Here is a 72,089-nt window from a genome sequence, read left to right on the forward strand (position 1 = left end):
GTCATGTTTGATGCAATTATTGATCTAATCTGTGATGTCCTGTTTGATGTAATTAGTGATGTGACCAGTGGTGACATCTGTGATGCCCTCAATGTGGTTACATGCCTCACAACAGGGGGCGCATAGTTAAGGTGGACTTGCTAGAAATGTGATTGCTGAATTTCCGAGGTAGCAGGTGTGTAGTTGTGGTTAAGTTGCTAAACTCATAGAAAGAGCACTTTTTCGGCAGCTTACAACTTTGCTCCCCCTGGACGAATCCTCCCCAAACTTTGCAAAAAAAGTATATGGGTGGCCCTGATTTTTTTTTCCAAGTTGGGCGAGCTTTCATACGGGGGGGGAAGTTATAGAGGGGGTCCCTTTTTTCCCCCATAGACTGAATGGGGAAAAACTTTGTGTACGGCTACAGGTCGAACGGCTGGATGGATTTTCACCCAATTTGCGCCAGGAGCAGGGGCTTGGGCCAGAAAGCGTGCTTTTGTGTGTTCAGTGGAAATCAGACTGGTACATTTGTACAAAACATTGAAATGTACTTTGCAAAAAATTTCTGAAATCTGGGTCCACTCAGTGGACCCATTTCCCTGTTCGCTCCGTGGACAGTAGTGTCATTGGATCATGTTACGGCATGGTGTCAGAGAAGTTTGGACACGGTCGGTGGTTGTCTGGAGGGAAGCGTGCTGTGCATCAACATTTTTTGGGAAAGCCGCCATGGTGTATCGGAGGACAATACACAAGTCAAGTTGAAACCAGTCATCTACTCCCAAAAAAACCCCACAAGGAACAAAAATTGGCTCCTGTTTTCCTTTGTCTGGGATTCCTTGGCAAACACATATGTGGATTTCCAGAACCAAAATAGGGTGAAAACGAAGCATTGTCAAACCAAAATAGGGTGAAAACTAAGTAATGTTATAATATCCCTCTGTTATAGGAATAGAATTTATTTTCTGTGTTATTTATAGTTCTTGTCCAAATGAAAACATTTTTATTGGTTTTTTTTGCAAAAAATGTTTGTATGTTCTTTTTGTTTCACTTGTACTTAACTTTTATTGCTCTCCATGGTGCATGATTATTTCAAATGCTGTCATTTTGATCGAAAAATTATATTTTTGTGTAAAATGTCACTGAGGCTCTTGCACCAAAAGTTGTTTTATGTTTTCTATTAAAATAATGAGAATTATAGCCAAGTCTTTGGTCAATATTTAAGCATTAAATTCCTAGCAATGACCCTCTGAAAACAGCTATGACATGACTACATGCTAAGCAGAGGTAAAATACAAAGAGCCAGAGTCAATTAGGACACTCTTTGGAACTAGAAAGTAATATGCCCAATTGAGAGTGATCCTGCAAGGGAACCTTATGCTAGACCTGTTTACTAGTCTGTGGTATTTTTCTTGTATGCTACAGTGTTGTACGCTAGTTGTTTGCCTTTTGAGGTTAGAAAAAGTGAGGTGAGTATCAGTAATAGGTATACTACATCACCTGTATTTTTTACACCCTGTGGGGTCACTATTTGTTGATACTTGTTGAATCTTTACCCCAGACCTCCACAGAGTAGGGGATTTATCCTTCAGTTTATATATGTGGCGGCAGAGTCAGCAGGTTCTGCAAAATGTACCGTATGCATTGTGTTGGCTGCCATAAAGGAAGGAATGGCTGGGGGAGTGAGAAGTGGTTCATGTGACATATGTAGGTGACTATTTTCTGTGATAATTGGAGGCAGCTGTCGTAACAGTCCTTTAGTTTCAGCCTTGACCTGTTTGCGGGAACTGCTTTCGTGGTGAGTGGTGGCAGCTCATTTGCAGATGAGGAGTGTATTGCACATGAGATAGGTTGGGTGGGAGCGCGGGTGGCGGTGCGCTGTAGATGGAAAACGGTAGTTGGGCACATGGAGGCATGCATGGGTGAATGAAGGTGTGGTGGGTCTCTGGAGGATTACACTATTGGGTGCATGGTCAAAGGCAGTGGCCTGTAGGCTGTAGGGCATGCACTGAGGAGCATAGGGTGGCATCATACACGTTGCAGGAAGGCATGTTTCAATCTGCATCCGGTGCAGTGTGGTGCTTGCAAAGTGTGGTGTGTGCCGATTGGTTGCAGTAGCATTAGTGCTGTAAAGTGATTGTGGGTAGGTTGGCAGTGATACAGTACTTTGTGCACGGCTCTGGGTGAAGTGGTGGAGGATGTGGTATGTTTGTGCATTCTGGTAAGTGCGACCTATGTTCATGATTTCATGTTTTATGGTGTGGGGGAGTTGGGGTGAAGTTCTGCTACCTACATGTTGTACGTTTGTGCAAAAAGGTAGCTGCCCACGTAGCAATCATGTTAACTGTTGGCATTTGCTGCTGCGTAGCGCCATGGCGGTATATAGGTTGGGTAGGAGTGTTGGTGGTAGTGGTGTCTATGTGCATTGTCGCAGAAGCTGACATGGACACATGCATGGTGGCATTACGTTGCTGTGAGTGTGTTCAAGGCCTAGAACATTGGTTGCATGGCCAAATGCCGTATGCCGTAGCCCATGCATTCAAGAGCCTAGGCCTTGAGGACACGCATGCCAGTAATGAATTTTTCAATGTGCATGAGTAAGAGGGTGGTGGCATGTGAGGAATGGGTGTGGAGCCCAATTCAGCTGTTATGGGCCCCTGTTGCAAGTAGATTGTGGGTAGGTTGGCAGTGGCACAATAGTTTGTGGATGGTAGTGGGTACGCCCATAGTATGTGATTGAAAGTGTATAGGGATGCAGGAGAGAGTGTCTTGTTTGTACATTATGGTAACTGTTGCAATATGTTACTGGGTACCTCCATGGCGGTGCTCTGTGGTTGGAGTTGCTGCAGAGAAAAGTCACGCTGTTCGGCACTGGATGCAATGCTTGTGCCAGTGGTGCATATGTGCATAGTGGTAGATGGCGATATGCTGACATGTATTGTTCAATTACGGTGGGGGGAATGGGTGCAAGGAGCAGACCCACTGGAGCAATGCAGGTTTGGCAGTGCATGCGGCACATGGTGGTGATGTTTGGGAAATTCATTTGAAGCACATTGTCGACATGCTACAGCAGACCAAGTGAGTTACAAAGCGTGAATTGTGCATTCTATTGTTGTGGTGATAGTTGGAACAAGCCACAGTATATGGTGTGCGGCGGAGATGGAGCATTGAGAAGTTGGGTAGTGTGGGGCCAGGGTGCAGTGCATACATAATGTCACTATGGAAGTGGGTATGGTTGAAGGGCAGCTTATATGTGGTTGGTTACTCTGCTGTGTGCATATTTATTGAAGTAGCCCCAATGTTGTGAAGGTGGTGTGCATAGGTTGGCAGTGACCCAATAGCGTGTGATCGGTAGTGCTTGGGGGGTGCAGGCTGCACTATGGTTGTGGCTTCTGCTAAGTGTGACACGTTTTCGTGCATGGGTGTTTTATGCCTTGAGCCAGAACGGTAGAACTGGTGCTATGTATGTAACTTTTGTGCATAATTTTGGGTGTCCACATGGTCGCTTGCTTGGATGTGTAGTGTTGTGGTTGGTGTGGAAAGGGTTGCAATGTTGTCTGCATACCTAAAGGTGGTTGTGGATGCTGCAATACTGCCTTCTTTAGCAGACATTTCTGGTGGAGGGACTTTGCAAACAAACGGAATGTGTACTGAGAGTGTTGAATGGTAAAAAAGGAGAGGTGCACAGAAATGACAGTATGTAATGCAGAGGTTTTGTATGCGATTGGTGCATGCGTGTTTTGAAATGGGACAGCACCCAATTTGGGGAGTGCTGCAAAAAGTGGCAGTGCAAAGGGAAGAAGTATTGGCACAGCTTTATTGGGCCGTGGCCCTCACTGTAGATGGGAAAGCGCACGTGCATATCCTCCCATTATGAGCAGGGTTGAAATGCAAATGGAATTGTGGGAAATAGACAATTAGGAGTTTTGGGTGTGGTTCATAGGAAGGGACGTTACCATTTTGTCACAATGCTGTGTCATGACATGGAGAGACGGACCGTGCTTATCGTCGGTGATATCTTTGTGTGCCATCTGCACAGGTGTTACGTGCAAAGAGGCATTGCTGATAATTTCGGGTTGGAAGGAGTGGACGCTTTCTGGGTCTGTCAGGGTGACTGCAGTTTCGGTGGGATGGTTCACCTTTGCAGTTATGTGGCATTCGTCACCAACATGGACTGTGTCGTGGTGCACTATGGAAGTGCACATTTGGGTTACATGTCGTATGAACGATTAATCCGTCTACTGATGAGGTTGCTGACCAAAGTGATGCATATTTTCCCTACTGCCAAGGTGGTTTTCTCATACATCACACCAAGAGAAGTGTGGGTCCATGACGGCGCAATTTGTCCCCAGCCAGCGGTCGGAAGGTGTGTTATAAACAGATTTATGTTTGTTTTATGCAGACTGCTGGTGTGTTCTCCACCCACTATGAGATCATGAGGTTACAAAATATGCAGTGGTTCTGTAGAAATGGCATTTATTTGAGCGCCATTGGCAATGCCGTTTTCTTCTGCACTGTGCAAGAAACATTGACCAGAATGTTGTAAAAATGTGAGGACAGGCAAACAGAAATGCATACAAAGAGAAAATACAGAAGTAATGTGCTTGCACACATATAAAAAATAAATAAATAATACTTTCACACATATACGCTGGAAGACTGACTCCCCTGCCTAGTTTCATTGTGTTCAATATCACAAAAAGGTAGTGGATTACGCTGTACTTTCAGGATGGCATGTGCCACATCCTAGGTGGCCATGTGGATGTATGCGGATGGAGAAATGGTGCAATCTTTCATTGAACTTTGCAGGGAACCTGTTTTGGAATGGCATGACATTTGTACTGTGAATGTGTAATGGTACATTTCAGGTTTTGCACAGCAGTGACAGTGTTTGATGATGGTGCCTTTAATGTGATTGGTGGATGCATGTGAGCCTGTTTACCAGTAACCTAATGAGGTAGAGCTGCAGAGAAGATAGTGCAAAGTGAAGGAGGACTGTAACAGTTTTACAGGGGTGCGGCCCACGCGGTACTTTGGGAGGTGCACATGGCAAAAACTGCCCTTTACACCACATACCCCAATTGTCATGGCAGTGTGCGGATTAGCCAATCAAGTAGAGTGGGTGTGGTTAACAGGAAGGGGAGATGAAACGGTTGCACATTATACTCTGTGTACTGAGGGTGGCTGAAATAGCGAAACGTATTGTGTTGCATGTAGGTGCTCCCTTTGTAATAGATGTGCACAACAGTGGTCTGCAAAGAAACTTTGACAGCAATTTTGGTTTGGAAGCAGTGGACAAATTGTGGAACGGTGTGTATGAGTGCCATTTTGTCAATATGCATGCACTTTGCAAAGACCTCCCCACATTTCCAGTAGTAGATGTTACTGCAATTTCTTATGACGGCATGCATATGGTTTACCTGCCTTGCTTACATTTGTCCCGTAGACTGAGGAGGTTGCTGGGTGTCGTGAGTATGCTTTTTTCCACCACCAAGGTGCTTCTTTCATCTACAATACTGCAAAGAGGATGGCCTACTGCTCATGGATGTTGTGCCGAGCCAGACGAAGGAAGGTGTCACATCAACAGAAGCATGTACACTTTTTTGTCCGCTCGTGCAATGTTATTCTGCAACAGTGACCTTATTACTTGTGGACATGCAGAGTGTTTCCAAGAAAATTGGATTTTAGTTGTCCTCCATTGGCAAAGCAGTTTTGTTTGCTCGCCTACAGGATGCGGTGAGGAGTTTACTGAACTAATGTGCATAGAAGAAAACTCAAAAGCTACTGAAAACACACATAAAGGTGTTTTTGTACAAGGATCTCAGCACGAAAGTCACATGCAGGGATTTTGCGGGTGGCGGCCAGGAAAATTGAACTGTGGGGATTGTCCAATGAGTTTCTTAGGATGTGCGGCAATATGAAGAGGGACTCCTGCTGCGCTGGTGACCGGACCTCGACGTACTTGGGGACTCGCATGTGCCATATTCAACACATCTCACCATGTTGGACTATGGAAATGGGACTGTAGCGATTGCCCTATCATGTGCCACTCAGGGTGTGCGTCAGAGTAACACGTGCCAATAGGAAGAAGGTCTCCTCCGGCCTGACTGGGGCACAATCCGGCAGTACCTGGAGAATGGCACATGCCACATTCCGCGTTTGTGTGCATGCTGGCCAATAGAAATGGGACTATGCCCTTTGGCCAATGAGGTGCTCAGGGTGGACGTTACAGAAAAGAGCACCAATAGGGGGCGAAGAAGTCCACCACACCCAATGACGTGCGCTCCCCTGGTACAAAGTTATTCCCCACTCCCGCTCACATGCAGCACGAAAAGTCAGCAAATATCGCAATAGTTGCAGGGTGGCACATGGTAAATAAGCCCCTTTTGCAGATGACGCCCATAGAAATGGGCCTGCAGAGGTTACAGGATTAGGCAATGAAGTTTGTGGGTGTGGTGTGTACGGCCCGACGGAGCTAAACTGTGTATTTGTTCAAAGAAATGTAGAGGGTGCCGTTATGGGTGTGTGTTTTACGAGGCACAGCATGCCGATTTCAGGGTATGTCGACATACATTCAGTGAAAGTGAATGCAAAACACTGTGCACTCGGTATTCATTTACCAATCTATGATGCACATGTGTACTGCTATGGACTAGGTACAATTAAAGCCTCATTTTGGTTTGTGTGTGCGATACACAAACATGCCGACATTATGGTTGCTCATTGTGCAGGGAACATTGCACAGCATGTTATAGGAGTTCCTGCACCGTTTGCGATGAAGGAGGCACTTGCCCAGTTCATGCGTTTCTTTCCAATCTCTTGCATAACCTTCTATCGCAGTATGCAGCTACCGATGTGGCAGCACAATTTTCTATTTGGTCCATCAATGGAAACAGTGCAGTACATTGCAAACAAGTGTATTTGTGCATTTCTTTGTCATGTGCCAATGGCATACTTCGCCCATGCCATTATGACGTTTCACAGCACGAGTACTTTTCCCTACCTACAACATTCAACTTGCTGTGCCAGCTATCTCGATTTCCTCACACCCCATCTAAATTGGCTTGGTGCCTTTCTTGCAAGTAGTGATATTTTCTTGCAGTAAGTGTTGCGCTTCGACTGTCTTCAAAACGCTCTGCAACATGTAAAGAAACCTCTTTGTACATTGCCCTCCTTTCTAACCGACTGCACTACAGTGTTCTCCACAATGCCACGCCTCCCGCCCTGCATGCGTGCATTGGCAATTCCGTTGTTCATCTGTGAAAGGTACTTTCTTTGCTTACCTTTTTTTCATTCCCCGGTGCATCTTTATTTATTATCACGTTCTCATACACGCCACAGAAGGAAAGCCAGGAAAAGTCTGGTACAGAAGGGGCAGCACCTGCCTAGATATTATAGGGAGAGTGCCAGGAGACAGAAATATTGGGTGGCCATCACCTACGTAGGCGTTATTCATTGTAATGCTCCTGTAACGACCGCTGCAATGCACTTCCAAGTACCTTCCCTGTGCACAGTAGCGCTTTGCACTACATGTACAATACAATGCCATTTGCCAGGTAAGGGTCTGTAGCACAGCATTTGCTTTGGAAATTTTGTTTTACAGCTCCTCTACCATACAGGAGTGCCCCTCTTGTTGCCCGCAGCAGATGTGGCAAATGCTGTACATGAAGTACCCAACGTCATACTTTGAAAGGCGGTAACCGGCCCACTGCTTCTTTGTCTTTCAATTTGAGTTGTTGTCACATGCAGTACAAACACTTTATGCTACCCCATTACTGTTAGCTGTACCATTCACGGATATACATACATTGTGGAATACAAGAATGTTAACAACGCCAACCACAGCTTCTTTACATATGCCACAAAGCCATTTATTCTGTGCAACCCATGCACATACACCGCTTTTCCAACCATCAGTAAGCTTGTTTGAGCTCTGCATATTTTGCTGTTTCCTTACTTGCCTTTACATGCACTAGTATGTGTGTGAGGAAGGTGCACCAGCTTTGCAATTGTGCAGCCTTATTACAAACTGTCCCACTTGCAGTTACATCTTTTCTTCAACTGTCTAACCGGCAGGTGACCTGTTCGCACTTTCCATCTCACTGCGCAGTGCACACACAATGTATCCATTTCACGGGTCATGGAAAGGGAAGCAGCAGATAAATCTAGGTAATGCCACATTTAACTTGCCCACATCACAGTGCAGATTGCTGTTCTTTGTTCAGCAGTGGCCGTTATACAGTTAGGAGTACTTTAGTCGAACATTTGCAGAGCCTCCCACAAAGTGGACAGCAATACTTTAAATGCGGTAGCCTACTGCATGAATACGTAGGGCTGCCGACAAGGGCGGTGTTATTAGCATACACTGCATGACCTATGCATGGGTCTAGATTTGGAACGTAAACACGTGTGCTTCCACAACTACTTAAAAGTGCATTTCAAGATCCGGACATGTGGACACTAATGGAGTGCTACTGATACTTGCCGTGTAATTGCACATATGCCAATCAGTTGAAGTCTATATCTGTTACTAAAAACGTTTCTCTTTACTGAACACACTACCGTAAAGCAACGTTATGCTTAAAGTGCTCTACTAAAAACCTATGAAATTCACTAACACAAAACCTTGTTAATGGGACATTATGGTAAAGTTGTCCTAGCAACAACCTATGAAACTGAATGGAAACATTTTGTTACAGGGACGTTATGGTTAAAGGTAAAAACGAAAAAAAAACGAAATTCAACAGTTATGGTAAGCTAGGCAACCATAACTCATGCCACCAGTGTGCACTGCAAGGACTAACACCGATGACATCAAAGATGCCATCACAAATCTCATTTATGACATCACTGATGACATCACATGTGTGGCTCCCTCTGTTTTGTTCACTGCCGTAAGTAGGGCAGGTGCTTTTCTTCACTAACAGTCAGGAACAAATAATTTAAAAGGTTCTATATTTGTGTACGGCACCCTTCTCATATGTTCTTACACTACTTTCCTTATGGTTCACTCACATCATGTGATACATATAAATAGGGGAAGAGGAAAGCATAAAACACAGCACTGGTTTCTGTGCATAAAGATAATGAGTTATGTTATGAACAGTTTCTGGTAATACTGTTCCTTTTTAGCTTACTTTAATTCCCTTGTATATAGTCATGTTTGTATGTATTGTGGTGTCTTTATGGTTTCTGTGCAGTAGTGCAATTATGTAGTTATAAAGGCAATGGTAGCTACTTCTTACATGTTTCACAGTACCCGACACTCTAAAACAAATGCATTCATGATTTCACTATGGAACATGGAAAGATTTTCATGGTTACACTTCCATGAGTTCCTTCATGTACAGTGAAGAAGTGTGTAATACAATGGTGTGTATAGCAATTCATTCCTCCATTACCTACTTATCTCATGATAGTTCTTCCAATAATCTTTGATAGTTTTCTGGCACCATCACAATAACAATCCCTTGTGGATGCTTTCTATTAAAACCAAATGCACATGTGATGTCATCAGTGATGTTATGAATGAGATTTGTGATGGCATCTTTGATGTCATGGGTGTTAGTCCTTGCAGTGCACACTGGTGGCACGAGTTATGGTTGCTTAGCTTACCATAACTGTCGAATTTCGTTTTTTTTTTTTTTTGTTGGTTTTACCTGTAACCATAACATCCCTATAACAACGTTCTTCCATTGAATTTCATGTTTTTGCTAGTGCAATTTAACCATAACGTCCCTTTAACAAGGTTTTGTGTTAGTGAATATATATATATATATATTCAGTGAAAAAAACTTTGTTAAAGGGACGTTATGGTTAAGTTGCGCTACTAAAAACCTATGAAAATCAGTGAAAAAACTTTGTTAAAGGGACGTTATGGTTCCAAGTATAACCGAAAAACCCTTGAAATTCACCAGTTATGGTAAGCTAAGCAACCATAACTCGTGCCACCACCGTGCACTGCTAAGACTAACACCCAGGACATCAAAGATGACATCACAAATGTCATTGATGACATCACTGATGACATCACATGTGTATGTACTTCTCATGAAATATGTGTAAAAGGGATTCTTATTATGTTGCGAAAAAAGGGTCAAGAATCATTGCAAGAAATATACCCTAATAAGTGCATTGAACGATGCATTGATATAAATTGCATCCTATTATGGGGTTCTATCTAGTATACTAAGCTACTCATACAGAAACATAACATTGTGTGCAGCGTTCAAGATGAAGGTATGATATTTGTAACGTTAATATGTTGAATAATGAAATGATAATTGTTTTCTTAATAGATTTGTGTGTACTGTGAAATATGTAATAAGTAGCTAATAAAACCCATGTATTACATAATTGCATTACTATATACAAAACACAAAGACACAAGAACACATACCAATATGGGTATATACAGGGAAAGTGAAGGTAGCAAAAACGCACAAGTAGTAGAAGAAACAATTCATAACTTAACTGATTAGTTTCATGCAAATAAATGATTGCTTTGTTTCAAAACTGCTATTTACCCTATGTATATGTATCACTTGATGTGATTGGACCCTAAGGAAAGTAGTGTGAGTACAATGTATACAAATATGACCATATACAGGGAAAGTACAGCCATAAAAAAAAACAGAACTATCAGAAAGTGCTCATAAGTCTAGTGATTATCTTTATGCACAAAAAGGATTGCTGTCTTTCAAGCTTGTGTTTTCCCATATGTATATGTTTCATATGATGTGACTGTACTCTAAGGGAATTACTGTAAGAACCTACTAGAAGGATATGTCTACAAATAAAATATAATTCTTAGTTTCTGACTGTTACTGAAGAAAACCATGTGGCCTAGATATGTCAGCCAGTGAGCCAGACATGTGATGTCATCAGTGATGTCATCAATGACATTTGTGATGTCATCTTTGATTTCCTGGGTGTTAGTCTTAGCAGTGCACGGTGGTGGCGCGAGTTATGGTTGCTTAGCTTACCATAACTGGTGAATTTCAAGGGTTTTTCGGTTTTACTTGGAACCATAACGTCCCTTTAACTAAGTTTTTTCACTGAATTTCATAGTTCTTTAGTAGCACAACTTAACAATAATGACTTTGACTTTATATACATGTCATATGGAACTGACTAGATCTCTTCTTATGAACTTGATGTCCGCAAACTTATTTAATGTTCGCAGACATGTTCGGAGAACAGTACCACTACCTAAAACTGTGGGGGGGGGGGGAGGGTGGTGGGGTATGTTTGATTGTTATATCATAATATTGGAACATTTAACAAATTCAAAAAGCAGCACACAAACACATTATATATAGTAATACATAAGAAACGTAACCCATATATGTAACTCACTAACCATTCATTTAAATACAATATGTTCTGAAATGGAATATACCACAAGAAGATAAATTGGCTTCCAACATAATTACCTCACAGACACAACAGAACTGAGAAGAAGACCAGACCCACTGAATACATAGGACTTATCTTACCAGAAATAGTAAGTGTACTTCATTTTGCTCATATATTTATAAACATTCTGTATTAGATTAAAAAATATATTATCTTTTTTTTTTCTCACAGAAATGTCTAGTACTCTGGAATGGCTAGAGGACAATTTCCCACATGAAGAAATGTCGCAAGATAGTGAAACTAATGGTAAACACTTTATAATATAAACCATTTATTTATTATTTTTTTTATATACATTTAACATATATATTATTTTTTTGTACAGAGCATACCAAAATAGAAAAAAACTTCAGAAAACCCTGTTATGGATAACAGTCTTCACAATATAGAAGAAAAAATGGATGTATTGTTGGCTAATTTTAACAATTTAAAAACTTTTGTAGAAAATCATTTCAAGCCAAAAACCTCGTACCATTGCCCCACATGTACTTGTCCCTCCTCACCATATCCCAGTCAATTATCCCCAAACCCTCTCCATAATCCAAAACGTTTTGATGAGATTTCCATCCCTTCTTCACCTAATACCAATCATGTTGAAACCCCAAATTCTCCTGTTTTTGTTTCTGTTTCTGCCTCACCTTCTCTGTCATAAATTATTAATATATGTTAAATAAAGTTTAATTTTTATATTGTATTGTGAATAGTTTCCGTTTTTTTTTTTTTAAAAACAATAAAAGTGTCCGCGGACAGTGCGAGTGTTCTGAAATGTTTGTACATAAACGAAAATGGAGGTGTCCTGAAGAACACCACACCTGTTCGTACTGTTCGCTAGCAAGTTGAAACTGTTCTAAGAAAACACGTGGTGTCCTGAAATGTTCGTAAAGAAACAAAAATTAAAGTGTTCTAAAGAACACTATATCTGTCTGTAATGTTCGCTATCAACTTAAAACTGTCCTACGAACACAATTGGTGTCCTGAAATGTTCGTAAATAAACGAAAATGATGTGTCCTGAACAACAGTACAACTGTTCGTAGTGTTCGCTAGCAACATGAAACTGTACTAAGAACACACGAGGTGTCCTGAATTGTTCGTAAACAAACAAAAATTAAAGTGTCCTAAAGAACACTATACTTGTCCGGTACTGTTCGCTAGCATGTTCAAACTGTTCTAAGAACGCTATTGGTGTCCTGAAATGTTCGTACGTAAACGAAAATGGAGGTGTCCTGAAGAACACCATACCTGTTCGTAGTGTTCGCTACCCAATTGAAACTGTTCTAAGAACACAATTGGTGTCCTGAAATGTTCGTACATAAACTAAATTACACGTGTCCTGAAGAACACTATATCTGTCCTTACTGTTCGCTACCAAGTTTAAACTGTTCTAAGAACACATGCGGTGTCCTGAAATGTTCGTTTCACGTGTGACGCACTTTTAATTACTTCAGAACCCGAGCAGTGTCCGTAGGACATCAATGCGCATGCGCTAACCAATCTCTGTTCACTTGGTGTCCTGCGGACAGGCGCTTCCTTCGTGGACTAGTTCGCGAATGGATCATATGACCGTGCCCACGCTAATCGTCTGTTCTAAATTGCGGACAGTGTTCGTGTCCCCGAAAAATTTAAAAGTACATTTTCAGTTAATCCATAATATTTTTCAATAAAATCTCACCATGGCACAAGTCCCACATAGCAATCTTGAGTTTCTATATACCTTTTGAAACTTTCCGATCCTTTTTTTGTGATCGATCTGTCCGCGGACAGTGCGCATGTCCGCGAACTGCGCTCAAGCACCCCTATATCAGACCACGCCCAAGCACTTATTCCCATTGTGTTTCTGGCTATTCTTCAGAACACAGTGATTTTTGCTGCCACCTGCAGACTACACCATCATCGAGATGGCATCCTTGGCTGCTGAACTGCCACTTGGTGCTGCACCTGCTTCAGCACCACCCCCACCCCCTCCACCACCACCACCTCCCCAAGTGCCTGAAGAGGGGAACAGGAGTGAGTATGCGGAGGAGGAAGAAGAGGATGATGAGAATGAGGTAGAGGAAAACCCTACTACCCGCACTAGGCGTGAGTCTTGGGTGTGGCTGTTATTTACCATTCATGGTAATGTTCCTAAGGCTCGTGCGAACCGTGTTACCTGCAATGAGTGCAAAATGATATTCAGTCGCGGGAAGCACGGTAAGTACAGCTTTGGGACCATTACTATAAAGCGACACCTGAGGTCATTTCACTCTGGGACTATTCGCAGGGTTGTACCTTGCGAAGAACGTAGCAGGTTGATTTCCTCTACTTCATCCTCTGTTTCTGATCCTGTCACCACAAGGACCACCTCTGTGGGACAGCATCTTCCTCAAGCTGCCTCACAGGCCATACAGAATGCTGATGACCCTTACCTTTCGAGGGTCACAGTTGTATGTATGTACTGTGACACAGTACTCTGCAGGGGGGAGCGACTTCGGAGTGCTTTTGAGACTATCGTCTCAGAGCACGAGAAGACCTGCTCACTACCCAAATAAAACCCACTCTACATCTTCCTCTCTCAGCTCGCCCTTTCTTATCCCTGTGGTTGGTGCCCCCCCTTTACCCTCCTTTACCCTCCTCTCCTAGTGTGTCGTGTCTGAAAAACCAAAAAAAATACAAAATTACAAAAATCAAAAAAAATAAGGCTCTTTTCAGAGCCGCCTTTCCCAGTTAAAAAATAGAAGTGAAAATAAATGAAGCAGGGATCTTTGTATTTTTTAGAAGTCCGCGGACAGTTCGCGAACATTAAAAAAATTGGGTTGCTACTCCATCACAAACATTGTAATTTTCTCTGGAAAGAAGTGGTGGCTCTGAAAAGAGCCTTTGGGTGGTGTTTGTAAGTCAAAAATTGTAAATGCTTAACATCTACTTCAAAATCGTTGTTGTAATTCCAAAAAAGGTTGCAATGCATTTTGTACATTTCTCAGAAAAATCTGATTGCCAGCATAAGTAAGATGGACTCCATCTCTGCGAAAAATGTATGTACTACAAAACATAATATTTTCATTGTGAAAAGAAGACATGCCAAAATCTCTTAGAAAGGCACAAACAACCTTATTAACATTGCGCCTTGCTTTTTCCATTTGTGGACCAAATGAAGAAGAACAAAGCCACATTTGTCTCTGCGCAATCCGTGAAAATATCACTTGAGAATTAGGAAACATGTCGATAACCTTCCTAAGTCCTTCGTTCATAGCAAATTGCAAAAAAATTCCAGTAACATGTCCTAAACTGTTCCCTCCACAATGAATTACAATTATGTCTGGATGTTGCTCTGTCTCCAAAGTAGCACAGAGAGGTAGCAAGTCCAACCACTTCATTCCTCGTACTCCATGCCAGTGTACTTCCACGTGTGGGAATCCAAGATCTACAGCTACTCCACAGCTTTCTGCATGCACCTTCAACCAATGTATCCACGAATCTCCTAAAATCCAAACAATCTGTTTTCTGAAACACACAGCCATGGCTATCTTTTGTTCTCTCAGCAAAAAGAGTATCTGAGAAAATGTCTCCTGGCACAACACACCCACCAAACTTTCCTGACCAATCCCTTTCAGTGCTTATTCTCATTTGCATGACTTCTGAACCCAAAAATCCCCGGATGTAACTCCCGATGTCCGTGAACTACCGCCATGTCCGCGGACATATCGTAACATGAACAGCCCTTCTACCATTTCCACTACACTCTCTCTGCCATTCCCTCATTGGATGTACCTCAAAAATCACATGACCATGCACCAATCACATTCAAGACCTCTACATCTAACTGCATCATCATAGATCAGCACTGCAAATGTACTCTGAATCTCTCTGAGTACAAGTGTCATATCATTGGCAAGCACCATCTACCAGAAATACTGTACAAGTCTTCAAGATTTCTACTTGCAGCTCCATGCATATCCATATGCATGAACACAAACTTCAGGTATGCATATTTTCTGTATAGTAGATTCAAACAGACTTTTACCTTGTAAAATCTGTAAAATGAATTTACTGTACTTTTTTCAATTTCCTAAAATCAACTATCACTTATAAACCTTTATACTATTTACTTTCTTTATACACACACACTCAAATCATGTTAAACTAACATGTTTTAAATGAAATATATAGACTACATATATTCAAACAAAATTGCATGCAAACACAATCTATGTTTAAACCTTTATAAAAATACTTATACAATTTCATATTTTTTGTTTTTATTTATTTATTTACTTAATTACTTTAAATTAGACATGACATTGAGGCGCTATTACCTAGAACAGTTTACTTACAGAAATAGTGGTATTCACTAATATATTATAAATTTCACAAGACATAGTAAAGATATTTTTTTTTGCTACAGTTAGTCATTCAATACAATTTGTTCATTAAGAACATATCATATGTACTGAACTGATGCAATGTATCTTATGTAAATAAATTAGTTTAATGGTTTTACAGAAGGCACTGAGGATTTCAATTAAAAAATTCAATATCTAAATTAAAAACAGTGCTATATACAAAGTTACTAATTTGAAGCTTTTACAATTGCAGTGAAGACCAGTTTCCTGAAAAGAAGAAGCCGAATTCGAAGAAGAAAGAAAAACTAAGAAGTTACCTGTTAATTTAAAAAAAAAGTAACTAAAATATCACCATAATATTTGTTTTATTAATCAAATATACTATAACATTAACATGAGCTATTTTGGTTTCTAAAAATAGAGATTTTGTACCATTTTGTCCAAAAATGTCCATGTCTTAAACAGCGATTTACAGCCAGAATGGCCCACAAATTTCTATTTTTGGACACACAAATTACCCAACTGAACCACTACAATGTTCATATTATAGAACAAACAACTGTTTTAATTGTATACATTAGATTTACTATTTGTACTTTTCCACACCACTAGCTTACTTTTTTTTGTCATCTGAACCCAAGTTTAGTAACACATAAATTCAAGAATACCTATCCCTACTAGTTTTAGTTCCCAATGCACAATCACACACCATTACATACATCTTTATCATCTTACTCAAACACTCATGCACACAGCACACATACATTCCAGAACACCCCAACCCATATCTTCTTTATTTTTTTCAACAGACCCTAAAGAATGCCTACCAAAAGTCAAGTCCGTAGAAAGCAACGCAAAAGTAGAGCAAATGAAAATAAAGGTGTCCAACATAAGCATCCATCTCTAGCAGAATTTGTAAAAAAAAGTTGAAACAAAACAGCTAATACAATCATTTAGTGAAACACAAGAAGTTTCAAGTACAACAACTTCGCTTCCTCTATCAAAATGTAAAACAAACCAAAAAACAATTAACAGAAAATCAGCTATCAGTACAGATAAAACTACTTCTTCAAATTTTAATATAGTGCAAAGTAAGCATACCAAGAAAAGTATTTTAGCCAAAATATACCGTCACAAAGTCCTTCAAAATCTTATAAAAACAGGAGAGAAATCAGGTTCAAAGCTTAAAACCTATCGTAGGAAATTAATCTTAGAAGCATTGATGGACAGTGCAATTCTTCTCAAAAGAAATTTATTTATTTTACTGTTAAACAAAATGAAACCACTAACAAAACTAATAACTAAATTACAAAAAAGACTTCTCAATAAGTGAAATGTCAACAGAAAGAACTTCTTAAGTATCTGCGGAGGTGAATGGAATCACACTACAAGCACAGAACCATGTTTTAATGAAGAAGCGTACAAACAAAAGCAAACAAATACAATTGCCATAAATAGCAGTGGTCGAGGTTATGAAAAAGTGAATAATACCATAATGGAACAAGAAGTACTCCTTACAAAAATATGCCCTGAAAACTTAGAATTACCCCTCCATTCAACTGAATCAGAACGTCTAGTGTACAAATGGCCATGCACGTCAATGTGTAACATTCCCAAACAATGTTTCAAATCTTTACGCCAATTCCTCAATAAATATGTAAAAAGCAAAGACAAAATCAAAATTAAATTACTGCAAAATATAGATACCTGTCCAGTGCGCAAGTACACAGGACTACAAGGACATTCATTGGCCTGCATTACAGGACCTACTTGTAAAACTACTTTCCATGATATCAAAAGGATATCAACACATCATTCAACTATAAGAAATCTAGTCTATAAACTGTACTATGCTAAAAGTCCTGCTTTAGCACTAGCAAAGTTAAATAACATCCTTCTACATTGTACAGCAAAAGACCTACTTTAAGAAATTCACTATATCCAGAAAAAATATTTTGGAAGTGAAAGCCATTTACAGAATGAAATAGCTTTAAACCAATTAAGCAGCAATTCTACACATGGCAACCTTTTGCTAAACACATACAAAAAGGAAATACTAAAATTTAAAAGTACATCAGCTGAAGTACCAAACCATTTATGTGTATGTTGCCGTAGATTTTTTTATAAAAGTAACACAAAAACTGTGGACCTATCATACAAAATAGAAGAAAATGACGATTCTAAATGGTTTGAATTAGCTCTCTACCTTGTAGCAGAAAACAAATATGAAATAACTGAGCCCTTAATACTTTGCAGTTATTGCACTACAAAACTTGACAACAACCAAACTCCTTCACGTTCTATCACAAATAATTTGGAATTATACCCAGTACCAAAACCTCTACAACAACTTAACTTATATGAGAGCATCATAATTCAAACAGTACACCCATTTCAAGCAATAATACGCCTTCATCCAAAAACAGCAAAATTACCTCCCTCTGAATTGGTAAAAGGCATTCGTGGAAAAGTTGTTTATTTACCATTAAATCTAAAAGAAAATGTGCATACTCTAGGAGTGCAACGTCCAATGCAGCAATCTTTAATTATATTAGTAAATGGAGTACCTACAAAAGACGAAAAAATATGGCAACAGCTGGTAGATTTATATAAAGTTAGACAAGCCTTCCAATATCTTAAAGAGAATAATGAATATTACAAAGAAATTAATATTGAAGAAAACTTGAAAGACACAACTGAAATAATTCAAGAAACACAAGAAGCTGGTCAATTTGAGCTACTAGATCCTGCTACAATATCAAATACTTTAGACCATTATACAATTCATCCTTTGTACTGTAATGACACCGTACAAGATGTACTGGAAACTTACCAAATGTGTCAAACAAAAGGATCACCAATCAGTATATGGGAAAAAAGTATACAAGCATGTGCTTTTCCTCTACTCTTTCCTACTGGCAAAGGAGGAAGGTATGATGATAGACCTATTCAAATATCAGCTTCAGAATACCACTCATTACGGATGTATTCTGAAGATCCCAGATTTGGACAAAATGTGGAATACAAATTCCACCTACTCTTTGAAAGTGAACTAGCGACTTTATGTTACGGAGTTGCACACATATTAAAATCAGGATCACACTTTCAAAATATGAAAGCTACACAATTATTAGAGAAAGTGCAACAAAAGGATGAGGTTTTACAATCAAATATTACAAATCTATTAGCAAATATGCGTGGTACTAAAGAGTACTGGTTTCGACGTCATGGAGATGTACGTTGTATGATCAGAAACCTTGGCCCACCCACTTGGTTTGTTACATTAAGTTGTGCAGAATATGCATGGGAAGATTTACATGATTTCCTACGCATATCAAATAAAAACAAAACAAACATAGATATTCTAACACCTGGAGAACTTTGTTCTTTGGATCCTGTTAATGTTTCAAGATATTTTCACCATCGCTTCATTGCTATGATACATTTTATTTGTAATAAAACTGTTCCTCCCCTTGGAGAAGTGCAACACTTCTTTTGGAGAAAAGAATACCAAGCCAGAGGAGCACCACATATCCACATGCTTTTATGGATTAAAGATGCTCCTAAATTTGGTCAAGACAGTGATGCCACTGTTTTACAGTTTATTGAAAAATATGTCACTTGTGAAATTCCATCAGAAGCCACAAATAGTGATCTTCATGCACAAAATTTACAATTTCAAAGACACAAATGTGGAAAATATTGTCGTCGCAAATACAAAAACAAAGGCAAATACTACACCAAATGCCGATTTGGTTTCCCTAGACCAGTTACAAATACAGGTCAAGTAAACAACCTCATGTCTTCAGTTAGACATAGTGTTAAAGGTAAGTCACCTAAAAATACATATTACATAAAAAGAAAAGAAGAAGAAAAATATATCAATGATTATAATGCAATCATTGCCCACTTATGGAATGCAAACATAGATGTGCAGTACGTTGCAGACAATTCTACTGCAGTTGCACGATATGTCACAGCATACTTAACTAAAGCAGAAAAGACAGAGCCCCAAACCTCTGGAATGACCTGTCATCAGATAAAACAGTATCTCAGAAATTATACAGCTTGGGCATAAAAATGCTCACCCGTAGAGAATGTGGATCTAATGAAGCAGCTGATCGTTTAACTGGTACTTCATTGTATGGTACATCTGAAAATATAGTATGGCTAAGTCTTGGTCCAGCTAAATCTAGAAAAAGAGTTCTAAAATCATATGAAAATATAGAAACAATAGCCAAACATGATCCCAACATCCAAGACATTTTAAAAAACAATTTATTGGACACATACTACGCAAACAGAAGTAATACTTTGGAAAACATATGTCTATACCAAATAGCCCAAAACTACACATACAAAAATAATATGAAACCTGATGAAAAAAGGTAAATATAGAGTGACAGACTGTGAAGGCAGCTTAGTTAAACTCACTAAACCAAATTTAATTAATCATATCAAATTGTCATTGAAGACTCCTCAACATAAAGAAGTATATTACATGTCCCTGCTACAACTCTTCAAACCATGGAGAAAAGAAGAACAATTACTAGATAACTATGACTCATATGAGGATGCTTTCAAAGCAAATGAAAGCACTATAACTGATGTAAACTTTACAAAGTACAAAACAATGTTGCACAATGAACAGCTAGATGAAGAAGAACTCCAAGCCCAACTAGATAAGGATACTCCTGACAGTAGTCAACCTTCTGTAACAGGAAGCCAAGAACCACTGGGAGAACCACTAATAACAAATGAGGCAGAATTAGCTATGATAGAAGTAGAAAACACCATGTGTCAGTATGAAGATAAGCAAGACTTAACTATACTACAATCAAAACGAAACAATGAGCAAAGTAGCATTTTTCAAGAAGTAACAAAACAAATTGCACATGGTGTAAAACATGAAAATAAAGAATGTTCCTGCCATAATTATAAACCTATACTACTGTACGTCAGTGGTGAAGCTGGTTCTGGCAAAACATTCCTCATCAAAATCATTAGTAAGTTCCTTCAACAATTGACAAACAACAAACTGTCAGCTGTTGTCACTGCCCCCACAGGTTTAGCTGCCTACAACATAGGTGGTGTTACATTACACCGATTACTACTATTACCAGTAGAACACCAGAACAAATTAGACTATTACAAACTTTCTGCAGAAGCTGCAATGGAATTACGCAGAGTATTGAAACAAATGAAAATGCTACTAATAGATGAAGTGAGCATGGTCTCCAACCTGATGTTAGCTTTGATTCACCTCAGATTACAAGAATTACTCAAAACAGACTATGAAGAGCTCTTTGCAGGAAAACACATTATTGTTTTTGGAGATCTGCTTCAATTAACACCAGTAAAAGGTGAACCTATTTTTAAAACATTAGGGCACAAACTCTGCCGTAAAACTTTTGGCAGCATTGGAAATGTCAACCTTTGGCAACATTTCCAATACAGAGAATTAACAGAAAACATGCGCCAATCTGCAGATCTAACTTATGCCAACATTTTAAAAAGTTTGAGAGTTGTTATACTTTCTAAAGAAGCAGAAGCAACATTGAAAACCCGGCACATTAATGCACTTTATGGCGATAATGCATGTGCTACAGATGTTATGGAACAATTAGCCCACAAAAATGTAAAGAAATGCAACCAATAATGGAAATTAGCGCCACAGACAAACTAGATGTACATGATATGACACTACCCATGTGTGACCAAGCCACAACAAGATTAAATAATTTAGAAAAATCAATCTCAAACACAGCAGGCTTAGAAAAGATGTTAAAATTATCCTTAAATTGCAGAGTAATGCTTAAACGTAACCTTGACGTGGACCAAGGACTAGTTAATGGAGCACTGGGTACAGTTGTTGGCTTTCAAACATACCCACGTGACAACAAAATTCAGTTTGTCAATATACTCTTTGACAAACTTTCAGAAGTAAAACGGATAAGACGCTCAACAGCTAGATTCCTTCTCTTCAAAGATATGTATGTACGCAGAGAACAATTTTCTCTAACTCTTGCATACGCAGTCACGATTCATAAATCACAAGGTCTTACCCTCGACAAAGCAATGATAGATATTGGTAACACAGTCTTTAAAGAAGGCATGAGCTATGTAGCACTATCATGCTTACGTACACTTGACGGTCTATTTCTAATCAACTTTAATGCAAGTAAAGTAAACGCTGATATTCCTTGCATTTTAGAATATAATAGACTTCGCTCACTATACACTCCCCATCTAAACACATATTCTGTTCCACAAAAACTAAAATGTTGTAAAAGAAAACTAAATCAAACAGAAATGCAACAGGACGTCACTGCAAATCCTCCAAAGAGAGTAAAAGAAACTAATACTTAATCAAGTACCACAAACAAAAAAGAATCAATTAGAGAAAGTAAACCAGGTACTTCTTTAAAGAAGGAAGACAAACTCCAAAAAAAGCAGTTAGATACAGAACTACCTGGACCATTTAAATTCTCAAATATAGTTGGTGTAAGTTGCTATGCAAATGTAGCAATGAATATTCTATTTCAATTACCACCAATTGTTGACAACATTTACTTACACAGTACAGACCCATTGTGTTTGCAAATGTTAGTACTTCACAGAAATGCAGCAAATAATCCTGACAACACATATAGTGTTTTTGGAATAAGACGACAATTGGACTACTGTGCTGGAATGGTGAAATTCACTATAAACTCACAGGAAGATCCACAAGAATTTCTAATGTACTTACTACAAGTACTGGAAAACAAAAACATACCTATAAATGAAAACTTTCAGATTTCATACATGTGGAAACATACATGCACTCTCTGCAACAATGTGACACAAGAAGAAATCCCCAATAAACGCTTCATATATATATCAATACCAAATTGTGAATCCATTCCATTTCAGCAACTTGTACAAAATGCAAACCATGGTAGATTATGCTTTACCTGCAATTCAGATAATCGCTCCACGTTAGTAATACAAACACATAGTATATACGTAATACTAATGCTTCTACGTTACAATGCAGATGGTACCAAAAACAACTGCAAGCTGACTGGATTCACACATGGTCAAATATCACTTGGTAAGAAAACCTTCACAACAATAGGTATAATCTACCACACAGGAGCCACAACCAATTCAGGGCCCTACACTGCATATATAAAAAAGAAATGTGGATGGTTTGAATGTAATGATAGTACCATTACTCTAAAGCAGAGATTACCAGCAAATCTTACAAACGCTTATTTGATGTTCTTAAAACCAAAATTTTATAAATAAACTGTATTTAAACCTTTAAGTAAATTTGTGTTAAAAAAATATAAACTGTTAGAATACTCCAAAAGCTATCTAACTGCTCAAAGATTCTACAACAACTAATCAGATAAATGAATACCACTAAATTAGACCAAAAAATACACAGTTAGAATATGCCAGTTGGTATCCAACTGTCCCAAAATTATAAATTTGTGTTAAAATAATATAAACTGTTAGAATACTCCAAAAGCTATCTAACAGCTCAAAGATTCTACAACAACTAATCAGATAAATGAATACCACTAAATTAGACCAAAAATACACAGTTAGAATATGTCAATTGGTATCTAACTGTCCCAAAATTAAAAAGTTGTGTTAAAATAATATAAACTGTTAGAATACTCCAAAAGCTATCTAACAGCTCAAAGATTCTACAACAACTAATCAGATAAATGAATACCACTAAATTAGGCCAAAAAATACACAGTTAGCATACGCCAATTGGTATCTAACTGTCCCAAAATTTAACAATATCCAAATAGATAAATCAAAACCACTAAAATATATTAAAAAAATAGACAGTTAGAATACGCCAATTGGTATCTAACTGCTCCAAAATTTTATAATATCAAAACAAATGAAGAATCTGTTACTGCTCCAAAAAAAATACAACAAAGCAAAGTATGAAGCATTAGCCAGAAACAAAAAGTGAACATTGAAAACAAACAAACAAATAACTGTAGCATAACAGAAAAAGGGTTTTTTTTTAATCCAACATGGATTTTTTTTTTCTCCCACAGACCCAATGATTTTAGCAACAAACACCGAAACTGAGCAAATTGCACAGTACTCTGATTTGTACTCTACTAAATATGAGGGTCGAAAAAAAATAAAAGTATATTGCTTATACAATGTAATAAGTCATTACAAAATACTAATACTAACATGCTATTTTCTTTTATCACAGAAATGAAGAAGAAAAACATGGACTCCCATTACTAGACCAAACAGTAAGTATACAATAATAAGGACAACCATAGCAGCATATCACATCCATAGTATCTAATACCTTTGTTCCTTATACATTTGTTTTTCACCCAAAGTTATAAGCAAATATGAATGTGATATGCTGCGGTGGTTGTTGCCAGGGCATAGAGTCTTGGGTGCATGGCCAAATGGCCATGCACCCAAGACTCTATGCCCTGGCAACAACCACCGCAGCAGTCTTGGGTGCATGGCCAAATGGCCATGCACCCAAGACTCTATGCCCTGGCAACAACCACCGCAGCATATCACATACATAGAGTCAAACATTTCAACTATGATCTATGGGAAACTTTTAATGTCCGCGAACAATGTGAGTGTTCTTAGAACACTTTGAACTTGCCAGCGAACAATACGGACACCGTTTTCAGGACACTCCCTACGAACATTTCAGTACAACGCGATAGTTCTTAGAACACTTTCAACTTAACAACGAACAATACGGACAGCGTCCTAAGGACACCCCCTACGAACATTCCAGGACACCGGGAGTGTTCTCAAAAACGTCTTCAGAACACCCCCATTTTGTTTATTTGCGAACATTTCAGGACACCGCGGGTGTTCTTAGAACAAATTCAACTTGACAGAGAACAATACAGACAGCGTCCTCAGGACACCCCCTACGAACACTCCCCAGACACCGCGAGTGTTCTTAGAAGCGTCTTCAGAACACCACCATCTTGTTTATTTGTGAACATTTCAGGACACCGCGAGTGTTCTTAGGACACATTCAACTTGACAGAGAACAATACGGACCGCGTCCTCAGGACACCCCCTACGAACACTCCCCGGACACCGCGAGTGTTCTTAGAAGCATCTTCAGAACACCACCATCTTGTTTATTTGCAAACATTTCAGGATACCGCAAGTGTTCTTAGGACACATTCAACTTGACAGAGAACAATACGGACAGCGTCCTCAGGACACCCCCTACGAACACTCCCCGGACACCGCGAGTGTTCTTAGAAGCGTCTTCAGAACACCCCCATTTTGTTTATTTGCGAACATTTCAGGACACCGTGAGTGTTCTTAGGACACATTCAACTTGACAGAGAACAATACGGACAGCGTCCTCAGGACACCCCCTACGAACACTCCCCAGACACCGCAAGTGTTCTTAGAAGCGTCTTCAGAACACCCCCATTTTGTTTATTTGCGAACGTTTCAGGACACCGCGGGTGTTCTTAGAACACATTCAACTTGACAGAGAACAATACGGACAGCGTCCTCAGGACACCCCCTACGAACATTCCAGGACACCGGGAGTGTTCTTAGAAGCGTCTTCAGAACACCACCATCTTGTTTATTTGCGAACATTTCAGGACACCGCAAGTGTTCTTAGGAAACATTCAACTTGACAGAGAACAATACGGACAGCGTCCTCAGGATACCCCCTACGAACACTCCCTGGACACCGCGAGTGTTCTTAGAAGCGTCTTCAGAAAACCCCCATTTTGTTTCTTTGCGAACATTTCAGGACACCGCGGGTGTTCTTAGAACACATTCAACTTGACAGAGAACAATACGGACAGCGTCCTCAGGACACCCCCTACGAACATTCCAGGACACCGGGAGTGTTCTGAGAAGCGTCTTCAGAACACCTCCATCTTGTTTATTTGCGAACCTTTCAGGACACCGCGAGTGTTCTTAGGACACATTCAACTTGACAGAGAACAATACGGACAGTGTCCTCAGGACACACCCTACGAACACTCCCCGGACACCGCGAGTGTTCTTAGAAGTGTCTTCAGAACACCCCCATTTTGTTTATTTGCGAACATTTCAGGACACCACTGGTGTTCTTAGAACACATTCAACTTGACAGAGAACAATACGGACAGCGTCCTCAGGACACCCCCTACGAACACTCCCCGGACACCGCGAGTGTTCTTAAAAGCGTCTTGAGAACACCCCCATTTTGTTTATTTGCGAACATTTCAGGACACCGCGGGTGTTCTTAGAACACATTCAACTTGACAGAGAACAATATGGACAGCGTCCTCAGCACACCCCCTACGAACATTTCAGGACACCGGGAGTGTTCTCAAAAACGTCTTCAGAACAAAACAGACACATATTGAGTCCTTAGAACACCCCCCAGTCAGTTTATTTAGAACATTTCAGAACACCCGTAATGTCCGGAAACAAATCGAACACAAAAAGAATGTCTAACACATAAAAAACACAACTTTCATCCTATCTCATACACTCCGACCCTCCCCAAACACTCCTACACACCAACACACTCTACAAAATACACATTTTGAACAAAGTTTCACCGCGCTGTCTGCGGACGTCCGCGAATCCAAGATGGCGGGCGCTACCGAAAAATCTGACACACTTCACGCTCCACGCCGTCTAATCAGCGAACACGTTGCATGTCCGCGAACATCACGCAAGACGATTGGCCAATCAGGACACTGTCCGCGGAGCGAACAGGGAAGTGTGTCCGCGAACCGAACACAGATATCACTAATTTTTATTGACCTACTTTTTGGTCATTTTAAAAGAAACTACTGGACGGATTTTCACCAAATTTGCAAAAGCATGCTTTCGGGACCAAGCCGCTGCTCCTGGTCCAAATTTGGTGGAAATCCGTCCAGCGGTTTGGGCTGTAGGCACGAGCAACATTTTTTTCCCATTCAGCCTATGGGAAAAAAAAAAGTTTTGGGACCCCCCTATAACTTTGCCCCCCCTGGACGAATCCTCACCAAACTTTGCAAAAAATTTAGAGTGACCCAAATACTTTTTTGCAAAGTTTGGTGAGGATCCGTCCAGGGAGAGCGAAGTTATAAGCCACCCAAAAAGTGCTCTTCCTATGGAAACAGCAACTTAACCATAACTACATGGCCACTACCATGGTCATATATATATATATATATATATTACATGGCTTGAGGTAGCGGCCGTGTAGTCATGGTTAAGTTGCTCAACCTACAGAAAGAGCACATTTTGGATGGAATACAGCTTTGTCTGCCCTTGACGAATCCTCACCAAACTTTGCAAGCAAAGTATATGGCCACCTCGGATTGATTCTGCAAAGATTGGTAATGTTTAGTCCAGGAGGGACAAAGTTATGGGGGTCCCAAAATGTGTGGTTTTCCTCATGGAGGCAATGGAAAAAGAATGTTGCTCACACCTACAGCCCATACTGCTTGATGGATTTTCACCAAATTCGCACTAGGAGCAGCGACTTGGTCCCGAAAGCATGCTTTTGGAAATTTGGTGTAAATCTGTCCAGTAGTTTTTTTTAAAACAGCCAAAAATAGGTAAAAAATGTCATCATATCTGGGTTCGGTCAGAAGACTCACTTGTCTATTCGCCTTCGGAAACCCCTCTGGACCAATCAGGGTCCAGCGTGAGGTCCGCAGACATCGGACATGCCCACTGATTGGTTGGTGAAAAACGTGGTTGCCATTTCAAAGTGACCTAGATGATCACCTAAACATCAAGCTGCAAGAACAGAATTTGCTACATTCCAAACCTGATCCTCAGCCTCCCACTTACTTCTCATTGTAGAGAACATTCTCTGCTGTGCCAAGCATATATCGGCACCCTGTGAACAATTCACATAATGAGATCTAACCATAAAGACAAACAAACGAAGGGAGAGGCTGATAGTGCCTAAAGGGACATTCACAAAGATAGACGTGTATTCCACCCTGCCCAATCTCATGGCGATCTCACAACACAGCCCATTGACTGCTACAGTAGTGACGTTACTGATTTTTTCCACATCCATGACATGAGAGATAGAATACTTCATGTATAGTTCAAATAAATGTCCATTCCCTGAAAAATACAAAATAGCAGCACAATACGAAATCAAGGCTGTAACATCTGATGGATTGGGCCATCTCAATCCATCAGGCACAATAGAGGGCATTTGACCAGTCACAGAGACAATCGGGTCAACTTATGGGGCAGCTGTTCGCTGTTTAAGAGTGGCAGCAAGTGCCTTTGCAGGATCCTCATCTGAGATCAGGTTAGGGAGGACATAGCAAAGAGGAATACCTGGACCTCATTGTACTTTGATGTAAATGGGATAAATCCCCATATTAAGTCTACACCACACTGCACTGCCAGGTTCTAGGGAAATCAGAGTTCCCCCCTTTGCCAGGTCATAATGTATTGTGTTTGCCACCACACAGATTTGAAATTAAGCTGCAATGATGACATCTCTCAGAAAGTCACAAAATAAAGACATCCCTCAAGGAAACTGGTATTAGTCTTTCTGCATCTTTTGTGGTATCCCTCAATGTACAAGGGGTGACATCTACCACCACCTGACTTTAATTTACCTTTATTGCTGTGTTTCTAGGAGCAGAATATGGTAGGGCCCCTTCCACCTAGGAGCCAGTGATATTTTCCTCTGATGCACTTTGAAAAATAAAATTGTCTTCAGTTCTAAGGAATGGCATACTTCTTCTGATTCTTTTCTCAATGCCTCTTGGACCTCCACATGAAGAGACTTTATGGAAGATATGATCTTCTTGCAGTAGGCCAGTTACATGACATCAACAGGCTGAATACTCGAGCAAGCATTGTTCAAGGATGGCAATGAGGGAAGGCGTCCCATTAAGATGTCAAGCCATACAGGGAGTGTACCCTACCACAAAGAGATCACAATATGTGCTAAACAATTAGTTGTTGAATATGTATTAGAAATATAGGGGCAAAAATGGACACTAGGGCACTGTTCTATTTTTCTTTTTGGTATCCACCCGGTTACATGCATGCAAATCCCCCTTTACTCTACACTTCAAAGTTATATAAACTAATAAAACAAACTAACACAACTTGAAATACTTATGTATAGGCGCGTTACAAATGCCATATCATATCATATCATATCATAACTATATAACTATGGCACAATCATACTAATACTCTTTCGCAAACTTGCAGCATTTTCCCATTTGCACCATCAGTGATTCCCCCACCCTTATCCAACTCCAACATTTGCCCCAACCTCGTCCACTGTCTTCAAAAGTGCTGCTGCTCTTTTTCTCTCTCTCTGGATCCTAGAAAATGCATTTCTTCTCTTTGGTGTTACTATAACTTTAACCAGCAGACGTAATCCCTGCACACCTCCCATGCCAGGATTTTTATTGTATGTTTCATATCATTCATATTCCTCCACTCAGCAGGAATACAGGTATTTGTATTTGTGCCACATCACAGAAGCAGTGTCTGATGCAGGCTTCCTCCACCACCTCTGCTGTCCCATAGGGATTTTCATCCCTCTAACATGTAAATCAGTGGACAGCTACATTTTAAGAGAAATGGACATATGGCAGTTCTGAAACAAATGCATGCAGCATTTCAGAAAAAAACACATGTCCAGCCTGGTTTCCTACCCTAAATGTGGTGAAGTTATACTAAGTTCTTTCAACTGAGAATACCACATACAAGCCGGCAATTACTGCATACCGGATTTGGTAGAAATAGCTCCAAGCTCATAGTGAGCCCCCTGGTCTCGCTCCCTAACTCATTTATATGTTTTGTACACTATGTTATGTTACTCTGATTTATACTGTACACCGGTTACTTTTGCATGGTCTCCAGGGGCTCACGTGGATCTGTATGAATGTTGGTAGCGTACGTTAGTGAGGGAATAGAGATAGGATAGAGGTTGTGCTCCTCTGTTGGTGCTTGCAGAACCAGGAGGAACTGGAGTCTGTGTGTGTGGGGGCTTTCTGGGTGTGTTTGGATTGTGCGCACTATGGTTATTGTGTCCTGAAGGGGCAATGTTCAGTGTCTGGATTGTTTGTGGCAGTTTGTTCTTTTGGTGGATTTGTGGGTTGTGTGTGGTAGGGTTGGCTTGTTGGGTCGGGTGAGATATGTGTGGGGTATGCTGCAGAGGAGCAAGGTGCCGGGTTATTAGCGGTTTGTGGTAGTACAGTGTGGTTGTTTTATTGTTGATTCCAGAATCCGTACTGTCCCTTAATTGTCTTGGGTTGCAGCCAGTTTCAGAGCCTTTGTCAGGAGGCAGAAGGGGTGGGTAATTACAGAGTTCATAATTATTGGACAACAGATGAACTTTTAGCAGCTTACTGGAGGAGAGAGAGTTGGACGTAAATTGACAGGCTGAAGGTTCCAGAGGACGATCCAGGGTCAGAAGGGGCACATGCCAGGCTCAGAGTGGCCTAGACGGAAATAGGTCATTGCCTGTACCAAAAACACAAATATTTTAGTGCAGGCCAGTTTTGTTAGTCAAAGTGGGACACTGTTCTGGTCCATGTGGTCAAGTTTCATAAGTTACTTCACCATGTGGCTACTAGTTTGGACCAGTGTTACTGAATACATTATCTTTAAAAGGCACCATTGTCCATAACATTTGAGCGAAAAACCTTACCCTTGGGTACTACTCACACAGTCTGTCAGAAAAGGAATGAATTGCCATTTGCAACTGTGTGCCACTTTTTCATTGGTGCCCGAGACAATGTTATATGCATGTCAACCCTGGCACAAGCACCAAGACGATGGAAGCCGAAGGCATGTTTTGTATGGCAACACAACCACATCATGAGAAGATGGGTTTCAGAGCAAGGGCAGCACACCGGCAATGGTAAGGGCTGGAAAGAGACCAGGCAGATGCTATGTCACTGACATTAATTAAAACAATGGATCAAGTGCCTGAACCATAGAAGCCAAGTCGCCCTGCGTGTCACGGCTTTAGCAGCATCGCTCCAGGCGCCATCTCTGCTTTACCAGGGCTCAGTGTTGCTCTTCTTGCGTCCACCGGTCTGTTGCTCTCGGCTCACTACCGAATTAATTCGTGTCTGATCGCAATGGAACAAAGAGACAACGCAAACAAGAACAGAAAGCCAGCCACCCCTAACCGTCTATTTATAGTCCTGCCCAGACACGCATTCAATCTCGCAGGCCGTGCATTCACTCTCCAGGAGCGCTTTCACTTAGCTGGTCCGCTCCTGGCTGAATGCTTGAAAGCTGGATGCAGAGCACGCGCCGAAGACAAGTCACGTGAGCTCCTATTCACGGAAGTGGAAATTCTTCTCAGACTTTGATGGATTTCCACGGGCTTCAGTAAATCCCTTAAGTCAGAGATGTGCATATTCATGCACTCCAGAGTTCCGTTCCGTGCACAGTTATTTCAGCTGAATGTGCAGCATTTTTGTTAAGATTTCAAAATCACAGGCCTATTCCCCAGTCCAAAAGTCCAAAACCTCTGGGTCAAAATGGTTTCTGAAAACTTGTTTTTTTTCTCTCAAAGACGTTTCATTAGCTTCTGAATACAGAAACAATAGTGTATCAGTAAATATTCCTAATGGGAGGCAATAATATGAGTCTAGTTGCAAGAATGAGTCACCGCTTTTGAGACTCATGTTTTACTCAGAAGCACTGAAATGTACATTTGAAAATCCCAGCAACTGCAGGTTATGTTATAAAATCACACAGAAACATATTGCTCAGACATCTAGGGTCTCAAGTGCAAAAAGTGCTCATTTCATTCAGGGGTCGAAGTGTAAACAAAACGAAGTAGGGGACTATGTGCCCTCTGCCACACCAACCACATACTGACCCCATTCCTCCCCACAAATCAAACTTCATAACTGGGTCCTTCCTTTCCACCACTTCACCCCAAGACACTATGGTTTACAACAGTAATATCAAGGCTGAAGAAAATGCATTAAAATGATCACTATTAACCACAGCCGCCCCTTTTTTATATATACACACACACACACACACACACACACACACAAACACACCCACATCTGTGGTTGAATGAGTCTTAAACTCCTGACATTTTGGAACCCTTTGGCCAAGGTTTGCAACTATATTTCTTTTAGAGGAACTGCAAAGCGACCATTTGGGATTAAGTAACAGCTGAAGAAGACACATATTTATAAACATGAAGACCCGGACATTATCACTAATACTTTGGAAAAGTACTTTGTACTGCTAAAGTAAATGTGGACACAATACTCAAGCAGCAGATCACTAACCTCTCAAGGGTATGCCCATTGTGAGCAAGACCCCTCCAGAATTATAACCAAGCCAAAACGTTATGCAGTCCAAAGGTGCGCTTGAAAAAGAACTCCTCAAACATAGCGAGGACAATTCATAAAAACAAATAGCCTTGATGCACCATGCGGTTAGCACTTAAAGTTCTCAGGAAGTTCCCTCAGAGACTGTGATGGCTAGTTCGTAGGGTAAATCCTTCTCTTCGCAACTGTGGCTGCTTTCATAAAGCTTTACAGAGAAGAGCATTGCAGTGGCTGTTGTCTATTTTGGTCGGACTCAAGAGTAATACCCACAAAAGGGTTGTATGTGAAAATATTGACGGCAGAAGCATTGTTGGTAAATGCATGAATGTTTTCATCAGTTCCCTGCGTTTCAATATTTCCCTTGCACCATTATGTTTCAAGGAATTGTCATAAAGATGACTGAGATTGTTATAATGATGCAATGTTTTTAGAACACAGGTTTGTTAAGGCTCTGGTTTCTGCATTTCTCAATACTGGGGTCTCTTCCCTGGTGGATCGCCTCACTTTTCAGTCACTCACAGATATGGGGGTCCCTACCCTTCATTCATGGTTCTTTTTGTAGTCCCAGGTCCTCTGCTCAGAAGGGTGTCCAGTCATTTGGTCGACTACAAACTGGTCGACTGCAATTTGGTCGTCATTTGGTCGAAAACCAAATGGTCGAATTTTTTTTTTTTTATTTATATATGTGTTTTGTGGGTTTTCGTGTTAAAAAAAAAAAAGAAAGAAAAAAAAGGGGGTTGGGGGGGACCCCCCCAAAAAAAAAAAAAAAAGGGGTAAAAAAAATAAAAAAAAAATTCGACCATTTGGTTTTCGACCAAATTGATTCGACCAGTTGTCCAGTCGACCAATTGATTTCGACCAAATGACTGGCAACCCTCAGAAGGGAGGGTGGCTGATAAGAGGAAACGCCTCAAAGTTTCCAACAGGAGACATGCCCAGCTGGGCTTCTTTCCAGACTGAGTAGGGTGCCTTTTCACCCTCCTATTCTCAATGTCCTCATTCTAGTCCCCAACACCCATTCTCATCTATCAATTCCATGAGTTGCAACACTCTTCTCTTCAAGAGGACAGGTTCAATGCCTCCTGTCTTCTGCTCTACTTTCTCTGTGGCCTCTGCCTCCTCATCACTTCACTACATGATTGTGCCTCCACCCCTCCTCCACTGACACCTCTCAACCTTAGGGTGCTTTGCTCTTTTACACTTATCTCTGATCACCTCCTCTTCTGGCCTCCTTCTCAACCCACTCCACCTACTCCTCCTGCTCTGTGATGTCAAATCCCCCTTCTCCTAAATGTATTCTCCCTCTTTCCACTTAATGTAAATTCCAACCCCCTAATAATACTTTCTCCTGTCTATATTCCCCCTGCAGCCATCTTACTCCTTTTGCTTTTTATTCTGTCCACCTCCTAATTGTTTTCCACCTCACTCCTGCCCCTGTACTTCTGGCCAACTCTCTCCAACCTCCCTTCTAACACTTCACTACCGTCTCATTCTCTCTCAACCTCCAAGCCTCTCCAAAGCTCCTTCTCCATCTCACAACATCCACAGCACTGTCACAAAGCTGAGGGTTTGCACAGCTGTTGGCCCCAGTATTGGAGATCACCACTGTTAATCCCATTCAAATGTTGGTGTGCGGAAATGCCATCTGGCAAGTGTGCAAATGCCTGGCTTTTTTTATATTAAATCAAATTATGCAGGTAATTCCATCTCCGAAAAGGTAGCTGCTGATTAGATTTCCCTTTTGTAGCTCCATGCCAGAAGCATAGTGAATGCGTGCCCTGCTGCACCAGTAGCCTGATCTGCAATGCCGCCCTACCAGTGGTACAGAACAGGTTCAAAGGTCACAAGTGCCCATGCGACAGCAGCAGTGACATCCAGGTCTTTGCAGCGCAGAAATGTCATTTAAGACAAGCCCCCTGTATCGAAATTAGGACAATCATAAGTAGCCTATGATGGGGGCAGGGTAAATTATAAAATAAAGCTATGCCTGACTTTAGGCACAATGCACGGCACTACTTGTGATCATGACCACTGAAGAATAGTCCCACGCAGTTTCCAGTGACATAAAATAACCTTTATTACAGGTCATAGAGTACAGCCCCCCAGCTCAAACTTACACCTGGCTGGCTAGTGCAAACAGTAATAGAAGCAACATTAAGAGCAAACATTCTCTGGCTACAGGCAGGCTATGACACCCTGCTCAGAACTATATTACACTGTGACATTCCATATAGAACTATGCTACATCATACACAATGAGCACCCTACTCTCTATGAATAGCAAGCATGGCCATAACTATTTACATACAGTGAGACAACTTGATAACAACCGCCACATCCAAATTGATATCCCATATGTGCGAAGCCCTCTGAGTTAGCTCTGCTGTGAAAGGTAATGAGTATTCTGGCCAGACAGGTTGAGACTGCCAAATGGCAGGACAAGAACCTGATTGGCCATGGCGTTTTGTATCTCTTTGTGAGGGCAGGTAACACCATCAGCCAGAGACAGCCACACAGTGAGCAGCTATCCTGAGCACAGGCATCAAAGGAGCACACCCATTCAAAAGAAGTATCCTCACACCAGGGTGTTGCATCTCTAAAGGTCTTTATTTTTAGTGAAAAGGGAAGGGAGCAAATTCCGAGTAGATAGGACTGTGTACTTTGCAAGAAGACTTGCACCATTTTGTTTCTCGCTGTCTCTATCTCTCCTTTCTGTCCCCTCTACCTCCTCTGGAGCAAAGCAATGTTGCTTGTGTTTTCAGAAGGGCAAAGTCCACTTCCTTCAAGAACAGGAATTGGACTACTAAAGCATCCTAGCTTTTGTCAAATCACCCGGGACTTGTTCCTTTAAAAGAAGGGGTCCGCCACCCTTTCCTCAGATCCTCTCAGATCCCCTCAAGAGACTCCCATGATTCTCTGTGGAAGAACAGCTGAGAATGACTCACTTTCTTTGGGAAAGTTGTACTTTCCAAAGGTCAAGGCAGAGGAGAGTTTGTTTTGCCTTGTAAAGCTTACTTTTCCCTTTAATGACTAACCAACTACACCTTAACACTACAGACATAAACCCCCCACAAATGGTAGCCACATCTATGCTCTCCTATTTAGCCCTATCACGCTCCCCATCATAAGAGGCTAACCAGACCAAAAATGCTGTGCACAACATACTCCAAAGTGTATCCGCCAAAACCCATTGAAAGCAGACTGGCCCACAGGAACTAGATACTTCTGACCTACACCCATCAACACCACAGGTTTCGCATGTGCCTCTCCCACTCTCCCACTAATTAACTCCAGAGCCTTTTTTCTTACAGAACCATGCACAGCGATGCCACCAATAGTGGGAGAAGGCCTCTATAAAAGACTACTTACATTACATTACCACTAGTTGTCTCTGGCCCCAATTTTCCTTTGGCAATGTCCTCTATGGGATGTTGTCTTTTGTGTCACCACCCTATCGTTTGGCACAGTGAAAGTTATGCAGAACACACTTGTGGACTATATGACACTTTCCTATTTGGATATCTCCGGGTAATACTTTCATTGCTGGAACGATTATTCATTATTTCAAAAGCTTTACTTGTTTTCAGTTTGGAACTGGGATTGAGGAGGGAGCTAGGGTTCATGCTAGCTGACTAACGGTGTGCAGCTTGCTCTTTAAACTATTTATTGATCTGAAAATGCTACTTTATTATGGCTGCCATTTCATGGTATGTTTGCTACTGTCCTTATGTGCAAAAATTAATAAAAATGTTACGTAAAAATATATATCCCTGTTTATCAAGGAGGCACAACAGCCTTACTGGATCAGAACATGTGACCCAAAGGATCCGCTCATGTTTATAGTCTTAAAATCGAATTACATTATGTCGAAAGTCATAATGTAAAAATAAATATAAAAAAAAAATCGAATGTTTTTTTTAAATTGATTTTCGTTCGAAATGGGGGGGGGTTCCCCCAAAACCCCCTTTTTTGGACTTTTTTGTGTTTTACCCTTTTTTTTACTCCCGGAACCCAAAATAAACATACAATTAAAAAAATAAAACATTACATTTTTTTGGGACTTTTTTTTTTCGACATTATGGGCCTCATTACAGGGTAGGCGGTAAGAGTTTACTGGTAAGGGCACCGGTACCGGTAAACCCTTACCGCCTTACTACGAGGTCCCTTTGCGGGACCCGACCTTAACGGCTGGTGTAGACCAGCCGTTAAAGTTGGAACCCGCAAAGGGACCTTGGTGCTAATTACAGTACCGCAATTTGCGGTACCGTAATTAGCCCCTTCCCCATTCCCATTGAGTCCTATGGGGCAAAAATGGGAATGGGGAAGGGCCATGGAGAAAGGGGGAATTACCGCCCCGCCAACCTTGGAATAGGGTGGTAATTCCCCTTTTCTCCATGGTGGTACCGGTATGGTACCGGCGGCAACCATGGTGCTGATAGCACCATGGTTTACTGCCTACCGTGTAATGAGGCCCTATGTCTTTCGACATAATGTTTTCGACTTTTTGACTGCACACCATCCGCTCAGTCTGCAATAGCCTACAGCCTTTAAGCATGGGAGCTGCTGATATATATTTTTTTAGTCTGCAGGTCTCAGGTTTCATTAGGAGTAAATAATCCAGGTGCCCAATGAACCTGGTGTCTTTACAGAGTTGATCCTTTGGCTCACATGTTCCAATCCTGTAAGTTTGTTGTGCTTCCTTTACATATAGGGGTATATTTTTGTTTTTACTTTTGACAAACTGACAGCATGTCATGTTCTAACCTTCCAGCATAGGCCTGCACCCACCACCAAGACCTCGACTTGTATAAATTATTGAGCAGTAAGAGAAGGAACACGATTCTGAAGATATATGGGATAAGGTACCCTCTACTGTACTTTATAAGGATATTCTAAGTCACCAAGAAGTTCCATGACCAATTAGAGGAACGTGGCCAAAAGCTATGTTTCTTTTAAAGTCATGAAACTTTGAGAGGACTTGCACTATTCTGGTTACATACAGTAGAGGATATTTGGTTCCATATGAACATTTCTATACGCTGTAATCCCTGTTAATACCTGATCTCTTGCTTATTGTGTTGTAAGAAATCGTCCAGTTGTTTGTACATATAATCTATTTTGAATTGGATTTTAACCCATGTACCCAACATTAGGCCCTTTAAGATGAGGGAGCAATACTTTGAGATAGATGGGATGCAGAATATACTCAAACGGTTTATAGTGATTGCTTCGAAAATAAAAGGCTCCATACCAAACCATAGAAAACAAAGCATCGAATGGCAAAATATCGACAGGCTATCTTTTACATGTAAAAGTGCCTTTCCATCGAAACCAATCCATCGAAAAAATAAATGGACTGGTTTGAATGGAAATGCACTTTTACGTGTAAAAGATAGCATTTCAATGCTTTTTTCTGTAACTTTAAAACGTTACATGAAACTGTCCAGTGCTGAAATTTCAGCACTGGCCAGCTTCTTGTAATGTTTTAATTTTTTTTTGTGTGTTGGGGGGAGTTCCTCCTCCACCCCCCCAACTCCCACACCCATCCCCGAACCCTACTGCTAACCCAAATATAACCAATAATCTAACCCTAGACCCAACCCTAACCCTAATTTAACCCTTAATCTAACCCTAGCACCAACCCTAAACCTAACCCTAGCCCCAACCCTAACCCTAACCCTAATGTAACCCTTAATCTAACCCTAGCCCCAACCCTAACCCTAATGTAATCCGTAATCTAACCCTAGCCCCATCCCTAACCCCCAACCCTAACTTAACCCTTTATCTAACCCTAGCCCCAACCCTAACCCTAACCCTCATGTAACCCTTAAAATAACCCTAGCCCCAACCCTAACCCTAACCCTATTGTAACCCTTAATATAACCCTAGACCCAACCCTAACCCTAATCTAACCCCTAATATTAACATTACATTTCGATGGATACATCACATTTTATTCAACAAAATGGCCATTCTATGGAATAGTATTTTGATGGATATAATTTGATGGTTTGGTGTTAGATGGTTTGCCATTTGATGGAATTACCAGATACCTACTCAAACATCAATAATCAGACTGACTCATGAAGTTAGCAAAGTAAGTCTGTTTTATTTGCAATTGTCTAAAACAGGGTGTATAACAAACATCAATGAAAACACAGTCGATCTTCTCACTCAGTGAGTTTCATAATAAATACAGCTTATTTATTAAAAACTTGTCATCACTGAGGTCAATCTACGTGGCAAACTACACAAACCTACTTGGGAAAGTGATAGGCTTAGAGGGAACATGTAAGTATATGCTCCATACTTGTCAGGGAAAGGGATTGGGTCTAAGCCCTCCTCTAGTGCAAGTCACTATGAATGTCATCAAATACACAACGTCCTATTGGTTATACAAACTATAGGGCTCTCTATTACGTGGCACCCTTTTACCCTTCTGTAATGTTCCACACACGCTAGCAGCACACAGGCTGGAACCCAGGTGCTCATGGGCTGGTCTTCACCATAGCTTCCCACCTAATAAGCCTGCCATCTATCATCACTCTTGCGGTCTGCCAATCAATTAGCCTTTGAGCATGGCGCATGGCATTGCAAATGTTCTCTGTGACTAATAATAAAAGGCAGTATAGGCATACTTTGTCTCTTGGTTTCGAAGTAGCTCAACCCATCATCTATTTTCATCCGATCATGTGACTGGAGACCATTTTTCAGAGCTTTTGCTGTATTTAAAATACTATTAAATAATGAACCTCTGACGCCTTCAATGTTCTTGCATCTCACCTCAGACTGAGTATGTTCTTTTCACATGTTTTGTAGCTTCTGCATGAACACCCAGGCTCATGGTGGCCTTGACATTTTGGTGCTGGCCCAGCCAAGCCTTTCTTGAATTCACCTCCGCCATTAGCTATTTTTCAACTGCGCCACACTGAAAAAGCCTTTCTGTTCACGGGGTCCAGACTCTGCTTAGGTGTGTTGTGGAACATCCATATTCCATACATTCCTATGTGTATACACTAGCGGATTGCCGCAATCTATTTGCTATGTAGCCAGCCTTAAGAATACTTTGTCTGCTTGCGTACCTGCTTATGTACAATTGTAAAATGGCTTGGTATTTTCTTCATCGTTACTGTAGCATGAGCATCTTCATTGTGAGCCTGAAATGTTGCTCATCCATAACACCTCCTCCTTAGATCTTACAGAGTGTCTATGTTCTTCAGCCTCTTGCCTCTTTTTTTGGTGCGTCAGCTCTATTTTGCTTGACGTCACCAATCTTCTTTCTTGCTCATTTTCACGCTTCCTCTGGGATTTCATTCAAATGGCCATCACATTTTCGTGAACGCATATATGCAGGCCGATTCATGGAATAATTAGCGCGGCGCAAGTGGCCAAAAACGTGCGAATCGCAGTGGAATAGCGAAAATCGCAGTGCAAGTGCGAAAATCGCACGAAAAGCAGCGCACATCGATTCATGGAAGGCCGTGCGCGAGAAAACCATCGGATGTGCGATAATAAAGTGCGCGGCGCACGTTGGCGCACAGGCCATCTAACTGCGTGCACCAGGTCACAGCGAAAATCGCACAGGCCACAGCGAAAATCGCACATAGCGCGGCGCACGCTACAAAAGTAGGCGGAACACGGGGCGTAACACTCGGAATGGGGAACAACTTGCCAAAATGTGGGCGTCACGGGGGAAGTACAGGGTACAAGTGCGCGGAACGCCCACACGCTCGCCTACAACACGTATTCATGGAATAGAATAGGGCAAAAAAGCGCACGCTCAAACCAGCGCACAGGCACAAACACGACCGCCACAAGAAAGCAGGCGGTAGCGTCTCTGTGCCTGGAAGAAATGTGCGCCAAAAGGTGCGCCAACAAATAGCACCTATATACTGCCATGATGAATGTCCCATACTGTGGCCCTCCAGGACAAATGACGTGCAAAGTGGTACCCACAAACACGGACAAATACGTGTGCGTGTATACCGGGGTGCGCGGGAAGTCTCACACGCGAATTGGCAGGGCATGTGAATTCCAGGGGTTTGCGGGAAGTTCCACACGCGATTGATCAGGGTACGTGGATTACAGGGGTGCGCAGGAAGTTCCACACGCGATTTGGCCGTGTACGTGGATTCCAGGGGTGCGCGGGAAGTTCCACACGCGATTTGGCCGGGTACGTGGATTTCAGGGTGGCGCAGGAAGTTCCACACGCGATTTGTCAGGGTACGTGGATTTCAGTGGTGCGCGGGTAGTTCCACACGCGATTTGGCCGTTTACGTGGATTTCAGGGGTGCGCGGGAAGTTCCACACGCGATTTGTCATGGTACGTGGATTTCAGTGGTGCGCGGGAAGTTCCACACGTGATTTGTCAGGGTACGTGGATTTCAGTGGTGCGCGGGAAGTTCCACACGCGATTTGGCCGTGTACGTGGATTTCAGGGGTGCGCGGGAAGTACCACACGCGATTTGGCCAGGTACGTGGATTTCAGGGGTGCGCGGGAAGTTCCACACGCGATTTGGCCGTGTACGTGGATTTCAGGGGTGCGCGGGAAGTTCCACACGCGATTTGTCATGGTACGTGGATTTCAGTGGTGCGCGGGAAGTTCCACACGCGATTTGTCAGGGTACGTGGATTTCAGTGGTGCGCGGGAAGTTCCACACGCGATTTGGCCGTGTACGTGGATTTCAGGGGTGCGCAGGAAGTACCACACGCGATTTGGCCGGGTACGTGGATTTCAGGGGTGCGCAGGAAGTTCCACACGCGATTTGTCAGGGTACGTGGATTTCAGGGGTGCGCGGGAAGTTCCACACGCGATTTGGCCGTGTACGTGGATTTCAGGGGTGCGCGGGAAGTTCCACACGCGATTTGTCAGGGTACGTGGATTTCAGGGGTGCGCGGGAAATTCCACACGCGATTTGGCCGTGTACGTGGATTTCAGGGGTGCGCGGGAAGTCCCACACACAATTTGGCTGTGTGCTCCCAGGTATTCCCTGTACACCCTCCACGGCCCCTGCAGGCAGCATACACCACAGGGGACTACCCTGCACACCTGCTCATGTCACCCAGCACCCCCACCCCCCAGCATCCAGGGGCACCCTCCACCAGGCCCCCACTCATGTCCCCCTGCACCCCCACCCCCCAGCATCCAGGGGCACCCTCCACCAGGCCCCCACTCATGGCCCCTATCACCCCCACCCCCCCGCCACCAGGGGCAGCCTCCACCAGGCACCCACTCATATCTCCCACCACCCCCACCCCCCAGCAGTGCAGGGGCACCCTCCACCAGGCCCCCACTCATGTCTCCCAACACCCCCACCCCCCAGCCACCAGGGGCACCCTCCACCAGGCCCCCACTCATGTCTCCCTGCACCCCACCCCCCAGCATCCAGGGGCACCCTCCACCAGCCCCCCCCCCATTTCTCCCACCACCCCCCAGCCACCATGGGCAGCCCCCACCAGGCCCCCACTCATGTCCCCCTGCCACCCCCACCCCCCAGCCACCATGGGCAGCCCCCACCAGGCCCCCACTCATGTCTCCCACCCACCCCCACCCCCCAGCATCCAGGGGCACCCTCCACCAGGCCCCCACTCATGTCCCCCTGCACCCCCACCCCCCAGCATCCAGGGGCACCCTCCACCAGGCCCCCACTCATGTCTCCCATCACCCCCACCCCGCAGCACTGTAGGGGCACCCTCCACCAGGCCCCCACTCATGTCTCCCACCACCCCCACCCCCCAGCAGTGCAGGGGCACCCTCCACCAGGCCCCCACTCATGTCTCCCACCACCCCCACCCCCCAGCCACCAGGGGCAGCCTTCACCAGGCCCCCACTCATGTCCCCCAGCACCCCCACCCCCCAGCATCCAGGGGCACCCTCCACCAGGCCCCCACTCATGGCCCCTATCACCCCCATCCCCCGCCACCAGGGGCAGCCTCCACCAGGCCCCCACTCATGTCTCCCACCCCCCCAGCCACCATGGGCAGCCCCCACCAGGCCCCCACTCATGTCTCCCACCCACCCCCACCCCCCAGCCACCATGGGCAGCCCCCACCAGGCCCCCACTCATGTCTCCCACCACCCCCACCCCCCATCAGTGCAGGGGCACCCTCCACCAGGCCCACACTCATGTCTCCCACCACCCCCACCCCCCAGCAGTGCAGGGGCACCCTCCACCAGGCCCCCACTCATGTCTCCCACCACCCCCACCCCCCAGCAGTGCAGGGGCACCCTCCACCAGGCCCCCACTCATGTCTCCCACCACCCCCACCCCCCAGCCACCAGGGGCAGCCTCCACCAGGCCCCCACTCATGTCTCCCACGCACCCCCACCCCCCAGCATCCAGGGGCACCCTCCACCAGGCCCCCACTCATGTCCCCCTGCACCCCCACCCCCCTGCATCCAGGGGCACCCTCCACCAGGCCCCCACTCATGGCCCCTATCACCCCCAGCCCCCGCCACCAGGGGCAGCCTCCAGCAGGCCCCCACTCATGTCCCCCTGCACCCAGGTCCTCACAATCACCAACCATGTGCGTAATGGTCAGCCTCCACAGCCAAAAGGCCCTACCAAGTAACCCATTCACCCACATCGATATGAAAATTACATGTTACACCCCCAACGTACATAAAGCAAATAAACCCATGTCTGTCACACACAACGGTTGCAAATGAATTTGAAAACACCCAACATGACATGCATGAAACCAATGAGATGATACCACACAGTGAAGTATGAAAACAAAAATGTATTTAAAAAATATGAATGCAAATGAAATGAAACAAACTACAATGCCAATGAAAAAAAGAAAAGGTGCATGTCCGTCCCAAAAAATGAAAAACACAAAATCCAAAACAAATGTACTTCAAAGTCACATTAAAAATGAAATCAATCCGACAGAAAAAAAATAAAATCCAAACACCATTGCTCCATGGAGAAGAAAAAATAAAATTAAACAATAAAACAATCCAATGAAGAACTATGTACACAATATCCAAGGGTCCATGAGCCCAACTGAACAAAGGAAACCTACTAAAAACCCTAACAAAAAAGCAACTATATACAAAAAGTGGAGCTGTGTCCTTCGACTCCAAATCATAAGAATAAACAAAGGAAACCTAAAACTAAAGAACTATATACAAAGGCGGCGGGCAAGTCCAGCGGCTCACTCCGTAGTGTTCCGGGCCAGGGCATCATCAAACTCCTCGTCTATGTCCCGGAGGCGGTCCTGTTCCATGGCCCCGAGGGTCCGCAGGGACGATGCCATCTGCTCCGCCAACCCCCTGCGGATTGCCTCGAGGCACTCGGCCCGCCTCAGGGCCCTCCGCATGGAGTTCTCCGCCCTGACCATCGTGAGCCGCTCCTCTTCCGCCTGCCGCCGCTCCGCACCTATCTGCTGGCCCAACCGTAGCCACACGGAAGACACTTCCTGTCCTGGGTCCTCCTGCCCATGGCCGATGCCTGCCCCTCCGATGTTGAAGGCCCCGAGCCATGATGCCTCCCTGCTGCTGCCTCTGACGCAACTGCCTCTGCCAGCACAACGGCATCCAGGCTGATGGAATCCACCGACGCCGTCGTGCACATGCCCTGCCTGATGATGCCGGCACATCCTCCATCTGCTGGGGTACAGTTGCTGTGGTGTCCACCCCTGCTTGACCTCCGACTCCCGACTGTGGCAGGGATGGGATCCCCACCGAGCTGGCTGCATAGGTCAGGGCAGGTCCACAGGGGGCCCTGGTGGCATCTGGGCCGGAAGAAGGCAAGGAGAACGACTGGCGTATAGCCTCCACAGAGGAGGAGAGGGCCGCCAGATTGGCCGACACATGCAGGAAACCCCCGAACATGGAAGATCCCAATTGGGCCACGTCGGCACAGTGCTCTTCGTGATGATGTGCCTGCTCCTCCCGGGAAGCACGCACGTCATCACGAATTGCACCCGCGCGCATCGCAACCCCAATCAGGACCTTCTCCATACGGACACGGGTCCCCTCGTCCGCAGGTGGAGGGGAGTCAGGTGACATGGACATCCCCTCTACCTGCGGACGGGCCTGGGACGGGGCAACCCTGCTGGTGAATGGTGGTGCACTCACAGGGTCAGGGACAGCGACATGCACAGGCCCCTCCACGGTGACCTGTGCTGCCTCCTGCCCCTGGCCCTGGACTGCACTACTTGCACCAGCAGGGATGCCCCCACCAGGCCCCGTGTGTGCCCCTGTGGCGGCCTCCTCCTCCTCTGTGGAAACCACCAACCTGGATGGCTCCTCACCGTCTTCCACCATAGCAGGCCCCTGTGGGGTCTCACCCACCCCTTCCGCTGCAGCCGTGGGGGCATCCCCGTCGCCTTGCTCCACAGCGCCGTCTCCGCCCTCTTCTTCACTAGCCGCTGCGTAGAGGGAGACAAAGAACACAAACATTAGGGTACTGTACAATGGTCCCCTAGACAGGAAGCAATAGCAGATGAGTACCACTGTCAAAGTACACTTCCATCATGTCCCTCCACAACACATGGGTCAGTCCAGGCAAAACACACACAGTAACAGGCATGGTGCATGCCATGGACATTTCCATACATGTCCAATGGACTCTTGAAACATACAATGATATGGAACTCACATGCATCATGGGTCATGCCTATCACATGCACACACTTCACCTCAGTCACATCCATCTGGCCCCATACACCCCAAACACAGCGGATACAAGGGTAACTAGGCTGCATCAGTGAATCTGTGCATTGTCACACACATGTGTCATGCATCCATGGCATGCACAAGACACAGACACGCAGGTCAGGCACACAGACATGGCTACCATATATGTACCTGCCATCAGCACCCATCCCTCACCCCCACCCATGTCCAAGAACAGAGACTGGCATGCTCTCATGTCTAAAATCTGCATAGGGCTCCCCATGTGGCATTTAAACACATGCAACGACCATGTGGTTCACACATCACTGGTCGCACATGCATTACCATGATGTCCCTGCACACATACATGCATACATGGCCTATGTCACACATACAAGCAAGTATCAGACAACCAGCACACCGCAACATGCCCTGTCTCACACAGCAATGCTTGGACACTTACCGCTCAACTCCAGACGGGTCTCCCTCTCAAGGATCTGGGCGTGGAGCGCTGGGCGTACGCGTTCCAGGACCCTCATCTGGATGGAACTCATGCGGCCCCGGCCCCCCTCCACGAGGCGCCGGGCCTTCACGAGGGTCCTGGACCTCAAGTCCTCCCAGCGCTTCTTGATCTTCTGGACGTCGCGGGTTGTCACCCCCTCTGCGTTGATGGCAACCACACAGTCGGCCCAGATCCTCTCCCGTCCTTCCTTGCTGGCGCGGGACGATCCAAAGAGGGCATCATACTGCCCCAGGACATGCTCCACCAGGACACCAACTTCGGTGAAGCTGGTGCCCCTCTGCCCCTCTGGCCTGGGGTTGCCACTGGTGCTAGATGTGGAAGTGCCCGACATGGCAACCCCAGAGGCAGGTATGGGTGGGCAACTGGGTCCTGGGGCTGGGCTGTGGAGCGATGTAATCCCAGTCGGGAGTCTTCAGTTCCAGCAGCAACTGAACCCCTGCAGATGGCTGATGTGCAGGCACCAAATGGCAGGGCACGGTGGCAGCAGGCAGGCAGGCAGGCAGGCAGCAGCAGATGGCACGTGGGAGGCTGCTCGGGGCACTGGGGGGCAGTAATTCGGCCTTCTGAGCAGGAGCGTGGTCTTCCGTGTGTTTTCGCGTGGCCAGCTTGATACGGAGTGATTTGGCACGTGAAAATCCTGCACGTCAGCGTGAAATTCGAGGAAAGGCCCTTAGCGCGTAAGCGCGTCAGCACGCATACGCGATTCTATTGGACCAAAGGCCCTCAGCGCGTAAGCGCATCTGTGACGTGACCCGCACGGGTGTTTCCCACACAGCACTTGATGACAGAGCACACGTGGAAAGACTGCACGTCAGAGTGTCATCGCGTGTAATTGGACAGCACGTCAGAGTGTCATCGCGTGTAATTGGACAAAAGTGCGCGTGCACGCGATTGGCCTATGTACATGTATATCAGGGGTGCGCGGGCACTTACACACGCAAGTACGTCAGCGCACCTGTATCCCGGGGTGCGCGGGAATTTCCACACGCTATTGGACTGGGTACTGGATTTCAGGGGTGCGCGGGTCACACGCTCGCCTACAACACGCGCAACGCATAAATTTGGTGCTAACAAAATAACAAGCTCAGACCCAGGATGAACATAACGCTCCTAGCAGCAGTGGGCGTGGGCTACCAAAGGAGGAGGAGGAGGATAGTCAGAGCCAGAATATTCACACCCAGAACCAGCCTTTTCGGGATGCCTGATGACCAGGTGTATGGGAGGTACAGGTTTCCACCACACATAATACTGGACCTGGTGAGTGAGTGGGAGGATGACCTCACATCACCCACCCTGTGCTCCCAAGCACTCAGCCCCCTGGAGAAGGTCCTCAATGTACTGCACTTCTTAGCCACTGGATCATTTCAGCGGACAAGTGCCATAGTGAGTGGGGTATCACAGGCCACCCAGTCACGCTGCCTATACCAGGTCTTGAACATCATCACTGCATGCCCATCAGTCCGCAGGCACATATACCTGCCCAGAACACCTGCAGAAAGGCATGCTTCCGCCCTGGATTTTTACAGTGTGGCACGATTCCCCAAAGTGCTAGGTGCCATCGACTGCACCCATGTGGCTCTACATCCCCCCAGGGCATCAGAGCACATCTATAGGAACCGCAAGCACTGGCATTCCATCAAAGTGCAGGTAGTATGTAATGCCAAGGGAATCATCACCTCAGTATATGCCAACTATCCCGGCTCCACCCACGACAGCTTCATTTACCGAATGTCCACCCTAAGCCGGGACCTAGAAGCTGGGCGGCATGGCGATACATGGCTGCTTGGTGAGTATGAATGCCACTGCACATGCATGCATGTCAGATACTGAGCAAGGTCACAACCCCACCAATGATACCAATCACCACCTCCACAGGGGACAGTGCCTACCCTCTCAGCCCCCACATGATGACGCCAATTCGGAACCCCACCACGCCACCCCAGGTAAGATATAACACAGCCCACATTACAACCCGGGGCATAGTGGAGCGCACATTCGGAGTGCTAAAGTCACGCTTTCGCTCCCTTGACCGTTCTGGCGGGCAGCTGTTGTACGCTCCCCCAGTAGTGTGCAGGATCATAGTGGCAGCATGTGTCCTGCACAACGTTGCAACACGCCGGGGCCTGGCCGTGGACATGGTGGTGGCCCCACATCCCCAACCACATGCACAGCCGCTGCGCATGGGAGGGGAAAGGGCACGGGGGAGGCAGCTCGTACACAGCTAGTTGCTAATTACTTCACATAGAAATCACACCCCTGTGGAGTGCACGCTGCCGTGGCACATTCCATCTGACAATCAATGATGACTCAACCTGACACTGATCCTGAATGTCTGGAGAATCAACCGTGAAAACCATATCAGCCTGAGATTGTTCACCTGGCAGTGTTACAATGTGTGCATCCCTATCCACACAGACACCACCAATGCAGTTTTGTGAAGAAACACATTCAAGCAGCTAAAATGAATACACACTTGCAAAATGCAACAAGAGGACAGTGCCATGTCAGCCAACCCATCCCGAGCACCGCCACACGACACACCGTGCCATGTCATGCTATTTGCAGGTAAACAAAGTAATCCCCACAACATGACACTAGTGTCACAATGTACAGTGTCCCTAATTGAAACTTGCAACACCTGAAATGCTCACAGTAATGCAGGACCAACAACAAACTTGAGCAGGTACTACCATTAACATGATATCACAAATGAAATAAATTAGTAGTCTCACCACCTGGAAATGCCTGCACTCCCACCACTACCAACTGTGCAGTGTTGGCGCCATGTAGAGTATGTGCACTGCTGCCAACATGGACCCCATCTCCATACTAGAGGGCCTTGTGTAGACATGAGGAACGGACCTGCAAATTGGGAGGTAGACACAGATGATGAGTTACACATCAATACAACACAACAGCAATATGCACTAGGAATGTATACACAGTATTGACTAGACTACCCACACATGTAGTGGGAGTCCAATGTCACCATGTACGTCAATGTCACTTGGGCACACCCTTTGCAAGCCCATGGAAACGGGAAGCAGGAGGGGTGTGTGTGACTCAAACCCAAGCATCTGAACCAAATACATGACAAGCCTGCATGTACCCAGCGACAATGCTGCATATGCCCACAGGAACCATGGAAGGCAACAAATTGTCCCAAAAAAATTGGGAAAAATAAAAATAAAAATAAAAATAAAAAAAATCAAAAATGGCCATTGATGGGCCCGGGGGTGTTGGGGAGGCCACCCAGGAGGTCCGAGGACAGGGTGCACACCAAAACCCACCTGTGTGGATCCTGGGAAAAAAAAACACCTCCATGGGCTAATGGCCCACATGGCTACCCTATTGTGGGAGTATCACTGCTGTCGCTATTATCACCCTGTGCAGCTGCATCCGGAGGTGGTTGCACTATAGGAGGCAGCCCACGCAAGGACCTAGTCTGCTCCTCCATGGCTGCAAGCATGCGGGTGTGGTAGGTCTTGTTCTGGAGGATGAGTGTGCGGAGGTCCCCATGCAACAACTCACGGGATGCCCGGACCTCCGACCTCGTTGCCTGCATCTCAGCTGAGAGCGTACGGGTGAGACGCTCCAGCTGCTGTTCTGTCCTTTGGTGTGTTGAAGCCTCAAGCTCAACAAGAGTCGTCCTGAGGTGAAGGAGCTCCTGCCTCAGGGCTTCCCTGTGGCCCTGGGACTCTATGGAGATGCCCTCCTGCAGAGTCGCCAGTGCCGCCCGCCTGACCCTGTTGGACGCCAACATGTCCTCCCTGTGTGACTGGCAGATGGAGTCGGTTGCCTGCTGTAGTCGCTCCATCAGCCTTTCAGGGGGGACAATGGAAGTGGCCACCCTATCCATGGCCTGAGCCATCATCTCGGATGATGCTGCCTGTTGGGTTGCCATACCGTAAATGGATTGCTCCCATGCGGTATTGCCAGGTGGCGTACGGCCACCACGTCGGCGGGCACCACACCTGTCTGGGGAAAGGCGAACTGCGCCTTGCTGTGCCGGCACTGCCTGAGGCTGCAGGACTGCATTCCCCCTCTGATCTGCTGGCCCAGGAACAGGATCAGATGTCGCGGAGTGTGACCCTGCATCCGTAACCACCAAAGGCGTATCTGCCAACACTGACATCCCCATTGAGGGTTCTGACCCTGGTGCAGGTGGGTGGGACAGAACAGAATCCCTCCCTGGAACACTCACCTGCGACGGCACGTAGGTCTCATCATCCGAATCAACACCTGAGTACAGCTCGGGGGAGGTGCAGCCAGAGACACCCCTTGAGAGCACGACCTGCAGCACTTGTGGGTCCTCACCCACCACCACACCACGTCCCTCACTGGTGGTTGGTCAGCCCTCGGACCCCTCCTGGGTCTGCACCATCTCCACAACCCCAGCAGTATCAGGTGCGTCTTCCACTGCAAAGACATAAAAACAAAGAAATGGAAACAGGCATTAGCACCATGGCACACAACGAGGGCAGAGAAGCAAGAGAACCAGTACTTGATTGACACATGTCCCACATGACTAAAACCCTCCCATGCATGCACCCTCACTGCGTATGAAGGGGAGGCAAATGGCACACATTGATGACACCAAGATGGAAGATGAACACATTTTCTGCATGCTGCCTGGCAGTGGCATCACACATTGGCCTGTGATTGCCAGGTGAAACACACATGCCATCACACAGATGGCATGTACCATTGCTATTGAGTGAAGATGGAGAGGAGGGCAGCACCTATTCATTCAGTCCAGTTCCCGCATGTAAAAGCTTTTCTAATTCAAACAGGTCAGATTTTTCACCTGGAGCTGCCAGTCCAAAATGGTCCAATTGCACAGGGACATGTGTGAACAAATGATATCCAGGTAACAAAGTCACTCCACTTTACCATAGCCATGTCAGACATGTAACTAGAGGCCTGCGAAATGCCTAGTAAAAGTGGTGGAATGCAAACAATCTGACTGAATGAACAGTGAAAAATAAGCAACAATGTTGTGGCAAGGTGACACTTCAAGGGCAACTGGCGTGCAGTTGAGCTAGATGTCTACTTTTGGCAGAAGGGATACTGCTATGGCCAAATGCAGCTGCGCAGGATGTATTGCATGAAGCACATGGCTGACCCATACGACTCAGGCGCACACACTCTCACCTGGCACATAAACAGAAGCCCTCACACACACACCATGCACATGGATGACACACACATGCATGTGCACTCACCGGACAATGCCTCGTAATCAGGCAGATCTCCCACGCCTTGGATCTGTTCCTCCGTGACGTAGGTCCCAGCGACTGACTCATGTGGAGTGAGTTCCATGTCTACTACTGGAGACCCACCTCCAGTCACTAGAGTTGCGGCATGACTTGAGGCCAGCTTACTCTTTGCCCTGCGCTTTAGGTCATTCCAGCGCTTATAGCAATCATTGGCTGTGCGCCTCACGATTCCAAGGGCACTTACAAAGTCCGCAACGGTCTGCCAGTGTGCCTGGCGTTGTGCAGGTGTGGTCTTGGATCCTGCAACAATGACCATCTTGTTATCATGTGCGGACACATACTCGACAAGTGCATTCAGTTCGTTATCCGTGAAGCTGGGCTTCCTCGACGGGCCGGACTGTGTAGCCGTGTCTGGGGCATCAGCCTGTGCCGGACGAGCACTCTTCCTCTTCCGCTTGGAAGGTGGTGGTGATCCTGAGTGTCCTGCGCCGCTCTGGACACTAGGGGCAGGAGCCCTGGTGGACTCTGTATCAGGAGTGTGGGATTGCACACTCAGCATGGGAGTTGGTGCAGGCATTGGCTCAAGTGTAATGGTGTCAGGGGGAATGTCAGCAGGATGGACTAGGACCGACACTGTCCTGGCTGGGTGTGTGAGAGCTGGGGTGGATGGAGCCGCAGCTGCCCCTGCAGCCTCTCCGCCCTGCCTACTTGGGGCAGCAGATGACCTTGCTGCCCCAGATGCACGTGGCATGATGACATCAACGTGCACCAGCGCACGTGTCATAGGCCTGCTGACCTGGAAGTCAGCCATGGAGTCAGCCAGGTCTGGTGCCACAATGGGCTGGTCCAACAAGGGCTGAGCATGGATGGTGTCAGCCAGATCAGCCTCAACGGGAGGGGGGGAGGAGGGGGATTATGGGTGCCCTTGACTGGTCCTCCACACATGGGGGGACAGGCTCACCCTGCAAGTAACAACCACGTCCCCTACCGGATCCACCACGGCCACCACTTGTGGCTCTTCCACCTTTGCCACCCTTACGGAATCCTCGCCTCCCAGCCATGGCACTGATGTTAATGTGCATATGGGAGTGGCTGTAAACTATTGTCCTGGGCAATTGGGGGTCAAAGGGGTTGGGTACCAGATGGTAATTGTACCCTAGTGCTCTAGCCAGGCTGAATGTAACCCCTGGGGAAAGATAACGGGTCATGCTACGCACAGGAGCCCCAAAAAAGGGAGATGACGTGCACGCAACCCCTCCTAGACCACGTGTGCAGAAAGAAAAACCTGCACTACGCTGTGGCACCCAGAAACACAAGAATGAACGTATGCGTGTCACACGCAGCCTAGAATGACCTCTGAAGGGGTAGGCGACACACGGGGCAAGCACAGATGTTAGATACGTGCGTGACTCACTGTCTGCCAGGTAAAAGAGCGTGAAAAAGGAGCGCGTTTGGTTGGCAACACCCCCGCAAAAAGAAGATTTGTACGCTGTCTGAGGAGACAGGACAACAGTAGAAGGGAACACTGTTTGAGGGAACAGGCCCAGGTAAACCAGTAAAAGAGAAAAAAGAGAAAAAGCTGTCAGAGGTAACAGGGAATACGAACTTGAAACGCCGTGAAGTAAATCGCGTGTGAAACGACAAGAAGTACAGAATTCACCCACTCGATCTCCACGAAAAGCACGTACAAGGAAATGGTGTTCTACACGTACCATTTATACAGGCCCACACGTCCAGCGTCACTTACGCGACGTGTACACGCTAGAGCCTTTTCCACCAATTACACGCTTTGTCACTGCCGCGTGTACGCGCTATGCCCATTCCCACCAATTACACGCTTTGACACTCGGACGTGTCTTTCATTTTTTTAACACGCAACATTTTCAAACGTGTGCCCAATTCTACATGCACGTGACTTCATAGATGCTCATACGCTGGCAACGCCTTTACGCGCGAAGGGCCTTTGGTCCAATGGCATCGCATATGCGTGCTGCCGTGCATACGCGCATGGCCCTTTCCTCGTATTACACGCGGACGTGCATTTTTTCACGCGCGCTGAAATGCGCATGCACGTCTGTACGCGTCACGTCACAGGGGCGCTTGCGCTTGAGGGGCCTTCTGTCCAATGAAAATGCGTATGCGTGCAGACGCGCTTACGCGCTAAGGGCCTTTCCTCGAATTACACGCTGACGTGCAGATTTTTCACGTGCCAAATCACTCCGTATCAAGCTGGCCACGCGTATGCACACGGAAGACCACGCTCCTGCCCAGAAGGCCGAACTACTGCCCCCCAGAGCCCAGAGCACGCTCCCACCTGTCATCTGCTGCTGCCTGACTGCCTGCTGCCCACGTGCACTGCCATTTGCTGCCTGCACATCAGCCAGGGGTGCTGTTGCTGTGACCACCCCTGCTGGAACCGAAGACTCCCGACTGGGATTCCATCGCTCCACAGCCCAGCCCCAGGACCCAGTTGCCCACCCACTCCTGCCTCTGGGGTTGTCATGTCGGGGCAAACACCATCTGTGACCACTGGCAACCCCCGGCTAGAGAGGCAGAGGGGCACCAGCTTCAGTGCCACCGAAGTTGGTGTCCTGGTGGAGCAAGTCCTGGGGCAGTATGATGCCCTCTTCGGAAGTTCCCGCGCCGACAAGGAAGGACGGACTCGGATCTGGACTGACATCGTGACTGCCATCAACGCGGAGGGGGTGGCAGTCCGCGACTTACAACATGTCAGGAAGCGCTGGGAGGACTTCAGGTCCAGGACCCTGAACAAGGCCCGGCGCCTCTTGAAGGCAGCGGATGCCAAGGGGCGCCGGGGCCACTTGTCGGAAGAACAGATGAGGGTCCTGGAACGCATATCCCCAGCGCTCCACGTCCAGGTCCTAGAGAAGCAGACCCGTCTGGAGTCGAGCGGTGAGTGTACATGCAACCTGATTGTGAGCAGTGCGGGTGGTGATTATTCGGTAGTGTGCAGGTTGCACATCTGTTTGTATGGGGTCGAGTATGGCTGGGGGTGTACAGGGCCGTGGGGCTGACACATGCGAGGGCTGTAATGTGTGAGACATGGATGGTGCTTGTGTGTGTAGGCTTGCATGCCAAATGCAGTTGTGTGGGCACACATGTTTGGATGAATGTGTATGTAAGTAGACATGTCCGTGATGTCACGCATGTATGCTGTTTTCGGCTGCATGTATCAGCACTGTGTACATGTGCATGTGTGTGTATTTGACAAGGGTGCAACAGTGATGCAACATGGATGCATGTGACAGCGGTATGTGGAAGCCTGATTGGCAGATGTGACATGGATGCCCGTCTGAACAGTGCTACACTTGGCAGAGGTGTACACATGCATGCAAGTGTGGTGGTGTGTGTACATGTGTGGTGCACTTCCTGTGTTGTATGTGATGTCGGGCTCATCTTTGGCTGCTCATGCTGTTGTATGTCTAGGGATGGTGGTGGCAGTTGCGATATGGCTGTGGTATGGCTCATGTGTGCGAGTTGTAATGACATGTGTTTTGGGGATTGTGATGACATGTCTGAGGTTTGCCAATGCCACTCATGTGCAACTGTCATGTGTGTATGTGTCCATTGTGCAGTGCCCTGATGCCTGTGTTTTTTTTCTCCCTGTCTGCAGCGTCAACTGATGAAGAGGACGGAGAAGGTGCTGTGGAGCACAGCGGCGGGGATCCCACCGCCAGCCGGAGACGCAAGGCCCGGCTCCCCTCCCGTGTTGTCATCTCGTCGGGGAGTGAGGAGTCCGGTGCCGCGTTCCAGGCCGCAGCTGCCGGGGGGGAGGTCCAAGAGGCGGAGGTTGGAGTTGGACTCCTCGGCAGCAGAAGGGGCAGCTGGGACCCCACAGGGCCCAACAGGGGAAGATGGCACAGAGTCATCCAGGTTGGTGGGGGGTTTGGTGGAGGAGGAAGCCGTGCAAGCACCAGAGACGGGGTCTGGAGGTGGGGATCCCACTGGTGCTAGTGGTGCAGTGCAGGACCAGGGACAGGAGGCAGAACAGGCCGCCGCGGAGGTGCCTGTGTGCAATCCTGTCCCCGATCCTGTCCCTGCATCATCTTACACCAGCAGGGATGCCTACGTCCAGACCCGTTTTCAGGCAGGGGATGAGCTGACGTCAACTGGCCTTCCTCTGCCTGCGGACGTGGCTATCCAGGTCCGGGTTGGGCCTGTCCTGGCTGGTGTGGCGTTGCGTCAACGGGCCATGCGAGGTGACCTGCAGTCTTTTCATGGAGAGACTGCACGTCATCTCGAATGGCTCATTGGCCACGTCAGCCTGCTGGGACAGGTCACCCAGGCCGGATTCCTCCGTCTGATGGGGCTTGCTCCGACCCCCTCCTCAACTGGACCCCCTATGCGCCAGTCGTCCTCTGTGCCATCTTCCCACCCATCAGTCACCTGGGTGCCCTGTGGAGCTGCCTCTGACGGTGCGGCCAGGCTGGTGGAGGAGGCATCCCTGCCACAGTCGGGAGTCGGACGTCAAGCAGGGGTGGCCACATCTACGACTGCACCCCAGCCGGCGGAGGATGTGCAGGCAGCAGGAGGCAGTGCACGGGCAGAGGCAGAGCAGCAGCAGCAACATGGTGGGAACCATGAAGGCTCGGGGCCTTCGACATCGGAGGGGCAGGCATCGGCCGGAGGGCAGGAGGACCCAGGACAGAGAGTGTCTTCCGTGTGGCAGCGGTTGGGCCACGCCATAGATGCGGAGCGGCAGCGGGCGGAAGAGGCGCGGCTCACAATGGTCAGGGCGGAGAACTCCAAGCGGAGGGCCCTGAGGCGGGCCGAGTGCCTCGAGGCAATCCGCAGGGGGTTGGAGGAGGACACAGCGTCGTCCCTGCGGACCCTCGGGGCCATGGAACAGGACCGCCTCCGGGACATCGAACAGGAGTTCGATGATGCCCTGGCCCGGAACACCACGGAGTGAGCCGCTGGACTTGCCCGCCGCCTTTGTATATAGTTCTTTAGTTTTAGGTTTCCTTTGTTTGTTCTTATGATTTGGAGTCGACGGACACTGCTCCACTTTTTGTATATAGTTGCATTTTAGTTAGGGTTTTTTGTAGGTTTCCTTTATTCAGTTGGGCTCATGGACCCTTGGAAGTATTGTACATAGTTCTTCATTGGATTGATTTTATTTTTCATTTGACTTTGGACAGCATTTTTTTGGATTCGGATTTGGTGTTTTTATTTTTTTAAACAGACATGCAGCTTATCTTTTTTTCATTGCCATTGTAGTTTGTTTCACTTCTTTTGCATTCTTATTTTTTTTAATACAAATTTGTTTTCATACTTCACTGTGTGGTATCATCTCATTGGTTTCATGCATGTCATGTTGGGTGTTTTCCCATTCAATTGCAACCATTGTGTGTGATGGACATGGGTTCATTAGCTTTATGAACATTGGGGGTGTAACATGTAATTTCCATTTCCATGTGGGTGAATGGGTTACTTGGTAGGGCTTTTTGGCTGTGGAGGCTGACCATAACGCACATGATTGGGGATTGTGAGGACCTGGTGGAGGCTGCCCCTGCACTGCTGGGGGGTGGAGGTGGTGGGAGACATGAGTGGGGGCCTGGTGGAGGGTGCCCCTGCACTGCTGGGGGGTGGGGGTGGTGGGAGACATGAGTGGGGGCCTGGTGGAGGGTGCCCCTGGTGGCTGGGGGGTGGGGGTGGTGGGAGACATGAGTGGGGGCCTGGTGGAGGCTGCCCCTGGTGGCTGGGTGGTGGGGGTGGTGGGAGACATGATTGTAGGCCTGGTGGAGGGTGCCCCTGCACTGCTGGGGGGTGGGGGTGGTGGGAGACATGAGTGGGGGCCTGGTGGAGGGTGCCCCTGGTGGCTGGGGGGTGGGGGTGGTGGGAGACATGAGTGGGGGCCTGGTGGAGGCTGCCCCTGGTGGCTGGGGGGTGGGGGTGGTGGGAGACATGAGTGTGGGCCTGGTGGAGGCTGCCCCTGCACTGCTGGGGGGTGGGGGTGGTGGTAGACATGAGTGGGGGCCTGGTGGAGGGTGCCCCTGCACTGCTGGGGGGTGGGGGTCGTGAGCGACATGGGTGGGGGCCTGGTGGAGGGTGCCCCAGGTGGCTGGGGGGTGGGGGTGGTGGGAGACAAGAGTGGGGGCCTGGTGGAGGCTGCCCCTGGTGGCTGGGGGGTGGGGGTGGTGGGAGACATGAGTGGGGGCCTGGTGGAGGGTGCCCCTGGTGGTTGGGGGGTGGGGGTGGTGGGAGACATGAGTGGGGGCCTGGTGGAGGCTGCCCCTGGTGGCTGGGGGGTGGGGGTGGTGGGAGACATGAGTGTGGCCTGGTGGAGGCTGCCCCTGTACTGCTGGGGGGTGGGGGTGGTGGGAGACATGGGTGGGGGCCTGGTGAAGGCTGCCCCTGGTGGCTGGGTGGTGGGGGTGTTGGGAGACATGAGTGGGGGCCTGGTGGAGGGTGCCCCTGCACTGCTGGGGGTGGGGGTGGTGGGAGACATGGGTGGGGGCCTGGTGGAGGCTGCCCCTGGTGGCTGGGGGGTGGGGGTGGTTGGAGACATGAGTGGGGGCCTGGTGGAGGGTGCCCCTGCACTGCTGGGGGGTGGGGGTGGTGGGAGACATGAGTGGGGGCCTGGTGGAGGGTGCCCCTGGTGGCTGGGGGGTGGGAGTGGTGGGAGACATGAGTGGGGGCCTGGTGGAGGCTGCCCCTGGTGGCTGGGTGGTGGGGGTGGTGGGGGACATGAGTGTGGGCCTGGTGGAGGGTGCCCCTGCACTGCTGGGGGGTGGGGGGGGTGGGAGACATGAGTGGGGGCCTGGTGGAGGGTGCCCCTGGTGGCTGGGGGGTGGGGGTGGTGGGAGACATGAGTGGGGGCCTGGTGGAGGCTGCCCCTGGTGGCTGGGGGTGGGGGTGGTGGGAGACATGAGTGTGGGCCTGGTGGAGGCTGCCCCTGCACTGCTGGGGGGTGGGGGTTGTGGGAGACATGAGTGGGGGCCTGGTGGAGGCTGCCCCTGGTGGCTGGGTGGTGGGGGTGGTGGGAGACATGAGTGTGGGCCTGGTGGAGGGTGCCCCTGCACTGCTGGGGGGTGGGGGTGGTGGGAGACATGAGTGGGGGCCTGGTGGAGGGTGCCCCTGGTGGCTGGGTGGTGGGGGTGGTGGGAGACATGAGTGGGGGCCTGGTGGAGGCTGCCCCTGGTGGCTGGGGGGTGGGGGTGGTGGGAGACATGAGTGGGGGCCTGGTGGAGGCTGCCCCTGGTGGCTGGGGGGTTGGGGTGGTGGGAGACATGAGTGTGGGCCTGGTGGAGGCTGCCCCTGCACTGCTGGGGGGTGGGGGTGGTGGTAGACATGAGTGGGGGCCTGGTGGAGGGTGCCCCTGCACTGCTGGGGGGTGGGGGTGGTGAGCGACATGGGTGGGGGCCTGGTGGAGGGTGCCCCAGGTGGCTGGGGGGTGGGGTGGTGGGAGACAAGAGTGGGGGCCTGGTGGAGGCTGCCCCTGGTGGCTGGGGGGTGGGGGTGGTGGGAGACATGAGTGGGGGCCTGGTGGAGGCTGCCCCTGGTGGCTGGGGGGTGGGGGTGGTGGGAGACATGAGTGGGGGCCTGGTGGAGGCTGCCCCTGTACTGCTGGGGGGTGGGGGTGGTGGGAGACATGGGTGGGGGCCTGGTGAAGGCAGCCCCTGGTGGCTGGGTGGTGGGGGTGGTGGGAGACATGAGTGGGGGCCTGGTGGAGGGTGCCCCTGCACTGCTGGGGGGTGGAGGTGGTGGGAGACATGGGTGGGGGCCTGGTGGAGGCTGCCCCTGGTGGCTGGGGGGTGGGGGTGGTTGGAGACATGAGTGTGGGCCTGGTGGAGGGTGCCCCTGCACTGCTGGGGGGTGGGGGTGGTGGGAGACATGAGTGGGGGCCTGGTGGAGGGTGCCCCTGGTGGCTGGGGGGTGGGAGTGGTGGTAGACATGAGTGGGGGCCTGGTGGAGGCTGCCCCTGGTGGCTGGGTGGTGGGGGTGGTGGGGGACATGAGTGTGGGCCTGGTGGAGGGTGCCCCTGCACTGCTGGGGGGTGGGGGTGGTGGGAGACATGAGTGGGGGCCTGGTGGAGGGTGCCCCTGGTGGCTGGGGGGTGGGGGTGGTGGGAGACATGAGTGGGGGCCTGGTGGAGGCTGCCCCTGGTGGCTGGGTGGTGGGGGTGGTGGGAGACATGAGTGGGGGCCTGGTGGAGGGTGCCCCTGGTGGCTGGGTGGTGGGGGTGGTGGGAGACATGAGTGTGGGCCTGGTGGAGGCTGCCCCTGCACTGCTGGGGGGTGGGGGTGGTGGGAGACATGAGTGGGGGCCTGGTGGAGGGTGCCCCTGCACTGCTGGGGGGTGGGGGTGGTGGGAGACATGAGTGGGGGCCTGGTGGAGGGTGCCCCTGGTGGCTGGGGGGTGGGGGTGGTGGGAGACATGAGTGGGGGCCTGGTGGAGGCTGCTCCTGGTGGCTGGGTGGTGGGGGTGGTGGGAGACATGAGTGTGGGCCTGGTGGAGGGTGCCCCTGCACTGCTGGGGGCTGGGGGTGGTGGGAGACATGAGTGGGGGCCTGGTGGAGGGTGCCCCTGGTGGCTGGGGGTGGGGGTGGTGGGAGACATGAGTGGGGGCCTGGTGGAGGCTGCCCCTGGTGGCTGGGGGGTGGGGGTGGTGGGAGACATGAGTGGGGGCCTGGTGGAGGCTGCCCCTGGTGGCTGGGTGGCGGGGTGGTGGGAGACATGAGTGGGGGCCTGTTGGAGGGTGCCCCTGGTGGCTGGGGGGTGGGGGTGGTGGGAGACATGAGTGGGGGCCTGGTGGAGGCTGCCCCTGGTGGCTGGGGGGTGGGGGTGGTGGGAGACATGAGTGGGGGCCTGGTGGAGGCTGCCCCTGGTGGCTGGGTGGTGGGGGTGGTGGGAGACATGAGTGTGGGCCTGGTGGAGGCTCCCCCTGCACTGCTGGGGGGGTGGGGGTGGTGGGAGACATGAGTGGGGGCCTGGTGGAGGGTGCCCCTGCACTGCTGGGGGGTGGGGTTGGAGGGAGACATGAGTGGGGGCCTGGTGGAGGCTGCCCCTGGTGGCTGGGGGGTGGGGGTGGTGGGAGACATGAGTGGGGGCCTGGTGGAGGCTGCCCTGGTGGCTGGGTGGTGGGGGTGGTGGGAGACATGAGTGTGGGCCTGGTGGAGGGTGCCCCTGCACTGCCGGGAGGTGGGGGTGGTGGGAGACATGAGTGGGGGCCTGGTGGAGGGTGCCCCTGGTGGCTGAGGGGTGGGGGTGGTGGGAGACATGAGTGGGGGCCTGGTGGAGGCTGCCCCCGGTGGCTGGGTGGTGGGGGTGGTGGGAGACATGAGTGTGGGCCTGGTGGAGGCTGCCCCTGCACTGCTGGGGGTGGGGGTGGTGGGAGACATGAGTGGGGGCCTGGTGGAGGCTGCTCCTGGTGGCTGGGTGGTGGGGGTGGTGGGAGACATGAGTGTGGGCCTGGTGGAGGGTGCCCCTGCACTGCTGGGGGGTGGGGGTGGTGGGAGACATGAGTGGGGGCCTGGTGGAGGGTGCCCCTGGTGGCTGGGGGTGGGTGTGGTGGGAGACATGAGTGGGGGCCTGGTGGAGGCTGCCCCTGGTGGCTGGGGGGTGGGGGTGGTGGGAGACATGAGTGGGGGCCTGGTGGAGGCTGCCCCTGGTGTCTGGGTGGTGGGGTGGTGGGAGACATGAGTGGGGGCCTGGTGGAGGGTGCCCCTGGTGGCTGGGGGGTGGGGGTGGTGGGAGACATGAGTGGGGGCCTGGTGGAGGCTGCCCCTGGTGGCTGGGGAGTGGGGGTGGTGGGAGATATGAATGGGGGCCTGGTGGAGGCTGCCCCTGGTGGCTGGGTGGTGGGGGTGGTGGGAGACATGAGTGTGGGCCTGGTGGAGGCTGCCCCTGCACTGCTGGGGGGGTGGGGGTGGTGGGAGACATGAGTGGGGGCCTGGTGGAGGGTGCCCCTGCACTGCTGGGGGGTGGGGTTGGTGGGAGACATGAGTGGGGGCCTGGTGGAGGCTGCCCCTGGTGGCTGGGGGGTGGGGGTGGTGGGAGACATGAGTGGGGGCCTGGTGGAGGCTGCCCTGGTGGCTGGGTGGTGGGGGTGGTGGGAGACATGAGTGTGGGCCTGGTGGAGGGTGCCCCTGCACTGCTGGGGGGTGGGGGTGGTGGGAGACATGAGTGGGGGCCTGGTGGAGGGTGCCCCTGGTGGCTGAGGGGTGGGGGTGGTGGGAGACATGAGTGGGGGCCTGGTGGAGGCTGCCCCTGGTGGCTGGGTGGTGGGGGTGGTGGGAGACATGAGTGTGGGCCTGGGCGAGGCTGCCCCTGCACTGCTGGGGGGTGGGGGTGGTGGGAGACATGAGTGGGGGCCTGGTGGAGGGTGCCCCTGCACTGCTGGGGGGTGGGGGTGGTGGGAGACATGAGTGGAGGCCTGGTGGAGGGTGCCCCTGGTGGCTGGGGCGTGGGGGTGGTGGGAGACATGAGTGGGGGCCTGGTGGAGGCTGCCCCTGGTGGCTGAATGGTGGGGGTGGTGGGAGACATGAGTGTGGGCCTGGTGGAGGGTGCCCCTGCACTGCTGGGGGGTGGGGGTGGTGGGAGACATGGGTGGGTCCTGGTGGAGGGTGCCCCTGGTGGCTGGGGGGGGGGGGTGGTGGGAGACATGAGTGGGGGCCTGGTGGAGGCTGCCCCTGGTGGCTGGGGGGTGGGGGTGGTGGGAGACATGAGTGGGGGGCTGGTGGAGGCTGCCCCTGGTGGCTGGGTGGTGGGGTGGTGGGAGACATGAGTGGGGGCCTGGTGGAGGGTGCCCCTGGTGGCTGGGGGGTGGGGGTGGTGGGAGACATGAGTGGGGGCCTGGTGGAGGCTGCCCCTGGTGGCTGGGGGGTGGGGGTGGTGGGAGACATGAGTGGGGGCCTGGTGGAGGCTGCCCCTGGTGGCTGGGTGGTGGGGGTGGTGGGAGACATGAGTGTGGGCCTGGTGGAGGCTGCCCCTGCACTGCTGGGGGGTGGGGGTGGTGGGAGACATGAGTGGGGGCCTGGTGGAGGGTGCCCCTGCACTGCTGGGGGGTGGGGGTGGTGGGAGACATGAGTGGGGGCCTGGTGGAGGCTGCCCCTGGTGGCTGGGGGGTGGGGGTGGTGTGAGACATGAGTGGGGACCTGGTGGAGGCTGCCCCTGGTGGCTGGGTGGTGAGGGTGGTGGGAGACATGAGTGTGGGCCTGGTGGAGGGTGCCCCTGCAATGCTGGTGGGTGGGGGTGGTGGGAGACATGAGTGGGGGCCTGGTGGAGGCTGCCCCTGCACTACTGGGGGGTGGGGGTGGTGGGAGACATGGGTGGGGGCCTGGTGGAGGCTGCCCCTGGTGGCTGGGTGGTGGGGGTGGTGGGAGACATGAGTGGGGGCCTGGTGGAGGCTGCCCCTGCACTGCTGGGGGGTGGGGGTGGTGGGAGACATGGGTGGGGGCCTGGTGGAGGCTGCCCCTGGTGGCTGGGTGGTGAGGGTGGTGGGAGACATGAGTGGGGGCCTGCTGGAGGGTGCCCCTGGTGGCTGGATGGTGGGGGTGGTGGGAGACATGAGTGGGGGCCTGGTGGAGGCTGCCCCTGCACTGCTGGGGGGTGGGGGTGGTGGGAGACATGAGTGGGGGCCTGGTGGAGGGTGCCCCTGCACTGCTGGGGGGTGGGGGTGGTGGGAGACATGAGTGGGGGCCTGGTGGAGGGTGCCCCTGCACTGCTGGGGGGTGGGGGTGGTGGGAGACATAAGTGGGGGCCTGGTGGAGGGTGCCCCTGCACTGCTGGGGGGTGGGGGTGGTGGGAGACATGAGTGGGGGCCTGGTGGAGGGTGCCCCTGCACTGCTGGGGGGTGGGGGTGGTGGGAGACATGAGTGGGGGCCTGGTGGAGGGTGCCCCTGCACTGCTGGGGGGTGGGGGTGGTGGGAGACATGGGTGGGGGCCTGGTGGAGGCTGCCCCTGGTGGCTGGGGGGTGGGGGTGGTGGGAGACATGAGTGGGGGCCTGGTGGAGGCTGCCCCTGGTGGCTGGGTGGTGGGGGTGGTGGGAGACATGAGTGTGGGCCTGGTGGAGGCTGCCCCTGCACTGCTGGGGGGTGGGGGTGGTGGGAGACATGAGTGGGGGCCTGGTGGAGGGTGCCCCTGCACTGCTGGGGGGTGGGGGTGGTGGGAGACATGGGTGGGGGCCTGGTGGAGGGTGCCCCTGGTGGCTGGGTGGTGGGGGTGGTGGGAGACATGAGTGGGGGCCTGGTGGAGGCTGCCCCTGGTGGCTGGGGGGTGGGGGTGGTGGGAGACATGAGTGGGGGGCTGGTGGAGGCTGCCCCTGGTGGCTGGGTGGTGGGGGTGGTGGGAGACATGAGTGGGGGCCTGGTGGAGGGTGCCCCTGGTGGCTGGGGGGTGGGCGTGGTGGGAGACATGAGTGGGGGCCTGGTGGAGGCTGCCCCTGGTGGCTGGGGGGTGGGGGTGGTGGGAGACATGAGTGGGGGCCTGGTGGAGGCTGCCCCTGGTGGCTGGGTGGTGGGGGTGGTGGGAGACATGAGTGTGGGCCTGGTGGAGGCTGCCCCTGCACTGCTGGGGGGTGGGGGTGGTGGGAGACATGAGTGGGGGCCTGCTGGAGGCTGCCCCTGCACTGCTGGGGGGTGGGGGTGGTGGGAGACATGAGTGGGGGCCTGGTGGAGGCTGCCCCTGGTGGCTGGGGGGTGGGGGTGGTGTGAGACATGAGTGGGGACCTGGTGGAGGCTGCCCCTGGTGGCTGGGTGGTGGGGGCGGTGGGAGACATGAGTGGGGGCCTGGTGGAGGCTGCCCCTGCACTGCTGGGGGGTGGGGGTGGTGGGAGACATGGGTGGGGGCCTGGTGGAGGCTGCCCCTGGTGGCTGGGTGGTGGGGGTGGTGGGAGACATGAGTGTGGGCCTGGTGGAGGGTGCCCCTGCACTGCTGGGGGGTGGGGGTGGTGGGAGACATGAGTGGGGGCCTGGTGGAGGGTGCCCCTGGTGGCTGAGGGGTGGGGGTGGTGGGAGACATGAGTGGGGGCCTGGTGGAGGCTGCCCCTGGTGGCTGGGTGGTGGGGGTGGTGGGAGACATGAGTGTGGGCCTGGTGGAGGCTGCCCCTGCACTGCTGGGGGGTGGGGGTGGTGGGAGACATGAGTGGGGGCCTGGTGGAGGGTGCCCCTGCACTGCTGGGGGGTGGGGGTGGTGGGAGACATGAGTGGGGGCCTGGTGGAGGGTGCCCCTGGTGGCTGGGGGGTGGGGGTGGTGGGAGACATGAGTGGGGGCCTGGTGGAGGCTGCCCCTGGTGGCTGAATGGTGGGGGTGGTGGGAGACATGAGTGTGGGCCTGGTGGAGGGTGCCCCTGCACTGCTGGGGGGTGGGGGTGGTGGGAGACATGAGTGGGTCCTGGTGGAGGGTGCCCCTGGTGGCTGGGGGGTGGGGGTGGTGGGAGACATGAGTGGGGGCCTGGTGGAGGCTGCCCCTGGTGGCTGGGGGGTGGGGGTGGTGGGAGACATGAGTGGGGGGCTGGTGGAGGCTGCCCCTGGTGGCTGGGTGGTGGGGTGGTGGGAGACATGAGTGGGGGCCTGGTGGAGGGTGCCCCTGGTGGCTGGGGGGTGGGGGTGGTGGGAGACATGAGTGGGGGCCTGGTGGAGGCTGCCCCTGGTGGCTGGGGGGTGGGGGTGGTGGGAGACATGAGTGGGGGCCTGGTGGAGGCTGCCCCTGGTGGCTGGGTGGTGGGGGTGGTGGGAGACATGAGTGTGGGCCTGGTGGAGGCTGCCCCTGCACTGCTGGGGGGTGGGGGTGGTGGGAGACATGAGTGGGGGCCTGGTGGAGGGTGCCCCTGCACTGCTGGGGGGTGGGGGTGGTGGGAGACATGAGTGGGGGCCTGGTGGAGGCTGCCCCTGGTGGCTGGGGGGTGGGGGTGGTGTGAGACATGAGTGGGGACCTGGTGGAGGCTGCCCCTGGTGGCTGGGTGGTGAGGGTGGTGGGAAACATGAGTGTGGGCCTGGTGGAGGGTGCCCCTGCAATGCTGGTGGGTGGGGGTGGTGGGAGACATGAGTGGGGGCCTGGTGGAGGCTGCCCCTGCACTGCTGGGGGGTGGGGGTGGTGGGAGACATGGGTGGGGGCCTGGTGGAGGCTGCCCCTGGTGGCTGGGTGGTGGGGGTGGTGGGAGACATGAGTGGGGGCCTGGTGGAGGCTGCCCCTGCACTGCTGGGGGGTGGGGGTGGTGGGAGACATGGGTGGGGGCCTGGTGGAGGCTGCCCCTGGTGGCTGGGTGGTGGGGGTGGTGGGAGACATGAGTGGGGGCCTGGTGGAGGGTGCCCCTGGTGGCTGGATGGTGGGGGTGGTGGGAGACATGAGTGGGAGCCTGGTGGAGGCTGCCCCTGCACTGCTGGGGGGTGGGGGTGGTGGGAGACATGAGTGGGGGCCTGGTGGAGGGTGCCCCTGCACTGCTGGGGGGTGGGGGTGGTGGGAGACATGAGTGGGGGCCTGGTGGAGGGTGCCCCTGCACTGCTGGGGGTGGGGGTGGTGGGAGACATAAGTGGGGGCCTGGTGGAGGGTGCCCCTGCACTGCTGGGAGGTGGGGGTGGTGGGAGACATGAGTGGGGGCCTGGTGGAGGGTGCCCCTGCACTGCTGGGGGGTGGGGGTGGTGGGAGACATGAGTGGGGGCCTGGTGGAGGGTGCCCCTGCACTGCTGGGGGGTGGGGGTGGTGGGAGACATGGGTGGGGGCCTGGTGGAGGCTGCCCCTGGTGGCTGGGGGGTGGGGGTGGTGGGAGACATGAGTGGGGGCCTGGTGGAGGCTGCCCCTGGTGGCTGGGTGGTGGGGGTGGTGGGAGACATGAGTGTGGGCCTGGTGGAGGCTGCCCCTGCACTGCTGGGGGGTGGGGGTGGTGGGAGACATGAGTGGGGGCCTGGTGGAGGGTGCCCCTGCACTGCTGGGGGGTGGGGGTGGTGGGAGACATGGGTGGGGGCCTGGTGGAGGGTGCCCCTGGTGGCTGGGTGGTGGGGGTGGTGGGAGACATGAGTGGGGGCCTGGTGGAGGCTGCCCCTGGTGGCTGGGGGGTGGGGGTGGTGGGAGACATGAGTGGGGGGCTGGTGGAGGCTGCCCCTGGTGGCTGGGTGGTGGGGGTGGTGGGAGACATGAGTGGGGGCCTGGTGGAGGGTGCCCCTGGTGGCTGGGGGGTGGGGGTGGTGGGAGACATGAGTGGGGGCCTGGTGGAGGCTGCCCCTGGTGGCTGGGGGGTGGGGGTGGTGGGAGACATGAGTGGGGGCCTGGTGGAGGCTGCCCCTGGTGGCTGGGTGGTGGGGGTGATGGGAGACATGAGTGTGGGCCTGGTGGAGGCTGCCCCTGCACTGCTGGGGGGTGGGGGTGGTGGGAGACATGAGTGGGGGCCTGGTGGAGGGTGCCCCTGCACTGCTGGGGGGTGGGGGTGGTGGGAGACATGAGTGGGGGCCTGTTGGAGGCTGCCCCTGGTGGCTGGGGGGTGGGGGTGGTGTGAGACATGAGTGGGGACCTGGTGGAGGCTGCCCCTGGTGGCTGGGTGGTGGGGGTGGTGGGAGACATGAGTGTGGGCCTGGTGGAGGGTTCCCCTGCAGTGCTGGTGGGTGGGGGTGGTGGGAGACATGAGTGGGGGCCTGGTGGAGGCTGCCCCTGCACTGCTGGGGGGTGGGGGTGGTGGGAGACATGGGTGGGGGCCTGGTGGAGGCTGCCCCTGGTGGCTGGGTGGTGGGGGTGGTGGAAGACATGAGTGGGGGCCTGGTGGAGGCTGCCCCTGCACTGCTGGGGGGTGGGGGTGGTGGGAGACATGGGTGGGGGCCTGGTGGAGGCTGCCCCTGGTGGCTGGGTGGTGGGGGTGGTGGAAGACATGAGTGGGGGCCTGGTGGAGGCTGTCCCTGCACTGCTGGGGGGTGGGGGTGATGGGAGACATGAGTGGGGGCCTGGTGGAGGGTGCCCCTGCACTGCTGGGGGGTGGGGGTGGTGGGAGACATGAGTGGGGGCCTGGTGGAGGGTGCCCCTGCACTGCTGGGGGGTGGGGGTGGTGGGAGACATGAGTGGGGGCCTGGTGGAGGGTGCCCCTGCACCGCTGGGGGGTGGGGGTGGTTGGAGACATGAGTGGGGGCCTGGTGGAGGCTGCCCCTGCACTGCTGGGGGGTGGGGGTGGTGGGAGACATGGGTGGGGGCCTGGTGGAGGCTGCCCCTGGTGGCTGGGTGGTGGGGGTGGGGGGAGACATGAGTGGGGGCCTGGTGGAGGGTGCCCCTGGTGGCTGGGTGGTGGGGGTGGTGGGAGACATGAGTGGGGGCCCGGCGGAGGCTGTCCCTGCACTGCTGGGGGGTGGGGGTGATGGGAGACATGAGTGGGGGCCTGGTGGAGGGTGCCCCTGCACTGCTGGGGGGTGGGGGTGGTGGGAGACATGAGTGGGGGCCTGGTGGAGGGTGCCCCTGCACTGCTGGGGGGTGGGGGTGGTGGGAGACATGAGTGGGGGCCTGGTGGAGGGTGCCCCTGCACTGCTGGGGGGTGGGGGTGGTTGGAGACATGAGTGGGGGCCTGGTGGAGGGTGCCCCTGCACTGCTGGGGGGTGGGGGTGGTGGGAGACATGAGTGGGGGCCTGGTGGAGGGTGCCCCTGCACTGCTGGGGGGTGGGGGTGGTGGGAGACATGGGTGGGGGCCTGGTGGAGGCTGCCCCTGGTGGCTGGGGGGTGGGGGTGGTGGGAGACATGAGTGGGGGCCTGGTGGAGGCTGCCCCTGGTGGCTGGGTGGTGGGGGTGGTGGGAGACATGAGTGTGGGCCTGGTGGAGGCTGCCCCTGCACTGCTGGGGGGGTGGGGGTGGTGGGAGACATGAGTGGGGGCCTGGTGGAGGGTGCCCCTGCACTGCTGGGGGGTGGGGGTGGTGGGAGACATGGGTGGGGGCCTGGTGGAGGGTGCCCCTGGTGGCTGGGTGGTGGGGGTGGTGGGAGACATGAGTGGGGGCCTGGTGGAGGGTGCCCCTGGTGGCTGGGTGGTGGGGGTGGTGGGAGACATGAGTGGGGGCCTGGTGGAGGCTGCTCCTGCACTGCTGGGGGGGTGGGGGTGGTGGGAGACATGCATTGTTGATCAGTAGTGCAAGGTGACATGTGGGTTGGCTGGGGGGCATGCCCATGGTGGATGGGCTGCCTGCGGGACATGAGCAGGGGTGCAGGGTAGTCCCCCGTGGTGTGGGCTGCCTGCAGGGGCCGTGGAGGTTGTGGAGCGTACACCTGGGAGGACCCACACGGCCAATTCACGTGTAGTACTCCCCAGAACCCCTGAAATACACGTACCCTGCTGAAATCGCGTGTGGAACTTCCCGCGCACCCCTGAAATACACGTACCCTGCTGAAATCGCGTGTGGAACTTCCCGCGCACCCCTGGAATACACGTACGCTGCGGAAATCACGTGTGGAACTTCCCGCGCACCCATGGAATACACGTACCCTGATCGCACTGGGCCAATCGCGTGTGGAACTTCCTGCGCACCCCTGAAATACACGTACCCTGCTGGAATCGCGTGTGGAACTTCCCGCGCACCCTGGTATACACGTACCCTGCTGAAATCGCGTGTGGTACTTCCCGCGCACCCATGGAATACACGTACCCTGCTCGCACTGGGCCAATCGCGTGTGGAACTTCCCGCGCACCCCTGAAAGACACGTACCCTGCTGTAATCGCGTGTGGAACTTCCCGCGCACCCTTGGAATACACGTACCCTGCTGAAATTGTGTGTGGAACTTCCCGGGCACCCCTGAAATACACGTACCCTGCTGAAATCGCGTGTGGAACTTCCCGCGCACCCCTGGAATACACGTACCCTGCTGAAATCACATGTGGAACTTCCCGCACACCCATGGAATACACGTACCCTGCTTGCACGGGGCCAAACGCGTGTGGAACTTCCCGCGCACCCCTGAAATACACGTTCCCCGCTTGGCATTTGCTGTTTGCCAGCCCGGTGAACAGGTCCAGGGTTAGCGCAGCCCTTTGCGATGATTTAGCGATTTTGATGGCTTTTCCTTGCGCGAGGGCGTTCTTGGGGGCGTTACTGGCGCTGCTGCAGGGTCGCTGCGATTCTCTGCGCCACGGCTGGTTTGGGAGCCTAAAATCCATGAATACGCTGTGTTCGGAAATCGATTTTGGCGCACGTGCCTGGCGCAGACAATCGCACGCGGACACTCTGCGCCAGCCGCTTGCGACACTTTTCTGTGAAATTCTATGAATTACCCTCATGGTTTCCTTATGTCCATGATTCTTTGCGGTAGAGGCATTTTCACTGGTACTGCACGTGTCTCACACTCTGGCTCCCAACAAATAGGCAGCATGTGCGCAGAGCTTTGGGTGGAGTACTTGGCTCCTTCTCTGCAGATTGGATTAAAAAGAAAAAACGAATATTTAGCTTTAAATATGTTGCACTAAAATTGTTTAATGAATTTCATCAAAAGGATCTAAACATGTTTTCATTTTGATCTTTAAAGTAATAGCGCACAGATTCTTTCTCTCATGTGTTAAACTCGAACTGTGCACAATATGAACACACTACCATAAACAGTTCCTTTATAGTTAATGGCTGGAAAGTGTCACAGGAAGCTATTTTACATGCCAGAAACTTTCCAGATGCGCGTACAAGTCCACACTAGTTCATTGTTCAAGCATCCAGACCACGTGATGCGCCCCAGCACCTCAAAGAGCAACTTCAGCAATGTTAATGCCAACCGCTTAATGGCGCACTCTTCTGTTCATTAACGTGTGAAAATTTCTATCAATTGAGCTGTCATAAGGTGTACCAGTACCCCTAGCATTTGTGGTCTCATAATTGCAATGGATACGTGAAAATTGGGCCCCATTACGAGTTAGGTGGAAATCCGGAGGTACATCCTCCCAAAAATAGCCCAGAGGAATTACCATTACTGCCACTTCGTCCGGCGGCATTTCCCCCTGATTACATGTGGGGGTGGTGGTGGCAGTGTAATTCCCCATTTATGTTGGGTCCATTGGACCCAATGGGGCTTTCTTTGCGTAATGACTGCAGCGGAATTACCACTGCAGTAAGTCTGGCATTTCTGCTGATATTTTGGCATTGAGTGGACAAGGTTTACCTCCAGGGTTTTGCTGGAAGTAAATCCTCCACTCAAAACTAAAACTCATAATTTGTGGTAAAATTGGCGGTAATTCGGTTATTGCCAATTTTACCTCTTACCGCCTAACTCCTAATGAGGCCCATCAGCAAAGATAGAAGACACATAAAATGAGGGAATGAAGCGAGACAAAGAATACAAGGAAAAAGGCAAATTAAAATATTCTTTCTCACGGTTGCAGATGAAAGCATTCTGTTTCAGACTTGCAGTAACTTAGAGCTGGCAGTGGAGTTTTCCGCTTCTGATCACACTGTTCTTTTGATGCACCCAGCACGTCTCCCCTGCTGAGGGAATGTACCATGTTCTTAATTGATGAGCTGCATATTGCATTTTTATTGCAAGACTCCTGCTATTCAAGACGACTTTGGAGCCATTTGCATTGATTACTTCTCGCAGCTTCTCTCAGAGATTGGAAATACTGTAGCAGTCCTTAAACAGACATACCACAACAACAAAAAATCAAATATGTCACAACATGTAGAAATGCTGCAAAAGAAGAGCAACGTTTTGCATTTCAATTATCTGCTTCTCAGGAGAACAAACCAATGTAACGTTTGGATGTTGCATGTCCACCGCAGCAGTGTCCTGATAACACACATATCATTTGCATACATGCCTCATTCCACTGTACAGGTGGTAGACTACAAGCCCTAGAATGCAAAGAAAAAAGAAGAGGGACCTGCATCTCACATATTGAATGGGCCATGCTGGCCTAATTTAATTTAAATGAAGCTGCTCGCTATAAGGGCACAATTTCAAACGGTACATATAGCACAATAGGGATGCTGTAATTCTGGTTGGTGATTAGATATGTATGTCTATTTAAAGGAAGCAATATCGCTACACAATTTGCACATTACTGATGCAAAAACGTGTTCTTTCTGCAAAATGTTCAAGTCAATGACATCATATCCTCAGTGGGATCTGATTAAGGGGCCAGAAGTTAGTGGCTGGAAGCTGGTTTCATTATCTAGCTCCCGTGACAGGCCATTTAGGCAGATGGAATGTTGGGGCAGTAACATTTTAAAAAAATGTGTAGTGCAATGATATCAAATGGAATTTTAGAATCTCTTTGGGAGACATCTCTGCTTCTCCTCTTTCTTTGTTGTGTGAGTGTGTCATACAAAGCAAGGCAAGTGTGGGGGTGCGTCACACCCCCCATCCCCCTTTGAACTGCTCCACCAATTAGCTTCAGGGCAAGCGTCCACACCCTCTCAAAGCCTCCCTCTGGGAGCAGAGAATGTAACAAGAACGGATGATCAAGGGAGCACACCGGCCCAAAATACGCCCTCGTTGCCTGGTTAACTACTGCCCTTTGGGCAGACTTTCAAGGCCTGACGTTCTTCTGACCTTCCCCAGTCGTCATAACATAGAAGCTGAGGTTTACATTGCTTACAGCCCTTCTCTAGCCGCTGGTCTTAAGTACTCATCAATCCTCAGACAAGTCATTTGTCTCTGCATCAGAGACTAACGATACTCATTGCATTTGCCGTTACTGGCCACATTCACTTTCTATACTGAGGTGCAACGCATGCAATGCAGATTGACCAGGAGAACCCGGAGTTTTCCAGTGTAAATAGTATCTGAGCACCAAATGTCAGCAACCTCTCCATGGCTCTTTTATTTATTTATTTTATTATTACATTAATAGAAGCGCACAAAGTCCTTCGGCATCTAGGCGCTGGTTACAGACAGATGGAGAGGCAAGTAGATAAAGCAGGTAGGTAAGTCTCTTTACGTCTAAAAAGTGCTCCTTTCAGGGAATTTGAGACGTGTCTCTGCCTTCTGCATGATGGGCACTGAGGGTAGAGTGTGGTCCTTCGAGGTCACAACTTGATTGGCTGGCTTCAAGTGTAAGCTCGGCTCTTATCTGCTGTAGGCTCCGGAGGAAAAGGGGTGTGAGGGATGCACATTCACAGTGGGTTTCCCTGGGGCAATGGGAAGATGGCCAGAATTAAAAAAAAATATTGGCAGTGCCACAGACTTCAACCATTCAGTTTGTGGCTCCGGGCTGTCACCTGGGCCTCTGACACTGAAGAGTGCTGGATACACTTACAACCAACAGTGTCTAGACCTAGGAACAACTGGGCCCCTTTTTTCGTTCATATATCTCCTCCCTGTCCACTGACACTAAAGACGAAACCGGCGATCTAGCCTCTCCGGTACCCAACTCCACTTAGCCTATGTGTCCTGATTGGTCTTGTGTTACTTATATCTTTGGCCACTTTTCATCCCAACTGGCACTTTACTGTTCTCTATGATCTGCAGTCCAAATATGTACACAGAATGTATACTCATTGACCATCTATATATTGCTGTTTTCTCGGTTGCACTGTCAAGCACAATAAATAAAGTTTTTTAAAAAATAGAAAAGAAAATGTGAGTACCAACACATATTAAGTTGCCTGGTGTCTTCATCGTATACCCGAGCAGCACGTCCGGGTTTATGTATGTGTATGCATTGGGTTTTATATACTGCAGACCTAGTTTGGAAGTAATGGAGCACTGTGCAATGAGAGTATACAGTACCACAAATAGTTAATATGGATACAATTTTAAGTAAAGACCATGGACGGTACAA

The sequence above is a fragment of the Ambystoma mexicanum genome, chromosome 8 (genome assembly GCF_040938575.1).
Source record: "Ambystoma mexicanum isolate Mex_15411 chromosome 8, UKY_AmexF1_1, whole genome shotgun sequence".
Taxonomy (NCBI): Eukaryota; Metazoa; Chordata; class Amphibia; order Caudata; family Ambystomatidae; genus Ambystoma; species Ambystoma mexicanum.